This window comes from Phaethon lepturus, unplaced genomic scaffold, assembly GCF_000687285.1.
Source record: "Phaethon lepturus isolate BGI_N335 unplaced genomic scaffold, ASM68728v1 scaffold4011, whole genome shotgun sequence".
In the NCBI taxonomy this organism is placed as follows: Eukaryota; Metazoa; Chordata; class Aves; order Phaethontiformes; family Phaethontidae; genus Phaethon; species Phaethon lepturus.
The window spans coordinates 10,537-65,076 of record NW_010516801.1 but is presented as its reverse complement, the minus strand read 5'-3'; the positions used below and the strand labels follow the sequence as shown (position 1 = coordinate 65,076).

Sequence of the window (54,540 nt, the reverse complement as noted above, 5' to 3'; positions counted from 1 at the left end):
GTTGATAACTAAATACACATTCTTTTTTCTTTAGAAATGATTTATCTACTTGGCTGATCAACAAGACTGTTTACAAACTGACTGTAGTTTGTGAAAGTTCAGTCTGACTCAGTTCCTGTACGCTCAGATCCTGAAGGCTTTGTGCTGAGAAAGTAGTGGTGTTGAAAAAATTTTTTTAGACAATACAAAGCCAGGTATCAACGTTACTTTGGAAATGAATAAGCACAAACGAGGAGAAAGCAAATGAAAAACGTTTCTTGCACAGATACAATGCCTGGCTTGTAATTAGTGATCCTCAGATGATGACCATTGGCTGTCCATTAGTAGTGACAGATGCTGTTAACCTGAGAACCAAAGAGACCATATGGATGCTGATTGTTTTTCTGAGGCATTCCATGTCACCATAGTAAGGACATATCTTCAAATTACTTTTATTGTCACTGTATCCTTGGCCTTTCCAGACCCAATAATAAATGATGTTACACCAAAGTATGTCTAAATTTACATTTTGTGGGTAATGACATCTCCTTAATGAGAAAAGAACAGCTGAAGTTCAGGACCGTTTCACCAACTTATTTGCTTTATTTAAGATTAAGGCTGGCTCAGAAGCATCCTAGAAATTGCCTGTCATTTGAAGCACATCCTGCTCCGGCAGTATGCTTTGTTTGGGGATGTTTTCATTGCATGATAGAGCTTATGCAGGGTGTAGTTGCTTAGATTCCTGTATTTCCTGAGAATGAGGTTAGCATATACATGTGGCTCAGTGCAAAAGAGCAAAATTTGAACTATTTTCTTAACATATTTATCGGTTCAAGCATGGAGTCGTGCTTAGATATCTATACATCTTCATTTCTGGAGGCAGTTTGGGCATCCCAATTCCATGCTCGTTTATATGTTGCATTTTCAGTGAACTCTCAAGTTCATTGTAGCTATATTGTAAGTCTAGAACAGTAGAATACAAAAATCCAGAATTCTTGCTCCCCTCTGCCACACACACATAGGTGGTGGTTGACCTGGAAGGGGTAAACATAGTAATTTCAAATTTAACTATGTGAAGTAATACTTACAAATTCTTCATCCCTCTCTTATTTTGCTTCTGAATAGCGTGGTTAGTTTATATTGCCACTCTTTTTCTTCACAATAGTGAAATTAATTTGTATGGAAAAAACCCCAAACAAACAGGTTTTCTTTAAGGTAAGTTTGGTTTGTTCCTGGGTTATTTATTGTTTGACCCAAAACTCACCAAAACGATGAGATAATTTCATGCGTTGTACTGTATCAGGTTTGTTAATTTAAAAATTTCAGACTGATGTATCTTTTCCCAAGCTAATGATTAATGATGTTCTTGTATGCCATTTTCGCTTACTAGTGTGGTTTTTTTTTTTTTTTATTTCTTCTTTCTCCCACTACCAGGAGGCATTTTTGAGTGTGTGGAATCTGGTCCAATGGGAGCAGAAGAATTAGCCTTCCGATTTGCTGTGAACACAATCAACAGAAACAGAACTCTTCTGCCAAACACCACATTAACATATGACACCCAAAAGATAAATCTCTATGACAGTTTTGAAGCATCCAAAAAAGGTAAGCTTTTGCGTACTTCATTTTTCTAATGAGCAACTAAGACTCACTCGGTTTCCCTACCTGAAAAAATGTCTGTCCAAGAAAGCCATATGCAGTGAGACTGTACAAGTTTGTGGCTGACAGAACTGCTCTATAGACCACCCCTTGAAGGCTGTAATGATAACTGCTTGAAAATTACATTGTCATCTTTGCTCCTGCTGCCCCGCCTAAAAGCTATTTCTTCAAACATTTAAAATCTGAAATAAATTTTTCTGAGCTTTTGACTAGGGTGTTTTTGAGACCAGCTCCTTTGGAGTGAGAAAAGACCAGCTCCAGACTTTGTGCTGGAAAATGCCAAGTGCCTCCAAATTCTAGTGAACCTGGAAGAAGGTTCCAATTCAATTTTAAGCATTCAATCACGTTAAGTACATCTCCACAAATACCTTAGGGATATGACTGTCTCATAGTTAAACAGGTGTGGGCTTCAAAGGGGAACAAGCAGTTGTAATTTTGTGCATCTTATGTCAACAAGTCATAAAAATTAGCACAAATATTAAGTCTGTGCTTAAGAATATTGCTATCAGGTGAATGTCTTGGCTTGAGTTCAGCAGTTTTCTCCTAGCTATAAATAACAATTAAAGGTTAAAAATAATTTTGAACATTTTTCCTAAATTTTGAAATCTTTGATTATCACAGAAATTGACGTTTTCAGATTGTTTTACATTCAAGTCTATAACAATAGGTGCAAGTTGTACTGCATCATTGCCATATCCTAGAAAGTACAAACCCCCAAAAGTTCAATATGTATTTATAGGAGAAAATACAAAGTCTGGTGTCAGAACTCAGTAGGACTCAATTTTGCACTGTATTACATGTTCTTTAAATTTTTTTTTTTTATAAATTGAAGACGCAATGTCATATGAATACTATCCTTAACAAGAAAATAGAAGGGTGAAAGAATCAGAGGTCAACCTGTATTTCTTATGACAGGTTTCTAGCCTGAATCTGCTAAGTGATGTGGTCCCAACATGCCACTACCAAATGCTGAAAACTAAAAGCTTAACACAGTAAGGGATTTTTGGTGTTACAGTGGGCTGAAAGATGAATAAAAATATTTAATGTCACATTAGAAACGCTACACAGGGAAAAGCTGCTGTGTCAGGATGAATGAATATGAAGTACATCTTAAAAGTGGAATATAATACTGATTAAAAAACTAAGTTTAAAAATTATGTGAATTTTTTTTCCTCTGTTGCTGTAACATACAGAGTTAATCTTGCTAACCTGTTTTTTCTGTTTATTTGCTAAATAAACAATTCTAATATAGGTTGTTATTGTTAGGTGTGAAAATAGACAGTATTCATATTTGTACAGAAATACACACACTTTGGTGTGTAAGATACTTTTATAATATTTTATAATATTTAATAATTTATGTACTTTTAATAATATTTTATAAAGTAAGGTGCTTTAATAATATTTTCATAAATCAGTATTTATGCCTAGCAAGATGGTTTCTTTGTGGAGGAGAATGTGTGGAAGAAAAGAGTCAAGCAACAATTCTAAAAAAGTATTTTTGGATGATGGATTAAAGAAGGATCTGAGAGAGACTACTCTTCCCATCTCAGCCAATAGTGAATAAATGGACTGATCCTTAAGTGTGACCCCTTTGTTCTCCTTTCATCCTCATCTTCAAAATTCAACCGCTTCCTGACTCCAGCACATGCTGTCCTGTGAAATTTAATGGGACAGTTTCTTTGCATTCCTGAGGGAGGATGTAGAGAGCAGAGAAATTTGGTCTGCGATATTCTTTAAGACTTTCCCGAGACAATACAACTACTTTTAGTCCTTAGTTGGGGTTTACTTGAAGGTGCAAACTAGCCCTAATATTATGTTGGTAATTCTCAATAGACTATAATAGCTGAAGTTAGAATGGCAACATGCCATTGATTGGACATATTGAATAGATTGTATATATTCATTGTTCCCACTTGCATCTTGGATGAGAATCCAGCTCTTTATTTGTAACTGGTCAGGCTGTATCAAAATCCGTGTAATCTTCCAGTTCTAATAGCTTTTTGCTTCATCAGTTCACAATACAGCCAAGTGCATTTGTGCTGACAGGTGCTTTAGTTCAGAATCGAAGGCTAAAGGTTAACATAAAATGGTTCATTTTATTATAATGGCTCCAAAACTGAGTTTTAACAATGAAGTTTCAGTATTTGACTCATTTTGTGGTTCATGATTATGTCCATTAGTGAGTAGGCAGGCGCTACATCAAAAATAGCCTGTTTAGACCTCTCAGTAACACATACTTTTGAAGTTGAATATAGATGAAATATTAATGGGTTTTTAAAGGTATTATATGAAGAGCAACCTGAAGGCAAGATGATATTTCCAAGATAATGTTTCAGTCAACAATAATGTAAATGCATACAAAATATCCCTCAATGCATTAGAAAATTTTGTATGCATCTGATAGAGCCAGTGCCATATTAAATCACGTGTGAAAGCATTGCATTATTCAAATCTCAGAAACAGGAAAAAAAAGCCCATTGAAAAGCCATCTGGTAGCTATTGCTGTTGTTAGTGATCCCATTTACTGACATTTGCATAAAGCTTGTTGATTACTCTTAGGAAGGGCAATATTAGCATAAATGTTTTTTTATCAAGCTAGTCATTTAGGCCCTGATCCGACACTCAGAAATGCGATGGATATCCTGTGTGTATACGAGAAGTTCATTTAAACCACCAGTGCTCTACAGGAATAAAAAGGTGTGCCAGGATAGTTTCTGGAATGTACTTGAAAGACTTAGCAGTATTTTCATCATAATGAAAAGGATGTGCATAAGAAAAAAATTAATTTTGACTTGATGAGGAAAGTAATGCAGCAAGATATGTTTCTACTGCTTGTTTCCTCAGCTGTCAGGAACACCGATGGTGGAGTAACAATATTAATTAATAAAATCTCATACAAACACTTGCATCTAGATTGGATTAGGGAGACACTTTTCATTACTTCTCTCTACCAAATAGGATGTTTTCTTAGAAGACATAATATGTTGTTTTTCAGAACTGCATACTCATAAAAGTTATGTCTATGGTAGTGATCTAAATAGGAGCAGAGCACAGGCTGAAATGCTGGTCTGCAGTATTGACTAATTTTCCTGCCTTTTTTTGCAATGTCCTAACTAATATTCTGGAAGACAATACTGGAACGTACTGTGAAAGAGAATACAGACCAGAAACTGCTAATGCACAGTATAGGTAGGGCCACTCTATCTTGGAAAGAGGAGAGCTAAGCCGCTTGAATGCAGAGGTATCATGTCAGTGACTCTCAGGGCCAGTTTTATCTACTAATATAGGTGCAGCAAAACTGGGTATTTCCAGTGTTTAAGAAGGGACACTGATTTTTTTTCATTAGCATATAGCAATTTAATTTTCTTTTAGGGAAAATGTTGACCTTTAACTTTTGCTAGTCAACATGCCTACTTTTCAGATACAGAAATTCAAACGTCCATTTCAATTAAATTAATCATTTGCTCGATACTTAACTAGGTTCTCCTTAACACGTACAATTTCTGAGTAATTAGGATCTCAGCAGAAACAGTGTTGGTTGATTGAGGAAGAAGTTAATGCCTAAACAGCCTAGGTTAGAATACTGTCCCATATGGCCCTTTTTCAAATGTAAGATGCAGCTGAGCATAAATGTCTTCTTTTGTCAGTGCTTTTTAAAAGATACAAAATTGCTGGCCTTTGTGACTTCCACTGACATGGAAGTGTTTATTAAATGTAGCTAAGCGCTATTTTGATGTTAAGTGTTGCTATTCATCAGCTCATAGCGAAAGCTTAGAAATGTATTTTGAAGTTGAAACCTGTGTAAATGAAAGTGAAAATTACACAAGAAGGGAGTTCTGTCAGCAGTAAAGTTCTATTTCACGGAGTGCCTTTTGTTTAATATGAATTATGTAATACTTTCTGGCACACTGCCTTCTTTCCTCTCACCATTGACAGACTTCTGTCTCCTCTTCAGCCTGCGATCAGCTGTCCCTTGGGGTGGCTGCCATCTTTGGACCATCCCATAGCTCCTCAGCTAATGCTGTGCAATCCATCTGCAATGCTCTGGGTGTTCCACATATTCAGACCCGCTGGAAACATCAGGTGTCAGACAACAAGGACTCCTTCTACGTCAGCCTCTATCCGGATTTCTCTTCACTCAGCCGTGCCATCCTTGACCTTGTGCAGTTCTTCAAGTGGAAAACAGTTACTGTTGTTTATGATGACAGCACTGGTAAGGCTAAAGCATTAGAGTATGTGCAGATATATTCACAGGTAAAAAAAGAGGGAGGAGGGGTGTCACTAATATTTCTCAATTTAAGAAATCTTAATTAAATTACAAGAATTTCTATTGGAAAGGTAGTGTATAACAAATAATGTGGATTTATTAGCATAACTATTCTCATAAGTATGCTTCAGTTGCTGAATTCTGTGTGTTTCAGCTCACAGCTGTCAATAAATCAGTCACGTTGTATCTGCCTTTTCTGCAGTGTCTAACAGCTAACAGTTGTTAACAGCTATGTCTTTCGATTTTATTGAAAACTTAAATTTTGAAGAAACATATAGTAACTTGAAAGATGTAGTAGTATGCCTGGTGAAATAGAAGATCTAAATTCTGGTGCTGCTTCTGACTTTAGTTAAGTTAGAAAACAGATGCCATATTTGTTTGGAATTTCAGTAGCTGCTTTTTCAGAGAGAATTGCAGATGGAGCCCTGGTTTTAGCTGCTAGGAATTGAAACCAAAGGAATTTTGGAGGCTTGTTTTGCAAATGAATTGCGTGAGTTAAAAAACTAACTCCTGATTTTCCAGCAGAAATATGCCAGTTTGCTACCTTTCCCTTACGCCACCCTAAAATTTGTTAACCCTTCTGGTTTGCCTTGACAGTGACATATTTGAAAAATGCTTTAAAAACTTAAGTTTTATTTGAGGTCTATCTAGTGGTATTCAGAACTAATACCTAGGTAAAAAAAAAAACAAAAAAACCAAAAGAAATATTTCATATTTAATGGGCTCTCTAAACTCCATGTTTTCTGAAAGAGTAAGTCATGCTAGACCTGATTTTTTCATAAAGTATGTTTTGCAGTCAGGTTGTAAGTAGAAATAGGAATGAAGATGGAAGTTTTTCTTGTGTATGTTGTCATCTACTTGATCTAGCTGTGACTATGGTAAACATTTAAGATAAAAAAAAGAACATGAGCTCTTTTAAAATAAATTTTAAATAAATTTGACAATGAATAAGGAGATTCAGGTATTTTGTTTATTTAAAGAGCATAAAGAATTATTTCAGGAAATATTAACTTTAAATTTCTGTTTCTTTCTGGAGTGGCTAGACCCTTCATGTTATAATACTGGTTGTTCCTGTTGATAAACAGTAATCCCAGCTACAACATCTTTTTTCCTTGAAATCTGTTGCTGTCTGGAGAGACAGAAAAATGTATCAGTTCTAAAGAAGTAATCCTCTCTCTTTTCTGTGGCATTTGCTGTAACTAAATTTAAATTATACTTTTTTAAGACTGTCAGTTTCTCTTTGTTAGCAACATCTCCTATGGATAATTCAAAGACTTCAAAAGCAGGACACGCTGCTGGGAAGTCCACAGCACCACTTGCCTTTGAAGTACATATGGGAACAACCCTTAGCCATGAGAAACTGTCAATCTTAAAGAAGCAGAGTTTAAATCTTGTTAGACCTTAAATGCAAACTGGTGTTTTTTGAGGGAAGAGGTGGGGAGAGAGGAACCTTTTGGAAGGAAGTAGTTACTTCACCTGAGGAAGAGGTTATCTCCTGCCATGGGATAAGATAAATATTCAGTTGTGAACCTAAAGCTGAAGCTGAATATGATAGTTTCAGCTAGTATGTAAAAACTGTGTTGTAAGACTCCTTGTGCCACTTAAGACTTAATTTCAAATCCATTAAAATGAAGGCAATGATGACAAAACATTTATCATTGTTTCTGTTTCTTCCATTTGGCCAGTGGTTCCTTAATGTAAGATGGATATCATTCTTATTTCCTCCTCCTTTGTGTCCCTTTTAATCACCCACATTTTACTCTCTTTTATTGAAAAATTGTTTAGGATGATAATACATGCTTTATTTTATGCTAATTTCAGTGCTATGGATTTCCTTTATCTGAAAGGACAATTCTTAAAAGTACACCCTGGTCAAGACGTTGGTATAATGGTTACAGTGATAATTTTTTTTAATTGGTAAAATTAATATATTTGAGGGGACAAATTTACTTTATGTATTTCTAGTACTAATTTATAAACATGGATACAAGGGGAGATGATACTTTTATTATAGACAGGAAGAAAAGGTGGAAAACATGCATAAACTGTGTCTGGATCCTTCTCAAGATAAATTACGGGCAGTTGCCTACATGTTGAAATCCTGGAAGACTGTAGGTCCATTCTGAGGGAAAGTATGATTTCTTTTTTTTTTTCTTATTTTTTAAAATGCCTTTATATCTTAATTGCTAGGGCTCAGTTTTATAAATTCTCTAATTGTTAAAGTTTTACTGCTCTAAGCAAGGAAAGATACCTTACCCACTTCAAAGCATTCTAATAACAGTTGTGTCCATGTTCTTCATTCTTTCAGCATGGGATATGTTTTCTTAATTAAACATAAATAGAAAAAGCTGTGTGGTTATTTGACACTCTGCAGTCAGTGAAAGCCCATGTTAAGTCTAGTGTCATTCTCAGGAATATGCTGGAGACCGATGCTTCAAGTGCATACTTCAGCTGCATCTTGACAGCACCATTGTGTCCGATGGTATGCAATCCCCCATGCTCCTACCTTGTAGGAAGGAAAGCCAGTTATGTAGCTCTAGATAGCAGAGCATTTTCCTGATGCTACACAAGTCACTCTACATAAGTGTAGATGCAGTCTTCTGTAGCATTTTTGTGGGCCTTTAAATCCTTAGTGTAGCTGCCTTCACAACATCCATATAGTGAGATGTGCAAAATAGACTGCCACCACTTGTGTTTGATCTGGATCCAATTTGATCTGAGATTGTGTGGTATGAAGATGGTACAGAGGAAGTCAGTCCACCTTTAAAGCCCAGTATAAAATAAGAGAGAAATTTGGAATCCCAGGCTCCAGTAATAAATACCTGCATATCTAAAAGATTATCACAAAGAACAGGCATTACTTCTTGTCTCCCACATTGAAGTATTCTCCCTGTGGTCTTTGTGGAGGAATAGCTGATCGTGCTAATAATTTGAGAAAAGTCATAACGAAGTGGCTTTTAATCCACTATCATAACAACTAGACCCTGTCCCCAACCCTCCCCAGCTTTATGATGTAGAAATGGCCACGTCAGAGAAGATAAAGCTATGGAGTCTGGCTATTGCTCCTCATGTCAGTCTGGACCTCAGAATACTAGGTTGCTGTGTGCTGATCAGACCTGCCTCACGTGTTCAGGAGCCTGTAATGAAGAAAGCAGGGTTGCTTGGCATAGGAGGTTGTGACATGCTGAAATAGGGCCAGAGATCCTTCTAAAGGGATATGATCAATAACATTGGAGAGAGAAAAGATCAGGTTAAAGACAGCGTAATAAGGAAGAGTCAAGATTCTACAAATAAGATGAAGTAGATGAATAAACTAGAAAGGTTAATTCTATCTTGTCTCAGTAAGAAGAGATGCAGTCTGTTACAGTGGGGATAAGGTAATAGAAATAAAAAAGAACATAGAATGGGCAAAGGTTTTAATATTATAATAAAGCCTTCTGCCCTGGTAGTATTTTATGGAGTAGGCAGTAGGTAGATGAGTCTGTTCTTCCAGAGAAGAAAAAATACGTGGATACTTTTCCCGTGAATCTGTATTTGAATACTTACTGCACCTGACTTTCTTTGCATTAAATAATAGCTATATTCCACTTCTGTCAATGATTTAGCTTCTCCTTTTATTTTAGCTCTCAAAACTTTTTTTTTTTAATGTAGTCCATATGTTGTACAAACAAAAAATTGGAATGAGGCTCTAGAACACTTTTCTTGCTAGTCTGAAGATAAGTATTTCTTCCTGTGATCATTCTAAATGACAAGGCATATTCCTTTTAACTAGAATTTCCTATAAAAAACACCCATAGTAGGATGTAATGAGAGCTTGGTTAGTTTTGTTTTTTTTCCTTGATTTATGGTCTTTTTGTTAATTAAATACCACTAAACTGTCCCTGGATGCTAATTAAGTCCTTTCAGATTTACAGATTTGTTACAGTCAATTGTCTTTAAGAAATAAAAGTGGAAAGATGGCAGTATGTTCATCAGCTGCACGTCCTAATGTTTTTAATTGGTCTCAAAACAGTAACATAATTTCAAGTACATATTCTAATATCTGTGCTAAAGAAAACAGACTAGATAAATTCTGAATAAGTTTGTGAATCTCAGAGAATTCCAAAACAAAGAATACATGAACAACTAGATGCTGGGGCCTTTAATTTATAATGGTACTTGTATTGCCAATGATCTGCTTTATGCAGATCAAGTTGATATAAACAGGGTTCTGGGTTTTTTCTTAATTAACATTTATTTTGGTCTTGGGTGAATGAGTATAAACACCAAAAATCTGTTGCCTCTATGAACAGAAGCCAAAGTAAAAGCTGGAAAAAGTGACTTCAGAAATAAAAATATTTTGTGTTGGTCTTCAATATGGAACCCTGTGCTTTAATTCAAATGAAGGAAAAATAAAGATGCCATTTTTTTTTGATATTTTTACTGTAATATACAGGTAGCATTGATTTGTAAATAAAGCTACAATTTCTTTCTTGAGACCAGTATTAAAATTCACATTATCTTATTCCTGTTGTGTTTAGTATTGTGGCCTCGCCTTGAGTATTGTCTGCAGTTCTGGCCCCCCCAATGTAAAAAGAACATTAAGGTAGATGAATGTGTCCAGAGCAGGGCAACAAAACTGGTGAAATGGCTGGAAGGCATGATGCCCTATGAGGAGCAGCTGAGGACACTGATTTTATCTAGTTTGGAAAAAAGGATGCTGAGGGATGACCTCATTGCTCTCTACAGCTTCCTGAGAAGGGAGAGAGGGACGTGCTCGTGTCTTCTCCCTGATATCCAGTGATAGGATGCGTGGGAATGGTTCAAAGCTGTGTCAGGATAGGTTCAGACTTTAAGAAGCATTTCTTTACTGACAGGATGGTCAAACACTGGAACAGGCTTCCTACAGAGGCAGTCAATGCCTCATACCTATAAGGGTTTAAGAGGCATTTGGACAATGCCCTCAACATGTTTTAACTTTGGTCATCCCTGAAGTGGTCAGGCAGTTGGACTAAATGATCATTACAGGTCCCTTCCAACTGAACTATACTATTCTATATTTCACATATCTTATTTCCATGTATCTTACATATTGTGGTTTGTTGTGTGTGTTTTGTGGTTTTTTTCCTACTTTTTTCTTGTATTAGTAATAAAAAAAGATACTCAACTTTGCAGTTAGTATAACTTTACACTAAGGGAAATTAAATATCTTGGAGGTAAAAGGGATGTGGGCTGATGGCAGGTGGGCAGCATCACTAAAGAATTAAAGAAAAAATGCTTGTCGGTGATTAAAAGTAAATCTTGGAGAAAATTTCCCTTATAAGGAGAATATACGTAGTGCACTATAAAGATGAGAAAAGGTGTTCAAGAAATTTTAAAGAAGAAAAAACTGAGAAGGATGATAGAAAATGACATGGTCTGAAAAGGCTTGCTCATCTCTGATTTTCTGTAAATAAATTAAGCAACATCTCAATTTATGTGAAAAGCTGTTCTCCTTTATCACATCTGTATAACTAAGGTTTATTCTTAGCAGAATGAGAGAGAAGCAATTAAATTAATTGAGAATTCTGTATTTGAACATTTGACAACTGATACAATAACAGTGCATTTCACCTGAGTTTAGAAGACAAGAATTCAGTCTTGGTGACCTATAACAGAAACTTACATACTGACATGGCTGGCATGTGGTAGAATATATTTCAGTTTGAAATTTTGATATAGAAGGGTAAAGTTTGTTTAAGAATGGTTGACAGGCAGTAATAGGGAGAGATCTCTTAAAGATAATCTCGGGTGCTTGGTTTGCAATACAATAGGAGGTATCTGCTGGGAGCAACAACGTAATTATAAAAGGCACGAGGAAGTACTGTTGTTGAGATTTGCATTGCTGTGGATCAAGATCCAAAACAAACCACTAAACCATGAAAATTAAGTAAACAAGGCTTTTTCTTCCCATCTTTTTTAGAATAATCTAAAAAATCCTAACCAAAGGCAAGGTTTTAGTATCAACAAATATCTCAAACTAGGTATCTACTGGGAAAAGAAGTATAGAAGGACACAGTTCTTAGAATATTCTTCGAAAGATGTTGTAATATATGTTGACTTTTTTAATACTGAAAATACTGAATGCCACGTATGACATGTCCTTGTGATATATCTGACAGTGAATCAATGTCTGGGAATAGAAAATAATGTTTTATTATTAAGCAAGTACAAAGCAGCCAAATTACTGAATAGCATTCAAGAAAGTGAATGTCATTAAAACTGGAATTTCTGCCAACAAAATTAGTTGGAGTCTAAAACAAGGAAGATTCAGATCACTTGATGGTGTCTTAAATAATACTGAAATTGAATAACACAAAACAACAGTTGTCAAGGGACCTAAGTTTTCAAATCACTTGAGTAAGAAAATTTGAAAAATGTTAAAATAAAGTAGTCTTAGATCTGTTAATAATTACATTTGAAAACTCATGGGTGATAGGCAAAGTTCTAGGAGTCTGGAAAAGGTAGGCAAGCTCAGATTTATCCCAACTTAGACATTTATCCAAATTTTAAAGTACATTTATCCTGGTTCCTTATGTTCACTTAACATCTAAATCATCCACGTATTCCTAATAACTACTTTCCTAACTTGAAACCTGCTTAAAATTGGGGAGAATAAAGTGAGGTGGTATTATAAGTTTTTTACCTTTTTTTTTTGCGTGTGGGGTTTTTTTTTTTTTTCTTTTTTATAGACCAGTCAGATGAATTTCTATTACTGGAAAAGTGCTGGAAAAATAAATTGTTTAATTGTAAGCACTTAAAATATCTCAAAGTGATGAGTAACTGCCGAGTTTGCTTTATCAAGAGCAAATAAACTTCCTCCTTTGACAAGCCAATGTGCCTTGTGGGTAAGGCCAATGCAGTAGATGTGATAAATATTAAGTTAAGAAAGTCATACTGTTCAAGGTGATATTCTCACATGCAAATTAGAGAAATAAGTTCCTTAAGCAACTGTTGTCAAATGGATGCAAAAAAGATCAATAAAGCATAAATAGATGGCTTTCTGCAAAACTGAAAAGATATACTTACAAGGTTTATTTTCTGATATGAAGACTATACAGATTACATATGCAGGTGATAAGATCAGAAGTTACAATACTCTAGAAAATATTATTTGTGTTAAAGTATTTTAATAGTTATCCATCGAATGTAAGACATAATGATTGTGGATAAGCCAACAATGGCATTATGAGAAAGAAAGCCTAATGTTGTACTCAAATATATGACCTGGAATTTCATGTATAAGAAATCCCCAGGTAATTCCAATTTAATCTGCGTAGGAAAGGCATCACACCATATTACATTGCTCTTTGCAGCAGATCTCAAGAAAGAGAAGGGTTCTTCAGATCAGAGGCTTAGGAAAATATGACTTGGGATAAAAGACTAAAAGAGTGTTGGTTTAGTCTAGGGGAAGTGGACAAAAAGGTCTTGCAAAAGGAAACAAACCATCCTCTATGTTAAACGGCATAGTTAGAGACATGTTTAGAATTGTAACAGAAATTATTTAGCTAGGAACATTTAGGTTAGAACGAAATAACAGGTATTCTTAAAAGGCTGTGGGAACTCAATCCCATGAGGTTTGGTGTTTTGTGTTTTTTTTGTTGTTGGGGTTTTTTTTTTTTTTTTTTTGGTTGTTTTGTGTGTTGTGGGTTTTTTTGTTTTTGGGTTGTGGTTTTGTTTTTTTTTTTTTTTTTTTAATAACGATGTTTTCATACTGCCTTTGCTAGACAGAACAAAAAAGACAGGTAATGGTGACCTTTTAAGGTCACTGTCAGGACTATTCCCTACCACAGATTCTGACTAATGCATCTATCAAATGTGCAGAAATACTAAATTAGAAAATACTGCTAAATTATTCCATTGATAATGATTTCTTAAATTGGATTTATATTAGATGTCAGTTAAATGAAAATTATACCCGTGTGTATTTTTGTATATTTATACTGTTCTGATGACTTGCACAATTTTAACTTGCATTTATTCTGGATCTATGAGGCAGATGCAGAGTTCACAGTACTGGTTGTTCTTGAAGGGCTGGTTGGGTATCCCCTCTGCAAATAAATGAAGTTGTATATAAATCTTGTCAAAGATACCAAATGGGATAGGATAGCTTAGCACAGTATGTTAGATGAAAATATTTTTGTGTATTTCAAATTTGTGCATTATCAATTAATAATCAATTATTCGGTGTTATTTAATGGAATGAATGGAACGACTATCTAAAGGAGGGCTATATTTGCCATGGGCAACAAAGCAGACTTGAGGCTTCCCATGCATATCAGCTGGAATGGCATGCAGTTCTGCTCCACGTCTGTTTAGTCACCAAGCCAGACAAAGGTTGTAGCATTTGTAAAAACATCCACACTTTTATTGAATCTTCTTATTCAAAACAATAGGTATTTAAACCTTCCTTAATAAACTCAGATTTGGTAGAATTGTAATAATTAATAACACTAATAATTTTGATCTAATTTTGGAGAATGAAGAAATATTTTCCAGACTGGTTACATATTGCATAATATTTTTTAAGTACAAAGTGTTTCAAGGTCTGTGCACAGTAATTTCAAGTGAAAATACAATTAGTAGTTATGTGCTAAACCTAACTGGTTTTGGATGTAGCTGGTTAGTTAGTTTGGTGTATTGCTTTTCTAAGAAAGTTATTGTACCATTTGTTCAGTAAAGTTCAAAAATATTTTTCTGGTGCTACATGAAAATACCAGCGGTAAGGAAGATGTTGTGAAGTTAAAATTTCACTTTCAAATTTTTTAGTCTTTTTGCAGTTTGGCAGTTAAAAATTACTTTAGCTAGCTGTCTGAAGAGAAAGAAATTAAATTCTCTTATTTAGTTGTTCTTTGAGAATGATTCTATAAAGATTTTAATTATTTTTTTGAAAATAAAAGTAAATGCTATGAAGTTAAACAGAATTCATGACTCCAGCCAGTATTTTTCAGGAAAATATGTATCATAGCCCCTCACTGTTTTGGCCAAGAATTGAATTTGGAGTTACTGCAGCAAGACACAGTATTATAAAAAGAAAACTACAGGATTAAAATAAAAATTAAATAAATCCATAAGGTACTTTATAGTATTTTCCTATAAACCTCAGGAACAGAAATGGAGTTAATATTTCCAGAAAGTACTGCATTAACAATAAACATATTCCAAATGGTACTATAAATTGTTTTGCTTTTGTGAGTTTGAATAAACTTAAGAATTTAAATCTTACAGAAATTTGGCTAGGGAACTTATGATCAAAATAATTCTGCCTTTCATGAAAACTGGAAAATTTTATTCACTATTTTCAGATACAGAAAAATGTGATAGGAAAACTATTTAAATGAAAACAGGGAAATGGAGACATAATCAGTATCACATTTTGCACTGGTACAAATTTAAACTCAGATTTATCCAAACTTAACTACACTTTTACTCTTACTTCTGTATTACATATTTTGTTCTCTGGTTTGAGGAACACCGTGAAATGCACTTGAGATGTCAACCCCTTTGTGAATTGCTCTACATCAGTCTCAGCTCAAATTTCGCTACCTTTTAGCTTCAATTCAAGATTTTTCTTGAATTGCACTCTTACCAATTTCTCTTGCATTCTCACCATTTTTTTTAGCAAAAATATAGCTGCTTTTGTTTCCAAGAATAACTGTGCTTACCTAGTGTAAATTCCAGTTTAAAATGTTCATTTATGTTTCTTTTCCAGCCAAGTCCATTTCGATTTCTAGTAGATATTATTTTGTATTTAGTTTTGTATAATTTGATACAATAGTGATACTTCTATTATATGACTAGAAATTGTTAACTTGTTTTACTGCTTCTTTTATCGTTGATTCTGACAGCTTTGACATAAGTTATTTTGTCCTTTGGCTGTAGTAGATCTCTTTTTTCCTCTTCACCCTCAATTAAACTGCACTGTTCATAGACGTCAGCCACTTGAGAGTCATACTTCACACTATTACAAAAATTCTTTTGAAATACCCAGGACTAAATTGCCATTGCTGTCACCATCATCACACCAAATTAAAGATAAAGCTTTCTGAAAATGCTCAAAAAACATGTTCAGAAAACTGAATAATAACAGTATTTCAAATCAGGGATGTCATAATAAAGCCACATATGTAAAGGTATGTAACATGTTGCTGGAGACTAGAAGAACCTAGCAAATCTAATATAAAAGACTTAAGATTATTTCAGTGTTCAACATTTTCTTCAATTATATTAATTTTTTTTCCTTATATTATCACAAACTAAGTGCAGAGGTGAGGGAAGGAATGGACAGTTCTCTTTTTTTATTCTGCTGCCCTATGCTGCAGCTGATAAGTACTCAGGTGGTATGAAAACAGTTATTTTCTTCATAAACCTTTCCATGCACTGAAGGCCTTTTCTGAACTTAAGCAGCATATGGATTCCCTCTTGTGGAACTGTGTGGGATGGGGTAGAGGTTTTTTTTTTTCCACTGCAGTGCTGAAAAGCCATTGTTGGAAAACAATTGTTACTGGAAATAGGCTGAATTGGGATTGGCTCTTTGAAAGTAACTATAAAAGACATTTACACCCATGCTCTGATGTGCTCACTTAGCATATTTAAGGAAAAAGAATAAAACTGATTATTGCCTTGCACTTCAATTACAGCTGGTTATGCTGAAACAGCAGTAAAACGGATTTAACATTCAGAAACTAAGACCCAAGACACAGAAAAATTAAGTGATATGCACAGTATCAGAATAGAAATCTGACTGTCTGTGGAGTTAAATGTCGATCCCTGGTTTTCTTGTTCAGTGATTTTTAACCATAAGGTTAGTCTCTCCTATATGTGGCATTTTAGTAATCTCATCATCAATATTAATTACGAATATAATTTTAAACACTTCTGCTTTCCTGTACTAAGTAATTGGTTCAAAACTGAAAATTTTTTTAGTCAAAAAGAAAGTTTTTTTCTGTCTTTAGTCTAGACATTTTTAGATCTTTCATAACAGTAAGGTTTGTATTTCAAATACATATAGGCACGCACATGTCTAGTTAAAAAACACAGTTCTGCCTTATTTTGTTTGTTTTAGAAAAGAGTATTTTTCTCAGATATTAGTATTACTGTGCTCTAAGTCCTCCTGAAGTACACCACTGGTTATATCACCATCATTTGGTGGAAGTGCAGGTCAAGGAGTGGAAGAAAATTCCCGTCAGTCTTATGACACATACTCATACCATTTGTATGATCACTGTTGATAAATCTACAGTTTTTACCCCAGAAAGAAATTTTGTCATCCCAGTAGACCTCCAGAGTTCATTCTGGCAAATAATGTTATTATCGTGGGTGACTAGTGCATCTTGACTTGCCCTAATGAATCTAATTTTTAGATATTCAGCTGAAGTTATTCTAAACAGAGCAGTTATATTTCCTGACAAAGGGCATGTTAATTTTTTTTCTTTTTAATCCTTTCACTAGAGGTGTTTCTTAAGTAGAGGACGAGGGTGATAAAACTAATCTTGAGAGTTCATGGATGGTCTGTTCAGGATGTTCAATGTCTGTGAATCATTTTATAGCAATGAACTGTTCTGGTTGATGTAACGCATTCTATCAATGCCCAAGGAACTGGCATTCTCCTCCCTTCTATCCGCACTGCTTTCAAAGCCCAATACATAATGATATTTTTCTGAGACATAACCAGAAAAACTGGGCAGGGGGCTGTCAGGGAAGGAGAAGAGTACAGAGAGGTATGAGAGGAAACAACTTGCTGATAACAGAGAAACTATTCGGGTAGCTCTACAAAGCCATATATTATTGTTTTTGAAGTTTTTGAGATTCTGAAGATAGGAGTAGCCTTTAAAAGAGAATTAATGTTCTTTTGTACAGAAAAAGGTTCATGTGTTCAGCCTATTGCAAAGCGCATTTACTTGCATTCTTCCTGTGCAGCACAAAGGCAGCATTAACGGAAATGATAAATAGTTTGATGAGCAGGCCAGGTGGCATAGCAATGGCTCACAAGACTGCTGAGCTGGAGACAGGTTTTAAAACAAACTTGGGGCTCTTGCTTCCTGGACTGGTTGAAGTTGAACATGTCAAGGAGGTAATGTGATTGATCTCTTTGGAGGAAGGTGCCAGCTGGAGAGCTCACAAACTGCTCCTTCAGGATTCTCCTTAAAGATGAATTGATGGCAGCTTCTGAAAAGAGTTACTCACACTGCATTCTTCCCAGCCATTCAGAGGTAAGACTCTATCACAGTGGCTGCTAAAAGAAGGAATTGAGAGTTTAAAGGGACAGGAAAAAGGTGTCCCTGGTGAAAGAAACTGCAGGAAGTACATTTCCAAAATGAAGCTACTATTTCTATACTGTTGTAAAATAGATTTTTTTTTTTTTTTTTTAAGATCTTGTCCACACAAATAATTGTTGGTTTGTGGTTTGTTTTTTTGTTGTTTTTTAATTACATTGGGATCCTTTAATACTAATAAAATAAGAGGTCAGCATTTCATCTGAAGGGCTATACTTCATTTTATATTGTAAATGAGCTGTTTAAAAAAAAATTCTAGGCTGAAATCTGTGCTTTTGCCTTAACAAGTATCTCTTCAAACTCATGGTGAAGGAAAGACTCATTTTGTCCTTAGCTTCATTGACCCTGTAGTTCTCATATTATGTTCCTTCCTTCAGTGCAGGTTCTGGTACCTCTTTTTCTGATCAGCTCCACACGAGCTACATATGTGCCCTTCAGAAACTGTCCCTTGCTGATCCAGAGACTTTATTTCTCAGTGTGTGACAGTTCATTATGTTGATCCCAAATAACCAACTTGTCCATTTCCTCTAATGTCAGACAACAGCAACAAAAGTTACTTTGTGATTAACACTAGCTCCAAAATTTAGAGTTAATGTATAAACACTTCATGCTTGTTTGACCTAAAACTACCTTGGCCCTTAGCCATATGCACAGAGGGTAGAAGGTTAGAAGTGGAGTCCCACAGACAAATGGGACACAGTAGGACGAAGCAGTCTTCCTTGAGTCTTGGGAATCTCACTCATCCAAATGGGCCATAACAGTATTAGGAAAAAGCGAAAATAGAGACAGAACATGTTTTGGCAACATCTGAAAATGAAAGCAAACAATGAATTTGTCTGACTTCACCTGATGTATTCAGGAGTATATATTAAAGCGACTAAATAAGGTAGAGCTCACTGGTTTTACTGCTGAAAGCCTTATATGTATGATGTCTTATAGCTGTGAAAAATTGAACTCCAAACAGAACTTGTTACTATAAGGATAGTGGCAGATTTTATTTATATCATATGTGGATTTCCTGGTTAGTTCTCAACTGTGTGATGTTTTGATCTCCTGGACCCTTTTTTTGGCTGTTGCACCTATTCTTCCTGTGGAAAAAAGGATGCTTGGCTGTGGTGGGGAAGAAGAGATCAGGGGTAACCAGGAGTTGCAAAGCAGTTACTGTCCACAGCTGGACTCGGGTGCTGCAATTTACATGTAGGAGCTTGTTCTTTTAGGTTATATCTTTTCGGTGCTTAATTTTTTCTTTGGCTACATATAATGACTCACTGTTCAATATTTAACCTAGAAAAGAAGTGGGGGAAAATTAAACTGCTCAAAATGGTTGGAAAACACTGAAGGCAAAACAGTCCAGAGTCAGGGGTTTTGACTTAATTACTTTTAAACACAAGCTTCTGATCACTCATTTTGTTAGTGAGAAAAAGGACACAATTGCATAAATACAGAGCTTTTCTCTACCTCTGAAGAAAGAAAACACTGTGTGCATTTTTCACTGCAGGTTACATGCAGTCCATTGATGTTTACCCTGGGACCTGATGGTTCAGGTTGTTTTGTGTAACAGTTTGTGGTGGGTGGACCCTGGCTGGATGCCAGGTGCCCACTAAAGCTACTCTATCACTTTCCTTCTCAGCTGGACAGGAGAGAGAAAATGTAATGAAAGGATCGTGGGTCAATAGAAGGACAGGGAGAGATCATTCAAAAATTACTGTCATGGGCAAAACAGACTTGACTTGGGGAAATTAATTTATTGCCAGTCAAATCAGAGTAGAGTAATGAGAACTAAAACCAAATCTTAAAACACCTTCCCCACACCCCTCCCTTCTTCCCAGACTCAACTTTGCTCCCAATTTCTCTACCTCCTACCCCAAGTGGCACAGGGGGATGGGGAATGGGTGTTGTGGTCAGTTCATCACAAGTTGTCTCTGCTGCTCCTTCCTCCTCAGGGGGAAGCACTCTTCCCCTGCTCCAGCGTGGGGTCCCTCCCACAGGAGACAGTCCTCCACAAACTTGTCAATGTGAGTCCTTTCCACAGGATGCAATTCTTGATGAACTGCTTCAGCCTGGGTCCCTTCCACGGGGTGCTGTCCTTCAGGAACAGTCTGCTCCAGCATGGGTCCCCCATAGGGTCACAAGTCCTGCCAGCAAACTTGCTCCAGCCTGGGCTCCTCTCTCCATGGGGCCACAGGTCCTGCCAGAAGCCTGCTCCAGCGTGGTCTTCCCATGGGGTCACGGCCTCCTTTGGGCAACCACCTTCTCCAGCGTGCGGTCCTCCATGGGCTGCAGGTGGAAATCTGCTCCACCATGGACCTCCATGGGCTGCAGGGGACAATCTGCTTCACTATGGTCTTCAAGGCTTCAGCGGAATCTCTGATCCGGCTCCCCCTCCTTCTTCACTGACCTTGGTGTCTGCAGAGCTGTTTCACATATTCTCACTTCTCTCTCCAGCTGCAATTGCTGTTGCTGTTTTTTTTTCTCTTAAGTATGTTATCGCAGAGGTGCTACCACTGTTGCTGGTGGGTTCAGCTTTGGCCAGTGGCAGGTCTGTCTTGGAGCCAGCTGGCATTGGCTCTATCAGACATAGGGGAGGCTTCTAGCACTTTCTCACAGAAGCCATCCCTGCAGCCCTCCTGCTACCAAAACCTGTCCACGCAAACCTAATACATGGTTTCTGCTGCTTTGTGTGTAATGACTTTACCTGTCCTTCTGGGCTGCAGCCCCTCAGGATGTCTCTGCCTCGGCGTGAGGTGCCTGTGGCCGCAGCCTGCCTCCCCCTCAGCCAAGCTGTGCTGTGGCAAGGAGCTCCCTCCCTTGTGGAGGATGTCTCCAGCCCTGGGTGGTGGCCTGAATTTCTTCAGTACTTTTGAGTAGGGCTGCCTCCCTTTGGTGCCCATTGGGATTTTTTCACTCCTGTTTAGCTTGGCTCAGTGCTGGCTGGAAACGGCTGTGACAGGCGCCGGGCAGGTCACGATGCACCCCCTTGTACCTTGTGCCTTGCGCAGGCGATAATCTCCAACATATTTCAACTCCAGTGCCTTCATCCAGGCATAATGGAGAGGTAGAGGTAAAGAGAATGCTGTTTTTTGGTTTTGGGGTTTTTTTTGGTGTGGTTTTTTTGTTGTTGTTGTTGTTGTTTTTTGGGTTTTTTTGTGGTGTTTTTATTTTATTTTTTTTTTCCTCAGAGTAATTATGCCATTTTTGCACACGGAATTCATTTGATGGCTTTTATTTTCTAGGAAAACTAGACTGCTCTTCACACACTTCATATAACACAAATACTGCATCACAAATGTTAGGTACAGTGTGGAAGGAAACTTTCAGCCTTTGATTTATATTAGCAAAAGCCTACTTTTGAAGTGTGCTCCAGGCCTGGAAAGCCTTTACTCAGTCTCAGTTCCCAGTAATGCCTGAATGAGGAAATGCTGCTTCTCAGCACTTTACCCATCGGCACTCTGACATAGAAATAAAAGTACCAGATAGAGGTATGTTCAGCACTGTCTGATTTTTTTGTTCCGTGAGGTGTTTCTCTGCAGCGAGTGGTAGCAGTCCTCGCCACCCGTGACACAGCTTCACGCTAGCTCCCCACGCTATGTGCTCTCTGCAGAGCAGTGTGCCCAGGGGCTTCTGCACGGGCGGCGGCAGCCCTGTGAGTGAGGGACTTTTGTTTTCCAAAATTGTTCCCATAAGAGCCTAGCAAGCTGGAAACTGTTGAATTTGTGCCAGCAATGATTTATTTTTTAAGTATGGATGAGGATGAACAAATATTCCTTGTAGTGGGTGGACTGGTAGACTACTGAAGTGAGTCATTTACTAGGCTGGAACATGTTTTTATGCCCTGCGTAATTCATCTGAACTAATAAAAGTTGGTGGCTGGAAACACAATGAAAAATATATGTTAAAACCCTGAAAATGGAGGTATGTGTTAACTGTAACTGTTACTAAAATTTAATATTCTGATATATGTAGAAGCTATAAGCAACAATACTACACATTAAAAGCTTAAGGTTGCTTTTTTCATTTCACATTGAGTAGGACAGGAGAAAAACCTTAGCTTTGAAATACCTGGAATTTGTTTATGTTTCAGATTTGCTTTAAAATATGTTTTGAGGAAGCTCATTGCTTACTATTTATGTGTCCTGACAGTTATTGAAGGCATAAATACTTCTTCATCTGCTTGCAAGCACACCTGTACTGCCCCAGCACTGAGGTCCAGTGCACTACAGAGGTGTGCATTCACAGGTTTTCTTCCCCTCATTCTCATGCTCAGGTTCCTCCGGTAGCTTCTATAGCTTTTGTCCTGCTTTCACAGTGTAGTACTTTGTTTATTGCTCATCACTTCTATTTCAGATACATACGTAACCTAGCAAGCAGACACTATACTTATAGTATTCTCCTTGACAGTTTTTAGCTGTTCTGGTATTAGTTACTGCATCTGTAAATCTTCTATTTCAAATTTTGTTGGGATTTTTTCTTTCTCTGGGCTAGCCCAGTCATGACAAGATTTATGAAGAGGAGAACTTTCTTTTTTTAATTCTTAAACAGCCCAGTTAGGGTCTAGAGGACAACATGAAGTGATGTGCACTTTGCTCACCTTCTTAGGTAATGCTCTGAAATAGAACAAAGCTTAGAAGAAAGTTTTCTGAATTGTTGGCTCTCACCTCCTGAAGTTTTTGTCAGACATATAGTAGATGTTTAATTCATAAGAGTATTGTAGGACACAAGCTCCTATAGGCCCCAAAACTCTTCTCACCATTCTGTAACAAAACTTGGAGCTACAGTAAGAGAATAAAATGTTATTGCATTGGTGCAAGAAATGGGGATAGATCAAGGGACCTATCAATTCGTAATGTCCTACATTTGTTTACTAAAATTTTGGAACTTACGGACTGGCTATAGAGAAAAGCAGCCTCAGTTTTTCCCTTCCTTCCATCCCACCTTAACATTCCTTGACAATCTTAACCAAGTCTCCAAAGGTGTAACAAAGGTGATCGGTGTAACACCTGAGAATGAGTAAAACACATTTTACTTTGCCCTTCTAAGTAGACAATGCTTTGAAAAAACTAATAGTTTGCGGTCAAGAAGTAAAAATCTGATTTCCTTTTAACACTTTATGTATTAAAGATACTGGCTACAGTGCTTGTACAGAAAACTTGAACTTCATTAATCACTTTAATGTCTTATACAATCAAATTAATTGCACAGTCACTTCCACAAATGTAAGTTTTGTTCTGGGGTGGTTCTGATTCCACAACTTGCACAGTAGAGTAAAGCTACTTTTGTCTCTTGCTATTCTTGAAAATTGGTTCAGTAAAGAAATATGAGAATAGGGACGAAAGCCCAGGCGTTGCCTTTCTCACATGACTGTCATAACCATCATACTAACAAGTGACTATTTGTCTCCTACTGAGCAAGTCCAGCTGCAGATTTGGATAACAGTGCACTTAAGAATAGTCTATAATACTTTATTCATTCCTTGCCTCCTGAATAAAATAAAATTTTATTTCTTTGGAAAAACAAAAAAGCCAAATATATTTGAGATTACAAAAATCCTGAGGGAAAAGTCATCAAACTATTATCTAAAAACAACAGCCTGGTTGAAGCACAATTATGATTTTGCTCATTTTGAGTAAATGCATATTTTGTAATCATAGCCTCCATTTGAGACTCAAACAGCAGTGCAGTTTTGAATCTCCTAATCTTCAATCTCTTTTAGTATATTTTCACCAGTAATGTTTATTTTTTAAATAGCTTCCCATTTTCTGTATGTCTCATAAATGTGAATTTTTGAGCAAACTGCAGACTTCTCATCTTTGGCATTTTACTTAATGCTCTCTCATTGGGAGATCAATACTTATTTTGTGAAACTGATTATAATCTCTTTCCTACCACATATCCATGACATAAAGCTGTGTTTAAGACCTTCTTGTTGTCTTAATCTCCCATACTCACACTGATTTCTAGCTATGATGATCTGCTGCAAAAAATGACAGCACTGACACTGTTCAGTGTGATGAACTTTTTCCACTAAATATTACTGGAGGTTAAAATATAGCTCATCCCAGAAGTCTCCATTATAATATCTGAATACTTTGGGGGTACAAGGTCCTGAAGATATCTGTACGTTCAGATTCTTCCCCCTTCCCTCCCCCTCAAATTTTCCATTTTCCCCCGTCTTCTAGCTCTTAAGTTTGATGTAAGCAGTTCAGATAGATGCATGTCTCTAGTTCACATACTGACAGCTCATATATCACCTTTGGATATTGTTGTCTGTTACATGGCAACATATTTTGCAACACTTTCTGGTTTGAACTAATGTGGCTATTTAGAAAGACTGTCTTTCTGTCTGTCTTAGTCATATTTGACTAGTGAGCCTCAAAAGCCAGGATTCCTGTGTTTTTTTCTGGTAGAATATGTCATACTACCTAACCCATATTGCCACTTTTGTGATTTGTAGTTCTTAAGTGGAAGTGCATGGGTATCAGAGCAAGTGAGCAACTTGCAGGACTTCACCTTTGAGAAAGACTCAATGTGGTCCTTCCCTCAATCTGAAATCATCTAAATTTTTTGACTGCAAGGACAAGCATCTAGAAGATGCAAGAAAGCATCTAGAAGGTATCTTCTAGATGCTTTCTTTTTCTTAGTCTTAAGGAAATGGGAAAGACTTGGGGACAATCCTAAGGGTTTTTGTTGACATGTTAGTGTCAGTTATTTTTGATAAGGTGGTTAATGGCTGTGGGGTATGTTATGTTGTTCATTTCAAAGTTTTACTTTCACGTAATTGTTCCAGATCATCTGAAAATGGTACTAATATGCAGTAGATGTATAAACTTTTAAGTTAGAAAAAACATCTCTTCTATATAGCTTTTAAGTACATTTATTTAAGGTTATTTAGAAATAGAAGCTTAAATTGATTTAATATTTTATTAAATACATTTATTAATTTTATGTAAATATCATTATAGCATTTGAGGTAAATATGGTAAACTTTTTTATTTGAATTTGTTTCTAAAAGTACTATTTTCACAACCATGTAGGCTTACATCTGCCATGCTCACTGCATGAGGGTTAGACTAGAAGACCTTTAAAGGTCCCTTCCAACCCAAAGATTGTATGATTCTATGATTTACTTAGAAGTCACGTGTACCCTAGCTATCACTTCGTGTCTTAGCAAGCAGGAACCAGGTCTAGTCATAAGAAAGTACTTCAGTTTCTGTATCTGTTCTGCCCTTGGCATCTCTACTAAAGATTGCCAGTAAATATAATGATGTTGCTGGGATTCTTTAATGGTGCCTTTTATTTCCTTTTCAAAGCAGGACAAGCAAAACAAAATGAAGCAAAGAAAGCAGGACAAGTCTAAAATTAGATTTGCTAAATATAATGTAGTAGGAGTCAAAATTATTTACAAGTTATTTACTTTGGACAAAAGTTTCCAACTGTCTTGTTTTAGCAAGCATTGAAAAATAATCTGGAACAAGTGCGATGATTTTTTTATCCACTCTTAAATTAAAACATTTTACTCTGACAAATTTTGGTATGTTTTTATGTTATGTACAAAAGACCATTAACGTTTTTCACATTATAATTTTATATTGAAAATGTCAGCCCTCACTCAATTACTGGATTTAGTTCTTCACAGTACTTTAGCTGTTAATGAAGATCTTATAGAAATGTTTTCAGAAGATGGAAATTTGAGAGATTATTTAGCTATAGGTAATGATTGCCTCAGTTTGAACAATTACACATTGCTGAGAATGTTTGTATGTAATAAGGGTATTACTGAGAAATTGTGATGAAGTATGAGGTACTGTATCTGTGACATGGACTTGTGAGTGAAGAAAAAATTCCTAAGTTGACTAAATAGCAGGATTGTCTTTCCCCACTCTGCTTTTGGGCATAAGAGATCTACTGCGATCCTCTGCCAGATCTCCACAATAGCAGTCTTAATTTAGGAAGGTTTTATATAGTAAGATATAATTCCTGCTCCAGCTAATTTTAGCAGAAACTGTTGGGAAAATAACGTGGATCCTTTTGCAGGGTCAAAAAGGGGGAATGATGAAATAGAGGAGACTGGTTTTATTTTTCAGTTATATTCTCTATTGGTCTGGTTCTACTGGAAATGATTAGAGTTAAGTTTTTTACAATCTAAAAGCTTCATAGCAAAAAATCACAGCAATACTGGCAGAGGTTGCCCAGAGCGGTGGTAGATGCCCCATCTCTGGAAACATTCAAGGTCAGGTTGGATGAGGCTCTGAGCAACCTGATTTAGATGAAGATGTCCCTGCTCTCTGCAGGGGGGTTGGACTAGATCACCTTTAAAGGTCCCTTCCACCCCAAAGGTTTTATGATTCTGTGACTGCAAACATAATGATGAACAATAACCCTTGTTGCTGGCGCTAAGTGGAACATGCTCCAATGCAAAAAGGAAGCAATCATGGCAGAATCATCTTTTTTTGCTAAGACAGGAATAAACTGCTACTTTATAGGAGACCTGTTTTTACCCTGTCATTTTAATACAGATAAACAACCTAATATTTAATATTAGTCACAGACCAATCAGTGACCTGTAAACCACACAACACACTGTTGTGTTGTTGTGAACAATCAGATTTTTTGAAAAATATTACTGCTTCTAATTCCATAGTACAAATAAAGTAATTCAAAATGGAATTTTGGAGTATTGAAGATGAATGCAATGACATGAGTCATTTATTCAGCCTCTTTGCTACTACATATATATGTGTTTTTACCTGTATAATCAAGAAAAAAAAATCTCTTGTGAATTATGTGAATGTTCTATGGTGCTGAAATTATTCACAACTTTGTGTGTAAACCTGACAGATTGTTTAGGAGACTGGCTAGTCTGATTACAAGCTATTTAGTCTGGGACATTGTTTTAATTGAATTAGAACAATTATATGTGTTTTTTGAAGGGGAATGTCATAATTGCATGATAATGCTGAAGGAAGATTTGTCTGTCTAAGTTCATCCTAGCGGAGGCTGCTTACTGTCTGTTAATAATAAAAAAGAAGAAACACTTTTATAAGAAATTATCGTGAGTGCTCATACTTTATTTTTCTTTTTTTCTTTTTAATAAAGTGTTTATCACTTGCAAGGGAGAAAAATTCAGGAAACTTTGATCTTTTATAGTAAGTTGTCCTGCTGGCAGCTCAGGTTCTTGTTTTGATAATTTTATTTTCTTTTGACTCCTCTGTTTTCTTTAAGGCCTTATTCGATTACAAGAGCTCATCAAGGCTCCATCACGATACAACCTGAGACTAAAAATCCGTCAGTTACCAGCTGACACGAAAGATGCAAAGCCATTGCTAAAGGAGATGAAAAGAGGCAAAGAATTCCATGTAATCTTTGACTGCAGCCATGAAATGGCAGCAGGCATCTTGAAACAGGTAATCCTTATTTTGCTTTAGATGGCCTAATCTTTTTCATCCCTAATAAATAAAAGTAATATCCAGACTTAACGGCATTAAACAAGCAGAGGAATTGTATGTCAGTTTTACTGAGGCCTAAGTGAAAATCATCCAAGGATTTCAGAGCTAATTTTATTGGTGACTCTAACAGGAGCTGCTTTCATTATGTTTTTTTTAAAGAAACAGATTAATTGGTTCATGTACAGGGGAAAAGGTATATCATTCTTTCAACTATGTAGAATTGGTGTGTTGGAGAATTGACGATTTAACTGGGGTTTTAAAGGCTTGTTTAGTGTTATTTCATATAACAAAGATTTTTTTAAATTGAAACCTCTCAATTGTGGACTCTTAATCAGATAGTGATATTTGAATAGTAGGTTACCAACAGACCACATTAATGTGTTCCACTGAGAGGACAAAACTAATAGATATCTTTTAGAGCCATATTCTCCTCACACTACTAATAGGACTGCAAAACACCTGAATATATGTCGGTAGGTGCTCTGAAAGTGTTTGCTTTGTTGTGTACAGGTAAGATGAGTAGGTGAGATACACCAGAATCCCAAATACTTAACTGGCTTTATATTGCAGTGATGTCTTGCAAGAGAAGGTGGCAATATAGCAGTATGCAAAGGACGTGGCTCATAAAAAATCTTACTGTAACCCTGAAGTATACATAAAAGACATGCCTTTGTATGTCTCCTTTAGTTTAATGAGCCTAGCTCCAAAGACTGGGAATTCCTTATGCTCAGAGTTCATTTTCCCCATAGTTTTTTAATTGAAGTATGACTTGCAATAAAGAGGATAGGAAAGATACCTAACTAAAACAATATGTTACATTTCCAATGCACAGCTTTTAATGACTTTAATTCATGTTTATATTATGTTTGCGGGCAGACTGTATGGCTTAAATTGAAAACAAAATGTATTTAAGGTTTGAAAATATGTCTCTCGTTAAAGATACTCAGGGGTATTGTTGTGGGTACAATTAAAATTGCTAGTAAACATACATGAATACTGTAATTTCTTTGATTTATTGTTCATTGATTAAAAGGCTTTTATTAATGCCTAGTCATTTTAAACCTTTGCTGGTTGTTTTTGTTCTTTGCTAAGTGTAAGCCAGCCTAGGTAGCCTAATTGTTTAACCACAGTCATTCAATGTACATTTAATTATTTTAACATCTTAAAAATGCAGATGGAAAATGTGTTGATGACAATACAAAGCTGCAGTACTAACAATAACTCCATCAAGGTACATAATTTATACTGTACCTGGTAGTTTTTAGGTGAAAAGAAATTTTCTATCACAGTACACAGCATTGTGTAAAGCATATGACTAGAGGAAAATGGGAAAAAAATTAGAACATTTTCTCTTTAATCATGTCCCAGGACACAAGAGTGAGTGTTCAACCTCTTTAAATCAAATTGTAAACTGTTTTATCAAATTGCTCTGCTCATCCTAAAGATTATAGAAGGAAGATACAGGAAAAATTCTTTCATGAGTGTTTAGATATTTATACAGTTTCGGCAGACTTTTAGCTTTCTATTCAGCTTCAATATTGCAATGCTTTAAATATGTCTAAAACTGGTAGTTCTGCAGCTGCATGTGAGCTCCTGCTGTCAAAATTGACACAAAGGATGTTAAGATGTTAAGACTGCATTTATTATTTAGTGATATCATTAAAAATACAGTGTTTACAAGTGTTTGCTAAAAAAAACCCCTGTATGTATTAATTTGTGAACTATTAATAACCAAATATTTCTGGTAATAGAGAGATATATAGGGAGACATGACAAGGAGTTTCTTCTTGGGAGGATGATTGGAAAGGTTAACAATGAAGTTGTTGGAATAGAAAACAAGTTGGAAATAAAGAAAAAAGAAGCGCCTTGAGAGGCCTGTGAAATGGCAACTACTGTCTTCTGGTTAACAATACAACATGAAAAGGAAAAAAACACCTCCCGTCATTCAGACAAGCGTAATTAAATTAAGGCAAATCTCAGTGGTAACTACATCACTAGGTAACCAGGGAAAGCAGACATGCTTTAAAAGGTTAGGGAAGCACTGGAATAATGAGAGCAGAGAAGTGACGATGCTTTGAAGTGGAAAAAGGAATGAGGTCTTTTGAGAAGTGAGGAAAGTGAGAAAAAGAAGACCTGGAAAAGAGGTAACACCAGCACATAGCAGAATCAGGAACATGCGTAGGATGTTCTTGTGTAGAGATTCTGTGGAGTATGAAAGACCTGATTATAAGCAGTTAAGATATCGCTGACTACAAATGTGTTATGTATACACAGGAAGATACCTTAAAAAGGTACCTTTAAAAAAAACAACAAACCCCCCCCAGTTCTTAAAAAAAACTTACTGTGTTTGTAGTTGTACAGTTTCTAACGAAGTTGTAATGTTTCTTATGAGAGAACGGTTTTCCTGTGTTTAAGAGAATTTAAATCGCTATTGGCACATTATACTACAGTTCTAAATATTATTGTAGAATTTTAAATACACAGGTATAAGCATCCTTTGAAAAAGTGGTGTTGCTGTTTTTGTCTTGTCTAAAATATTGTAAAATCTGATCTGCAGCTGATATTTTGAATTCATTTTAGCTTTTAACTTTTCTTTGGAAAAGAATATATAGACTAGTCATTTCATCATTTTTCAGACACTGTCACAAGTAAAAAGGCTCCCACAGCCTTCAGAACTTTCTTAATTATTTTGTATACAAATTCTGGTATTATGACAATTGTTTAATTTTGCCTTCAGTGTGTTTAAGGAGATGTAACTGGTAGCAACTGGGCAAAAAATTCTATTGATAATTCCTGCAAAAGAACAAAATATTGCTTACTTCTGTAGCTTTTTTACAGTGTTAAAATTAGGTAAAAATCACTGCATGTACTAAAATGATGGAATGAATCATATTAGTCTAAGGCAACTTCTGTGCAGAACATGACGATACATGCTTTTCAGGTGAAAATGCCCTTAATGAATAAGAGTCATGAGACATCTATAGTTTATTGCTTTAAAATTGTATCTACAAATATTTGTTCTTATGCTTTTAAAAGAAAAGCATGCACATTGTAAAATGTACAGTCGATCGAAAACTATTTGGTATTACATAGTTAGCAAGACAGATGAAGGTACTTGATAGATTTAGTTTATAGATATGGTTTATAGAGTAAAACTATGAACATTTGTTCCTCATTTTTACTGAAGTAGTATGTATCTCGCTGTTCAAAACTTGAGTATTTTCTTCCATGTTTGGAAAAATGTACACATGTATAATATAAGCTTGGATCCTTCTTTTAAATGCATAGTATTGTTCATTAAAATAGAAAATATATTTCCCATTAGGTTATCCTGTTCAAGGGAAGGGCTCAATAATGAATGGAAATATTGTCGACTCAAATTTTGTGTGCTAACTTAATGCATCCATTAGTATGTAAAACTATAAACCTCTTTCACATTTACTGCACTAAACAGTCTAATAATATTCTTTCTATCAGAAGAACTGGTTCATAAATTCCTTTAATAGTCAGTAATCTGCTCTAACTGCTAGGAAATGACTTGCTTGACCTAATTTTAGTACAATTCCAGCCCTATAGTCTGATCCCAGCAGTGTTCTTTTGCAGCTTTTCATTTACCATGTAAGTGTGATAAAAATGTATTATGTGACCTCAGAAACATTAATCTTTTGTTTATTTTTTTAAGGCTTTAGCTATGGGAATGATGACAGAATACTATCACTATATCTTTACCACACTGGTAAGTGGCTTATAAAAACATACTGATGATACCTAAGAAAGATGTTACTTTACTTAACTATATTACTTGACAGAGCGAAAAAGATCTCTCTGGAATGAGGTGTGAGTACAAAAAGTTTTCTCTGTTGAGTTTTCTTACTTTCAGTGAAAACTTATCAGGATGGTTTAATCATTGCTCAACAGTGTGCCCTGGACTCAGAAAAGCAATTGCTCTGTAACACTGCAGTTTTTAAATTTCAAGCAGGGTTAAGTATATATTTCATAATTATTTATTTATATTATGAATTTTGTCCTTTTTCTTTTAGCTATTTGTATGTGAAGATTATGACATTTTAAACTTATTCATGTATTCCATATTTTTAATCCAACATTTTAAAAGGTGATTCTTCACTGTCATATGATTCCTAAATAATTTGGTGTGAATATTAACAGCATTTTATCTAACATTTCACATGAGCTTTTTAGGCATATGAATTATGCAGTATTTTTTGGTGTCCACTGTAAAAGTAACTAAGAGGGAATTTGATCATTCTTGGAACCATCAGATTTAACATTTCCAATAAATGAGCATTTAAAATGTGAATACCCTTACAAAACATATCAAACATGTGAAGACCTTTTTTGCTGCTCACCACAGCTTAACTAAGAAACAGTTTAAAAGCTGGTAAACAGTACTCTAGAAACTACAGTTGAGCACATTTCTGTTTTCCATTTTGTTCAAATTTGCCTAATTAGATTGCAGTTCATTAAGATTCTTAAAATACAAGTCATTTCAAGCATGAGACAGATGTGCCTTGGTAAAACCATGCTTGAAATGACCTATGTTTAAAGTCACATACATGTTTAAATCCTTATGGAAATTAATTCTTTGTGGTAGGAAAGTTCACCTCAGAATCACAAAACAGAAGTTCATGGAAAGTATTGGCATGGAAATAGCTTGTTGAACAGAAAGCAAAATAATTTGTGAAGTTCATTAGAACTGTGAAGGCAAAATACTCTGCACAACTACCTGTCTTATTTTAGAAGGGCAAGTTGTTCTATTACTTAAGGATTTGGTATTGCATGCAATAGAATTTCCCTCACTAGTCTATCAAAATGGGCTCTAGATGTGTTAAGGGATTTTTTATTTTTTAAATTTTTATTTTGTTAATGGTGAAAATTGCTTCTTTGAGTGATTTGCTGTCCATTGGCATTTAATTTTTGTTCTTAAAACTACGTTTAAAAGTCAAGATTTTCTGTCATTCTTATTTCCTTAGTAGAACATTAGCTTTTTTTAGGAGACACGAGTATTATATTGACTTGGAGGTACCAAAGGATAATTTAGTGTGCATGAATGGATGATAGATTTTGATTTTGCAATGTAGCTTTGGAATTTGCATCAGAATTTAGATGTTTTGATATATTAATTGCTTCTTACCTGACATGGTGAAGGTCCTGTCAAATAAATTTTCCAGTCACAGTGTTTACAGCAGTCTTCTGTGTACCCTCCTCTTGATTGATTCAGGGTCTAATGCTGTAGCTCATTAATACTCCAAACTGTGTGTATTTTATAATATATGCATAATATTGTTGTGTATATTTATTATATTCCAGTGTAAACATGGATAGGTTTGGATTAAATAATGGCATCCGAGGTTCTAACTTCTTTCACAGTGAAAACTGAGAACTCTTAAAGGGAAAGATGTAACATAGTTCTAGTTATGGTCAACCTTTCCTTTGCAATAAAATATTTTATTTCTTTAGAAACAGGACATGAGCTAGGTTAATTTTAAATGAGTAACTTAAAAAACATTTTGATACCTCTATATCTTAGGTATTATATATGGAAAATGGTATCATAATTAGTAGCTATATTAAAAATGGTAATAATTGATTATTGGTTGATATTTTGGTGGGTTTAGTGATACTAACAATGAATAATGAATTATATTCTGGTTTTTCATAGTACAATATTTAATCTTCTTCAGCTTTAGCCAGTAAACAAAATGGATTCAGGCAAATGTTACACCTAACACTACCATTTCATGGAAATTTATAGTATATTAAACTGTCAGCAAAAAATAAATTAAAAATGAGATGAACGACTAAGTATGAATTATGTGGAGAATTTCTATGTTCAGTGAAACTAAAATTATGTTATAGGACATAATCAAGGACCTTGATTATGTCACTTAAAAAATTATTTAAAAGGAAACAGAAAGAAAACCAAATGAAAAATCGTTTGTAATGCACATAGCTAAGCCTAGTGAGTCATGGCTGTTTATTGTCTAGAGATCAACAAGTTTCATAGAGAGTGCAGGTGCAAGAAAACTCTTGTTCTGTTTATTTTATGATTTGAAGTCTGTTCTGGTAAACTAAAGAAATAGTCATTAATAATAATAATAATTTAGCTGCCATTAATAATAATTATAATAAAGCCTACTGTATGTGAATACCCTATACCTATAGGCTTAAATACCCTACTGTAGTATTTTAACCTAACTAGTAGTGGATACAACTAGACTTAGCATTTCCTAAAAGGCTTCTTTTTTTTTTTCAAATAGGTGGTTGAACCTCTTCTTCCTCTGTGAATCAGACTACTCCCACTTTAGGGTCAGCTGAGTTGCTTGCTCACAGGCCCCCAGATAAACAGAGCACACTCCCTAGCGTATACAGCAGTTACTCCTGCAGATTTCAGTCCTGTCATCTGGGGAGATGGTCTAACAATTGAAATACGAATTGCAGTGTATTAAAGAATTTATACAATGGTCATTTTTTCCAGGACCTGTTTGCCTTGGATGTGGAACCCTATCGGTACAGTGGTGTTAATATGACCGGATTCAGAATTCTAAACACGGAAAATACCCAGGTGTCATCTATCATTGAAAAGTGGTCTATGGAGCGATTACAAGCACCTCCTAAGCCTGATTCAGGTTTGCTGGATGGATTTATGACGGTATGAATATCTGTGTTTTAGTTGCTTTTTTGTGTATGTTTGTGAAGCTAAAAAACCTTCTAACATTCTAGTTCTTTTACTAAAATTATTTAGATGTATGACACCAAATATTATTGTAAACATGAGTCAGACAGTAACTGTGGTGTTTTTGTTAGTATTCTGTAGACTGAATACATGGCCATATTAACTTTCTTTCAAAATTATGCATACTGTATTTTTTTCCAAATGATAATGCCACATTTTAAATGTCTAATTCATTTAGTCCATATTTCCTGACTTGGTTGGTGAAAATATTGTATGGGATCATGCCAAACCCTGACAAAAATCAATCTGAACAACAATTGTCTCTCTGTCTGTGTTTTGTGTCTTATTAATTTAAGCTAAATCCACTAATAATGTGTGCTATTTAATTTCTACATATTTTAAAAATATTTTATAAATACTATATATAACACCTTCTTACTATCTTTTCCAGTTTCTATGCCTTTATATAGCTAATTCATGTGGTGGTTTGGTTTTTTGGTTTTTTGGGGTTTTTTTTCCTTCCATTGCCATTATTCTCTGGCCTCACTTCAGTTCATGAAAATCACAATTACATTCATGCAAATAAACTTTCATTACTAGGCTAATGAGTTTCTGCTCATTAGCTGGAATTAAATCTAGAAGCATAATGTCAGGAAGGAATTATTTTAAAACATATCTTACATTGGGACTTCTTATGTTTTCAAATTTGTTAAAAGATTTAATTTTCCACTTTGTCCTGGAGTAATTTGTTTTATCTTTGATGATAGAGTTCCACTGCTCTGTAGATTTTTTTTTTTTAAATCTTTTCATGTTCCATTTGAAAAATAACAAATTCTGTTTCTTGAAGATTAGTTATCTTAGTTATCTATCAATTATCTAGATTGTGTTAATTGAGCCACATACCATAGCTAATCTTTTGAACATTTTTTCTACTGATAAGTTTTAAAGATTTATAGACATTAGATACTAAATGAGAGTATTTTAAAAAGTTAATTTATTTTTTGTCTTGTTTTTAGAAAACTACCCTTTTTAGAGAAAAATGCTTTTTTTTCTTCTCTTGTATATAGTGTCTTGAACATGATAATTGGGAACATTTAAAATTTAATTTATTTACTAGCTCTGTTGTGCTGCACTTTTAAAGTACTCTGTGATGGGATCTGTAAAGTTACATTGTTCATTTCTCTAAATAATTTCAAATAAGCCCAAAATTTTAGAAATGTGTGAAGTATGCATCTGGTTTGCATATAGCTGCTGCTTAGTACTGCAAGGCATTGTTTCGTGCTTCCTTGTTTGCATTAATATTTTCATTCTTTGGTTTTTACCTTTTTCAATTTAAAAATTGTAGCAGTTCATCTCACTCATTGTAGTTTTATATTTTATGCATTGATCAAAGATATAATTAATCTCAAACCTTCAGGTAGTTACCAAGATCAGTAGCAAAAGATACTTTATCATAAGATAGGGCCATGGTCAATAAAATTATAGAACAATAAATATTGAAAGAGAGTTCTGTCGGCCAGTCACATGTTGGTATTGTAAAGAAAATGCTATTCTCAGAAAAGGTTCTGGTGTGAGGCAGAAAGCCATTATTGCTAGTATATGACTTTGTAAGACCATATGTCACACCATTACTTCACCTCAGGACAGAAAAAGACAAAGTAGTGCATGAAAAACACACTGCTTTCTCTTCTGGACCCTTAAGACCCTCTGTAAATCTAAGTGGAACCACGTATTCATACAGACATGATGAATATTTTATGGGGATTCTTTACGTTGATTAAGCATCTAAATGCACTTTGATTACCAGATTTTTAGATACCTGAGATATGCAGACAGAATTTAAAGGATATTTAAAGGCCTAATAATCTGAACAAGTGATAGGTGCTTATAGATCTTTTATAATTTGGCCCTTAGATACAGAAAAATACATTCACATGATGTCAGTTTTACAAGAAATGTCATTGGAAGGTGTAAAAGAAAGTTATGTCATGACATCATTGCACAGAGTTCTTCCTGTGCTCAGAATAAAATAAGTCATCATGAGTAAAATGTTATGAGTTCAGAATCCTTTTACTCTACAACTATTAATCTTCTACAGTTTTCTGTGCCTCAAGTTAGAACTTAGCATGCATAATTAAGATGACCTAACAAGCTCTGCTGCTTCATTAATGTAAAGTTTTCCTTACTAATTGCTTTTGCCTATCATCTGATTTAGATATCTGCTTTCATCTTACACAGGAAAAAGTGTACTACTTTCTATTCTGACGAGTAATTTTAGTCTTTAATGTTCACTTTAGTAGTTGTATATGGCAGGTGCAGGGAAGCATTGTGGAACTTGATTAATGCAATATCTAAGGTCAATATTAAAGCGTTTCCTCAGAAAAATCATAGTTTGGGTCTGATATGTTTTGTAGGCTACCTATCAGAAAGAAGCACTATTTCGTTGTGTACTTCCTCTTTCTGCTCTTAATTCTCTTGTTCATTTTTTTACATTTTAAAAAAATTCTCCTTTCTTTTCTGTTCATAGTGTGCTTCTCAAGCTTAGGTGCTCTCCACCATGAAGCATAATATTTCTCAGCAAGTGAAAATTAGTTGTAATAAAAAGTTAAAGTAATAGTAAACTCTGAGGGCAAAAATGTAGATATTTGTTGCATACCCGGTGTGGGCCTACGGTTGATTTCTGTGTATGAGATTTCAATCTGATTCAAAAAAAGAGCGCTGAGTTTTTATGAATAAAGATTTGAAAAGATTTAAAAGCTTCTTTGGATAAGGTGAATAAATCCAAGGATATTCTCTTTAAATACATAACTGTAAAAAAGATGCAAAAATCACCAGGAAAAATGCTAATACCTTCAGACATTGTCCTTAATCAAAGGAATATACAAATGCATTCACTCCACAGAGCTGTCTAGGAAATTCATTTTGAAACTAGCCATGCTGAGGGATATAATAAAAATGTTGAAGTTATAATCACTTCAGAATTTGAGAATGGAAATGAAAGAGAGAATAATGTTAGATTCATAAGTGTGTAGGTATCTTCCCCTAATTGGCTCTCCATATTTGCACACCTAAAGACTAGGGGGACATATGTATACTTTAAATTCTTTCTTTGTTCTCTGTTTCTCCTGACTGTAAGAAAATCTACTTAGTGACCTCTTAATTTCCAAACATCATGACTGTCCTTTGAAGCGTAGTCTATCTGAATGTTCACCTTCTTAGCTTTATGGTTATGTTATTTTAATATTCTCAGAAATTTTGTTGAATCCAATGGTAAGACAAAGAATTGCTAAGGAAAAGAATGGTAGAAGGGTGAGTGTGGATGGACAACAATGGTGTATTTTCAGTTGCATTAAATCAATTTGTTTGAAAAACCCTAAGATCCTGTAATGAATAGAACCAATGCATGAAGGCCACGTTAAATGTCAGTAATCAGATGAAAGAACCCAATAATCATCATCAGAGCCCTTTAGCATATTTTTGGTAAAATTTTTTTAATCGTGTTAAACTAATTTGCTTAAGATAATACAGTTGGGAAGTATTTTTTTTTTTCCCATTACAAACAAGATTGGAAGAGATTAGAGAGGGTAAGGGAAGGCATTGAAACCATGGCACTTGCAGCTTAAGAGCCATCTGAAACTTAAAAATCTAGAATTAAAAAAAATGATTCAGTTCTTTATCACGATATAACCAAGGTTTAATGAGGTTTTTCAGATAAATAACTCCCATGTTGGAAGATAATTGGACATGAGTAATATTGAGGGCATTCTTCTACTGCTGTGAAAGACAAGTATATATATCCCAGGTTCAATACCCTACTCAAAAAAAAAAAACCCAAACCAACCAACCAAACAAAAAACCAAACAACAACAAAAAAAACAAACCAAGAATTTGAATCTAGATGTCTGATCCATTTTAATCAAGGCTTAGGTGAGCAGCATGAACCAAAAAAACCTGTGAATAGAAAAAATACAGCAGTGATAAAGGAAGAGATTAGATTTTAACCAAACTGTTAAAATTAAGCTCTTAATTACTGACTCAAGAAATCTGGGAGATGCAAAACTGGAAATATACTCTATTAGCAATACTAGTATTTTGTATATTTAGTTTGGTTTATTTTTTAATCTAACTTTGTTCTGTACCTCAATTTCTTAGTTTCTTGTACAGTGTTCTCCAAAATTCACTGCTTTGCTTTCCTCCCAAAGGAAGCAAAAAAAATATGGTGTCATCCAGGATTTTCTTTCAGCAGACTTCTGGAGTTGGACTTTATTCAATGACTGTAGGAGCTGATGTAGATAGTGAGATCATTACGCTGGGTACAAATTCTGCGCTGAGATAGAAAGTTCTAAAATTTTGTTTTGTTTTCCTTTAGGCAAATAGTTACTTTGATAGTTACTTGGGGGTAAAAAAGAATACATTCATTGCAAGTATAGTTATTTTAAGCTTGTTCAATTGGTGCTTTAATGACATTTGGGGGCTCATCCAGCAGTGTTAACAGAATCTACAGCTGCTTTACATCCTGCTAATTCCTTAGAGTATGCTTTGATTTTTTTTAAAAAATAAGAAATTATTTCATAATTGTTTATGTTCTTGATTTGAAATGGTAATCTTTTTAATTTAGCAATGAAGTTTTTTTATAGAAGGTAAGACTTCTATTTTGTTGAATAACTTGTTACAAATTTGTTATCTAGTTCTGTCCTGGTTTCAGCTGGGATAGAGGTAATTTTCTTCATAGAAGTTAGTGTGAAGATATGTTTCGGGTTTGGGATGAGAAAATGTAGATAATGTGCTGATGTTTTGAGTGGGTGCTGAGCAGCCAAGGACAGTCCAGCTTCTCATGCTGGCCTGCTAGTGAGGAGGCTGGGGGTGCACGGGGAGCTGGGAGGGGACACAGCCAGGACCCAGGCTGGCCAAAGAGATATTCCCTACCATATGATGTCATGCTTGGTATATAAAGCTGGGACAAGGAAGGAGGAAGGGGTGGAGGGATGTTTGGAGTTATGGCGTCTGTCTTCCCAAATGACCGTTATGCATGATGGAGCATCTCATGATGGAGATGGCTGAACACCTGCCTGCCCATGGGGAGTGGTGAATGAATTCCTTGTTTTGCTCTGCTTGCATGTGAGGCTTTTGCTTTGCCTGTTAAACTGTCTTTATCTCAGACCATGAGTTTTTTCACTTTCAGTCTTCTGATTTTCTCCCCTGTCCCACCATGGGGGAGTTAGCGAGCCACTGCCTGGTTGCTTAGTTGCTGGCTGGAATTAAACCACGACAATTTCTTTTAACAGTAAAAGGATATTTGTGGAACTGCAATTTCTTATTCCTACCTAACAATATGGAAATAACTTTTATATTTGAGATAGCTAGTTAAACAATAATTTAGTCACTGCTAGCAGGCACTGTAGCTGGACAGATGGATTTGATGAGAAAAAGGTGCTGTTAAGGTTCTTGAGGGTAAAAAGATCCATAAAAATAAAAAGAGATATTCATTATAGAAATAGAGTCTCATATTCTGATTTAGAGCTTCAAAGAGGATAGCTTGTTAAGTAGACAGCTTTATAATTATCCCTTTAGCGAAAGGATTTTTCTGGATTTGCTGATGAGATGTGTTTAGTAAAACAGTGTGGCAGCAAATGTGTACTTCAAAGGAAATACTAAACAATTACTTATTACTGAATTACAAGCTAGGAATCTCCCCTAGGCACAGTTAACTTCATGAGTTTAGGGACTATGCAGGATTTCATGCTGTAAGATGTTTTAGAAGTGATATATCAGCTATTTTGAGAATTAATTGCATTATTAAATATTTGAGTCCTGTATGTAGTCTTTCTTGGTATTTTAGGAGACAGGATCAATAAGTAACTTGCGATCCTATCCCGAAGGAAGGATATGCCCAAGTATTGTCGGAAATTGCTGCTTCTCTCCTATGGAAGATTTCACAGAATTCTTCCACATGTGGTTTGAGGGTGTACGCATATATTTATAAATATAGTAAGATTAACATGGATTTATATAATGCTTTCATGTTAGAACTCTCCTGCTACATCTTTACAAAGTAATAGAGGAAACTCAGTGTAACAGCAGGTAGGGAAATGGCAGAGTTTGTACAACCTGCAAAATCTCCTATGCAGTCTGGAAAACTAGCTGAAAGATGGGTTGCTTTTTGAAATAGGAACTTCAGTGCCTTTACTCAGGAAAAATGCAAGTGTCTGCACTGTATGAAATCTAAAGTCTGAGGACTGTAACCCAGGGTAGTATAATCTGTCAGAGAGGATAGTTTTCTTCGGATATGCATTCTGAAATCCAGTTTAATAATTTGTTTATACACTGTATTTATTGCAATTTTTTAGGAAAAGTAAACCAAAAGCAAGATTACTTTTATTCTGTTTCTTTGCTGTTATGGTTAAAGAATGTTGTCTTTAGGAGCAGCATAATCAATTACAGCTGATAATCAACGGATGTATTTGCAGGAATGAACAACTCTAGCAATCATGATGGCTACAGTTTTAGAATGTGGAATAGTGACAGTGTAGCCATGCTAGGTTAAGCGGCAATGTAAATCATTGAATTTGTGGAGAGAAGGGACCATCAATTCAGCTCTTATTGTGTGCTCATTAGCTTCACAGTGGCACTGCCTGTTAGGGCTGGCATGTACTTAACCCAATAGTGATGTTTAAAAGTATGTTCAGGGTAAAATCCTGTTCCTTTGGAAATCAGTATATGTGTGTAATTTGGCTAACCTTTAGTCTACTTCATGCATGCCAGGTTTAGGTATGGTAATGCAGATGGACTGAAGAGTTGATTTCTGCCCCCCCCACCCCGGATTATTAAATACTACATACTGTAATGGAATGAAAAAGACTGAAAAACATATGTAAATATTTGTCTCTGAATATTCAGGTGGTTAATTTGGGTGTAGTTTGGTAAGCTCTGTCTTCATTCATTATATACTTCTGACTTAGGAAAAACAGGAATGTGTTATTTCTTTCTGTTACTAACTAATACTTACTAATTACTAGATCAGTTGACATAGCTGGTAGATGTAAACAGCTGCCGGGCATACCATCCTCTCTGCTAAAGACCTGAAGGGATATATGCTTGAATGTTTTCCTTTTTTTTTCCTTTTCCAGATGTATATAGATTTGTCTAATAAAAGATATTGCTTCTCCCTATAAATCCTTTTTTGCTTGTCTCTTTAAGATAAGCAGCACACTACTTACAATTTTAAATGGGTTCATATACTACACGTAGCCTTCACTGGGACTTTCATCCAGATCAGATATGTATCTAGTTATTGCTTAAATTCATTTTCCTAAGGGATAACTCCATTTTCTGTCCTGAAGATCATGAACTCAATTTTAGGGCTCTTCAGATGCCACAGGATATTGTGCCTGGCCTCCACCTGCCCTTCCAGAAAACCACAGGTCTCCTCTAAGTCCAAAGTAATGTCTGCCCACCTTCTGTGGATGTTTTGTGTATCCTTGAATATTTCAGATGGTGCTATATGCCTACATTTAGGCTGCTCAATCAAACTTCTAACTAGAATTGTAGCAATGAATGTATTTTCCACTTAAACAGTCTAGTGGGAACACAGTTGCCACAAATTCACATGCAGCGCTACTAAACAGTGCCTAGGAAAATTCAAGCATCAACCTGAACCTGCATGTGAATACCTTTATGTCAGGCTGGAAACAAAATTAACATGCTTTAATTATTATGTATTTTCTTTATGAACCTGAGGCCTTGTGGATACTAGCGTATGTTCCTTTTACTTTTGGTAAGATTAGTCCTGAGAATCAAAAGGTTTGGATGATCTACATGATGTTTATTTAATGCTGTTGGTTAGAATCAGAATGTCAGGGACCTGTATTAATTTACAAGTAAGATCAAGGGAAAAAGTCCGTTAGTAGAGGAGTGGGAGGTAAAGCACTATCAGGAGAGAATATTTACTATCTGAACACTAGGTATCATGGTTGTTATAGAAAAATACTGACGGGCTTATCTTGGAGTATAAATTAGCAACAACTAGCCAACTAGATCTAACACAAAATTTACTAATGATTTGCTCCTAAAGAGTGAACTGTTCCCTGAGAAGATGTGCTCCTATCTCCTCATTTGCAGAGATGCGTTCAACTTACCAGAGCTGCTAAAGTATTGTTTACTTTGTATTCAATAAGTTGTAATAATTTTGAAATACAGTACCTAATTTTTGAAGAAGTTTACATAATTACAAGTAGGTGATTAAGATTCAGCCAAATGCAGTTCAGTGTAAGACATATGGAATATGTTGAAAGTGTTTTAGTTTAAGGCTTTGTAATACTGTAAAAAGAAGTTACTGGTGGGGTTTTTGTGCGTTTGTTGTTTTTGGTTTTGTTTTTTTTTTTTACCTTAAGCAATTTAAATTTTTGTGTCTGTGTGATAAAAGCATCACTGGGAGCAATGCATTGCACATAATGGAATTATGTGGTCAGTTAGCCTTCCTTAAAGTGACTTTACCCCTTTAAAAATGTATTCTTAGAGTGATATTCAGGTCTGTGGTTCCCCAGGCCCCTTCTCTAAGCTGTGTTTTCTTTGACTTATACAGTTGGAAGTAGTAGCAGATAAAACCAAGAAAAAATGCAATTACTTTTTTCCTGGAGATAATAGGGGATTGAACAAAATACTTCAGGACTCAAACAGAAGATTGAAGCATTTCAAATGCTACATTTGGAAGCATGAACAGAACATGCACAGTAACTTCTTTGTATAAGAAGGACCTTGATAAACTGGGCAAGTTCAGCAGAGGACCTCCAAGATTGTCAGGGTTGAGAGACTGGAGCACTTGCACTATGAGAAGAGGCTGAGGGAACTAGCTGGGGGAAAAAGTGGCCACATGAGGACCTAACAGCAGCCCCCCAACACCTGCAAGGATGTTATCAAGAAGACAGAGTCAAGCTATTCCTGGCAGTGCATGGCGTGAGCATAAAAGCAAACACATAAACAGAAAGAAGTTTGGACTGGATATAAGGAGAAACTTTTTCACCGTGAGGAAACTAAAGCAGTGGAACAGATTACTCAGAGAGGTTGTGTAGTCTCCATCCTTGCAGGTTTTCAAGACCTGGCAAAATTCTGAGCAACATGGTCTGACCTCAGCAGTGACATTGCTTTGAGCAAGGGGTTGGACTAGGGAAGGTCTGAGGTCTCTTCAGCTTGAATTATCTTGTGATCTTTAATTTACGTACAACTACTTGTGATTGTCCTCTGAGAGATTAATCTCCAGTAGCTCTGTAGAGCACTATTTGATCTGAGGGAACCTCTCCAAAAGCAACAGCAGTTAGAGCCATGAAAGGGAAAGCTTTACTCATATTCCTGAAGACGAATTGTAGCTTAATCACACAGACATCATATAGCTAGTAAACCAGAATACCAGTTTTTCCTTTTCTTCTAGAAGTTACCCTTCTGTTTTGGGAGAAGCATCTGCATCACTTCTTGTTTTGCTTGTATTTTAATCCTAACGGGCATACGAGTTTTTTAGATTACAACAAAACTTCATTAAATATAGTGTGGCCTCAAATAGGATTTTAAAAATTTTTACAACTGAAGTTGTCTTAGAATATATGAATTGTGATATTATCAGGCTAATGTTAATACCAAAACACTTAGTGAATTAATTCAGTAAAAGAAATTACATAGTCATAGTTGCATCTCTCCTGGAAGACACTAAAATGTGCTTTTGTGACATGTTTATAAGACATGTTGGTGATCTTTGTAAGATAGTCAAAGCTGCTGATCATTACATCTATCCAGCCACACAGACATAATTATGTCCCAAACTTTAAAAGTACTGAGAATTTAAAAAGGTCCAATATTTATAATGATGAGCACACCATAAAAAGAAAAAATGAGAAGCCTAATAATTCCATGTTATGTTCAGATTTTGACTGGTTTATGTGTTGTAATGTAAGGAGAATCATTAATCGAGCTTGTCTATGCTGTACAGTCATAGGCATAGTGGTTAATCTGCCTGTCTCCTTTCTACGTAGCCATTGAACAGGCAACTTTGCAGAAAGCTTGGTGGCAAACCATGTAGAGCCTTTCCAGGAATGGCTAGTGGTCTGCTAAATCATCCAGCAGTGGCTTGGCATATTGAGACGTATTCTGTCATGGTGGCGGCCATGTCTTAGGCTTCATTTGTTTCTGTTTGCAGATAAACTGCCCAGAGAACAAGTTTAATATCCTTTGCCTGTGCTTCAGAGTGAACTGTACATACATACCTCCTAATGAAGAAGATGCCTAAACAGTATGTGTGGAATTCACCTCTCCTAACTTAATTGGTGTAAAATTCAGATGTCTAGTAATTGCCTCCATTTCCTTTGCAGTCCTTAGGGGAAGAATACAGAAAATTGTCCTAAAAAAGCTACATAGACTGTATTGCTGAAGAGGTGTCTATAGAGAGCCCAGATCATTGGCTGGCTAATTTTAAATGGCTGAACTTAGGGGAAATTATTAATTTCTGATGTATGTGGGATTTGCACATACAGACTACCCCAGTTTTTATTTTATTGTTCTTTAACTTTTGATGATGTTTACAGTTCTGCTTTGTCTGTAGCTCTAAGACCATATGTATTCTTTAATATGGACTATATTACTTTGCCCTGTCTTGAATCAGTGATTCCATACACACCAAGGTGATGACATATTTTAATAAACTAACCAAAAATGCACTAACAATACAGTGAAAATTTTAAGTAAATAAGATTGCTTATTTCTTGTTTCCCTAAAACACAAGAATATTGTTACTTTCGAGGCTGGTCCCAGAATGTCAGTTATCTGTCAGTACTGTCTTAATTTTTCCAGCAGTGTGTTGTGTTTTAATTGTTGTGGATTCTTGCAAATTTTACCACCTGAAGGAATTTCTTAACAATTACTATGATTGGATAGGACTTGGGTAGCAAAATTAATAACCATATCAGAAACTATAGCACTCTTCTTTCTTCCTAATGACATTTAGTGCAGACTCTCACACCTTTTATGTGCAAACCAACCTATGCTTATTTTGTAGAGACACGATGAAATTCTCTTCTCATGTTGCACTCTGTAAACTCAAACAGTTTAGTTTAGTACCAGAGGTGGAGAGAGGGAGAAAGGAGTTTTAAACTCTTTAAACAGGTACAGCAGTTCTGTATGTCAAAAAAGTAGACAAAGTTCCAGGACTTTTCTTTTGATAAGATCCTAATTGTATAAAGTACTAAAAATGTTTATGAGGTTCCATAACATTTTCACATTAGCCAGAGGCTGCGCTGTAGAAGCTAGCAAGCCCAGTCTCCACAGACCACTTTATTGTGATGGTATTCTTTCAGTATGTCTTCTCCTCATTATCTGGACAACAGCAAGAATCCGAGGGTTGTTTTTTTTTTAAAAAAAAGGAAACAACAAATACACTTCAGTACTAGTCCAGCATTCATATGACCATGACCTAGATGTCTCTAACTAGTAAGACAATATTATTTATGTTTATCTGTTTATGACTTATTCCAGTGGAGTAGTGCCCTATGGGAAGACAAACTAGAGGAGAAATTTTTTTTTCTGAGTAAGTATGAGCCATTGAGTAGGCCAAGATTAGATAATGATGCCTTCAACAGCCAGTAATGGAATAACATTAAGTCTTTTGAGTTCACTAGGCAGTTGGGTGTGCTAATGAAGGTACCATGCCGGGAAAGCATACATTTTAGTTGGAATTTCTTATGAGAGGGTGATTGCACATTATGGTATGAATAGCTACACTAAATGCATGGAAATTTTCCGCCAGAAAATTAAGGTCCCCTCTACCAGATAATGGCTTACTGGAGGAATGTAATAGTAGTGAAGTAAAATCTGAAAACAGATGATTTCCTATTTAATAGTCCATTGACTTTCCTCCTAGAGTCATTGTCTCCACCACAATGGCTATGGTCTTTATTTTCATTTGTAATCAAGCTCAAGCTGTTTTGGTATGACTTGGGAAGGTACATCGTTGTTGTTAGAAAATGGTTTAATTCATTAAAGTATTATGTTTTTCAGTTCAGGTGTAGTTACTGATTTCAGCTGTATTTTCACTAGTGTGCCTGAAGAGATATTGCACAATACATTAAATTGTTTTATTCAATTTTGCCACCCATAAGTGTCACCCTGTCTTCAGTATAAATTTCAGTATCTTGTGGTATCCATTTGTGTCTCCGAACATTTAATATTTCCTGAATAGTTCTAGTACATGTTTATGCTATAAAGGTCTTAATAATTTTTTGTATGATTAATTATTAACAATTTAGAAGGATAAATGCATTAATGTTGCTTCTGACACCTGGTAAAAATTATTAGTATTTATAGTGTACTGTAAGTAGATATATTATTTTGAAAAATGAAAAAAAAAGAGAAAATAGGATTAAGAAGTTTTTCTTTGTATTGCTAACTGTCCTCCTCACTACTCTGCTGATATTTCTGACCAGACAAATAGCTTTCCTATTTTTCTCTCAACTAGTAAAAAGCCTACTTTTCTTGGAGCTGCTATTCTGCAAAAATCTTCCATTCTATCATTCAGTAAAAGATGCTTGGAGGGAAAGATTTAAATAATCTGCATGTATCAAACAATACAGAAAAGTAGATGTTGTCCAGAGTCACTAAAGTAGATTATCTCTATCTATTGTACACCATGTTAAACTTACTGCCCTGGTTTCCTTATAAAACTCACACATGAATTGCTAACTGAAATTTTATTGTAAAATCAGAATGATTTTCATTGATTTACAATTTAGGGAAAATTATGGTTAAAAATCTGTAGTTTTCGGAAATAAGTATAGCAAGGGAGGGCTTGTGTCTAGAGCAACAAAAGAAGTAAATCATGAGACTTTAATAAACATAAATCTGTGGAGTCATAGAAACATCAAATGTTTTGGGTTGGAAGGGACCTTCAAAGCTCATCTAGTCCAACCCTACTGGCAATGATCAGGGACATCTTCACCTAGACCATTCCCTAGATCAGGTTGCTCAAAGCACTGTCCAACCTGACTTTGAACGCTTCCAGTGGTGGGGCATCCATTAAATACCCATTTAGTGTGGAACTAGGATGCAGAAATGAAAGTTGTGTTTTCACAGTGGCTTGATGAAACTTATGAAAAATCCCCAAATAAAGAATTAAAGTGAATTTACTATTTAAGCTACTTTATTTGAAAAATATATTTTCCTTTTGTTGGGATTACTCATTTGGTTTCTTTTAGGCATTATGATTGTTCATTGATTTTTTTTTTTTTTTTTTAAATGTGATGATGCTCATGAAACTGACGTGATCTGTTCTCTTTTCTACATACTGGTATTTCAAAAAATGGCTAGAATACTGGTGGGTTTAAGTTCTAAGCATTCACTTACTACTGCAATCCATGAACCTAGCGTCATACACTTAAGCAAAAGAATTAAAGATAAAACCACTCTGATATAGCACGTATAGTATTCCTCCTTGGTCAGTTGAATTTCACCATCTTTTTGGATTTAAACATTTACATTACTAATAATTGGGGTTCATTATTTATTTATTATTTTATTATTACATATTTATCATATTATTTATTTTGTTTATTTTTATTTATTATATTATTATAACTAATAGTGCAATTATATTATATCTATATATCTAAATGTAATAACAATAGTTATTAATGTTAATGTTAATATTAATATTATGAATAAAGCACTAAAAAGTTGCACCTCAAAGAAGTCTGAGAGAGAACTTTTTTTAATGAAGCATTAAAATACATTCTTACTGAGGAATTATTTTCTTCTCATTGAGGATATTTTAGTAAAATAAAAGCATGCAGTATTAAAAATACTTGGAAAAGCATATGAAAGTATTTTAGTCATCTCAGGGAAGAAGATGTTTTCTGTAATTAAAATACCAACAGAAAAAAATCCCTGTAACCTTGTCCAGCCTGAAACTGAAAACACAACCTGTGTTTTATAAATGTTTATTATACTGAAAGCAAATTCTGTTTTATGACCATATTAGGCTTACACCGTCCTTAGTGGAAGTTCAGACAGAGAATTGCCTGCAGTGGTAAAAGCATTGACTAGTGTGTATTTGTCACTATATATATTCACAGCTTGAATTTTGCATGAACTGAACGTTCTTTGCCCTACAGCAAGTCTTAGATTTTATGAACCATTGCACTTCTGGCAATATGTAAATGTGCTCCTGAATTCAAAAAATAACATAGAAAATTGTTGTATTTCTTATGTTTTGCTTAAACCATTATGAGCTGGCACTGAAGTAATACAAGGGATATACTGTTTTTGCTGCCAATTTTGTAAGCCTGGCTGCTTGATTAATTTTAAATTTATTCTATTGTTAAAATAACATAAATAATACCTTGAGCACTAGAAGTAAGGAAGCCTTGTTTCCTACGGATTTGTGTCTCCTAAGTGATTAATTTGTGTGTAAGGCAGTAACAGTTGTCACAGAATTTTTTAAATAGAGTTAGGACATCTCTCCTCTGTGAATTCTCAGGAAGTCAAGTCTGATGAGGCATCCGTTTCTTCAGTGACATATTCAGCCGGGCTTCTCCTCTTTGCCTTTTTTCATCTAGGACTTTCGTTTTGTGAAAACTCTATCCTAGTATCACATCCAGAAAAATGTGGAGCCCCCTTTTCTAACACATTCCCCTCCACTGCTGTTGCTCTTTCTCTCTTCAGCCTACCACCTGATGGATGATCACATTAGAGCTGGCTCAGAATGTTCATGCATATTTTCTTCTTCTTTTTTGTGTGTGTGCATGTTTTGAAAAGTTATGCCAGGTATTTTTAATGTTATGTATAAAGCCATTAAAACGTACTTTACCACTGTCTACATTAATGGTTATTTCTTGAACATTGCTACTACAGTATCTTAAAAGAGAGAACTGAGGTAGAAGTACAAAGAGAGGTTAAATGTTTATGCAGTAAAACTGCCTTTCTTTTTTTCCCCCACAACCCCCCCCAATAAAAATATTAATAATAAGATGAAAATTAAAACCTAAAGCCTTAGCAGAATATATGCACGTTACCATTGGCTCAGTTAAGCATTTGTGCTAGTGTTTTCAATATTCCTCCATGTACAACGATCTGTTCTAGTCTTTCCTGACTTGAAAATTTCCTTTTTATAATACTGTGTATTTCCTAACAGCTACCAGATGTTTAGTGTTAGTATTGCTTCACTCACACTCTTGCAAATGATCCTAACACCAGCTCAGAGATGGTATGTATAACTATCATACATACCAACTATAGTCTCAGTCCTTGGCAATTTGCTGTAACTCATAGTAATGGTGCTGTAATTGTTTATCTATGATATAAATATTGAGGAATATTTAGTTTCTTATAGGCTATTAACCACTAGAGACATGTATTTGAAACTTCATAACATTTAGAAATAAGAGTTAAATACCATTTCTGTAGATATAAGTAAATTCTATGCCTTCTGTTACTGTTTATCACTTTATGATATTCCATATAGCAGTTAATGGTCAGAAGGGCCATGCCTCACTTTAAAATTTGGGGTTTGTTTGTCAATGAAAATACCACCCACCCCTCAGAACCCAAACATACACAAATTAATTAGCATGCTTTTCTACTTGATTTTTTTGACTGACTATTTAATCCCATTGTTTGTGAAAGTGTTTTTTTTCGATATCCATAACACATGCCATCCAGCTCCCTTTGCTTGCTCTGAACTTGTAACCCCCTCCAGTATGTGATTGATGAATATAAAATTGAATCCCAGAGCACAAGAAAGGTGGTATAAACATGACTATACAGACATGGTCTCTAGGTGCAGTCTCACAAATGTATCTGGAGTTTTCAGAAACTGACTTTTAATAGGACTGGACTGCTTTCTGGCATGCCATGATTTGAAGAAACCTGCCTTTACAGGATCAGATTGGTTATACTCAGAGAGGAAGAGTGTATATGTAAAACCTTATTTGATCACTAAACTAATGACTTACTCTGCCCTAAAGAACCTGGCAATGGCTGAAACCAGAGAGGAGAGGAGTAAAAGTTGGCAAATTGGCAAAATAATGCCAATTTGAAGCATACACATTTAAGACTTAAAAGATGTTTTAACAAAAATTTGAAACCCAATGATGATTTATTTGCAGGAATTAATTTACAAGTTAAATGTATATTAGAATTTGTGTCTATTTTTGTAAGGTTAAGTTGTATGTATATTTTCAGGTTTTACCCTATATTTCTGAAAATGATAGTTTTAAAAATCAGAATTGATATTTGACAGAATAATCTGAGCAAACAAACTTAGAGTGGCGGATTTCCAGAGTGTAATAATAAAATATTGAGACCTGACAAAACTAGAACTGCATGTTCTAGTTTTTAAGATTTTTTTTCTGAAATCAGTTCTGAATAATAACTCCAGTCACTGTATACTAGAATGTGGCTTATGGCTCTGTATAAGGTCCAGACATCTACTTGGTTGTTTAGGCACAAGTCTGCCAATGTCAACAACCCCTGAATTTTAAATGATCTTTTCTTTGTAGTTGTTTATACAACTCTCTGTGATTGTCTTTCATTTGTGGTACGGGCTGCAAAACTGAACCACTAGTTAATTTATGAGTTTTCAGAAGATTTCTTAAAACTATTTTTGCCACAGCCAGAAATAAAATATTATTTAAATATAATTTTGCCATGGAGAGATGTGAAACCAGAAGAAGAGAAGGGTGATTGGCTGGTGCTTTTATGACAGCACAGATAGATTTTAGGGTCGAATATGTATTATTCATATGAGGAATTTTAATTTGTTTAGTTCATTGTAAACATTAAATTAGAAATTACTAATGGAAGTCAGCTATTCCCTATAGACAGAACTCCCCTTAAGACAGTGCACAAAGCTGTTATCCAAAACTATGAATAATTATGTCTAAATGTAAAGTGGATATGTAACAGAATAATAGAATGATTTTTTTTTTAGACTGGTAGGTTTTGTTTATAGATTTGAGTTTTGAAAGATTAAATAGATAGCTGAAGCGATGCACCATGCAGTATGCATTTTAAAAGGATAAAGGTTTAATTTCATACATTCCTATGGAATATATTTGGATCTAGTCTAAAACATTGTCTGCCTTGTTTTGCCAAAGGATGTTACAACCCCCTCCGCTGGACCAGAGTTCTGTATGACTGAATAGCTTATCTTTTTCAGTGCATTTTTAGATACCTATCTCATACAGATGTAAATACATTTTAAATGTTAAATATTGTTCAGAGAACAGCAAAAAATCTGTTCTTCTGTCTAACAATGTAAATGTGAAAAATTCTGCTAGTATATAATCAGGAAAGTTTATCCAATAATTTGAGCACAGTTAAGAGCGGTGTTAAACCTTGTGGGTCTGGCAGATATATAAAGGAAATTTTCAGTTTTTGCTGGTGGTGTTCTATTAACAACTTCCCTAAAAAATAATATGAGAACGTTAAAAACACCTTTGGAGTAATATTTTCCCATCTGATATATGAAAAATATATTTAATTAAAGTTAGGAAAGTAGAAAACTTTTTACAGACAAAACTGCAATTGCATATTGGAATTTTGATTTTTCTCCCATGTCCTGTTCTGATTAGGACTAATGAATGCTAGGGACAAAAAAAAAAAAAAAAAAAAAAAAAAAAAGGAAGAAAAAGCAAGCACACACTATCTGTTTAGCTTTTAATTTCTGAGCATATTGTTTTTCTTAATCTGCTTTGTTCAGAAGTAACTATTTCACTTTAAGCTATTACAAGAAAATACTTTCTTTACTAATTACAGTACTTTTCTACTCCATGGACAGATTCAAGAAATAACTGTTGTATGCTGAATAACCCCTTATGAAAAAAATGTCCAAAGAAGACATCCAGTCCTCATTAAATATAGTTCTGCTTGGCTGTTCTGCACTTTTAGTAGGCAATGAAGAACAACTGTGTGAAATACACTGTTGGTTGCTTTGTAGCAATATGACGTTGATATTCCAGCAGTTAATGAAAGTCAATGAAAAGGGATAGCTTCTGTAAGTTGTGCTTTATTTTTTATGCTTTGAAAAGAACTAGCTGCCTCATGTCCTTATGGATGGGTTGGAGCCGTGTTTTGAAAATAAACATGCGGTTCATATGAGCATACAAATAAGGAATGAAGTATGACAGCATAGAGTGTAAACATCCATAATTACTTGTGTAGACAACAGGAGAATCACAGGCAGTTTATGTTGATGACTGAAGTACCTTCAAATGAAGACAACGGATTTTTAACTGATGAAAATTAATAAGAGCACTGAAGGTAATAGACAGTCAATATACAGAAATTATTCTGGCATTTTTGAACAGTAAGTTTAAGGAGAACATATAATTATGCAAATGTTCAGTATTTTTAGTGGTTTATACCCAGCGTGGTGTTTTATGTTTGACATTTTTAAGCCCAGTTGGCTTTTGACCTGCAAAGCTGTAGATATCCTCCTCATATTTTCTTCTCTCAACTGAAGAAGAAAAAAGTGAAATTGCAAGAGCTGGAAAATGTTAATACTTCTGTCCAGTATCTTCTAATACTAAATGATTTTTCTCTTATATTGCTTTAGCTTTTATTCATGTTCATCTACACTGAACACAGTTGTTTTCAGGCAAGAGTAGAATGACTATATCTCCACTGTTCTTAGGTAGCACTTGGAAACTGAGCTTTGGTTTTATGTTTTTAGGAGGCTAGAGTCTAGTAATTTTTTAATCCAAATCTAGATGTCTGGTAATTTTTCACCTACTCGTTCATACCCTACCAGGCGTCCCATCTGCCAGTCAGGAGTACATGAGGTTTTTTTCTCCATATCCTGGGTAAATGGAGGCAAAATTGTCAAAAGGAATGAGTTGTCTGTCTCTTTACAAATGAGTGGCTGAGGCCTCCTGAGGAGGAGAGGTTTCCAGGCTTTAGAGGCCTGTGTTATGGAGCTTCCACACTTCCTCAGATACTTAAGTCTTAGTGCTAGCTAAGATGAATCGTGTTCTGAAATGTCTCTGTTCCTGTGCATTGCATATAGAGTTGCACAAGGCATGTGGATTCAATTCAGAGGTCCGGGTGCCTGAATGTTCAGTGTAACAATACTGAATGTTAGATAAACATCTTTCCCCAGGGTTTCTAAAATTTCAGAAATTCAGCAAGTTGCTTGGCTCACCTTGAAAGAAGTATTTAAGAATATCCAATGAATTAGTCAAGTGGCATGTCTAGATAATCGAATCTATTCAGTTCAAGCAGTGCAAAATCTCAGTTTCAACTGAGTCTAGGAACCAATGAAACTAAAAATGGAGGAAAGCAATTACATTAAAGAAATCTTACCTAATAACTTGAAGATAATAGCCTATGTATAAACTTGGAAGAATTCTTACTTATTTCTTCATGATGCTCTCACTTATTTTGACAGTACCATTAATGAATTACATTTAAAAAAAACAGTGCAATCTCACAGAGAAGAGCAGCTGTGGCAGCTGCTTGTTACAGAATAATTTATAATATAGTAGAATCATAATGAATTTTCAGTATATGTTCAGAATATACAGCAAACATAGAAGAAATAATAAGGTATTCACTCTTGAATTCTCACAGTGAATTGCAAACTTGAGCATCACTGAATAAAAGGTGAGATCTGAAGATAATTAAATCCTACTTTGCTTTATTTATGATTTGGCCAGGTGAGAGAAGCATTCTTTCTGAGAATGTAGCTATGATTTCTGCACTGAGTGTGAATACATAAAATTCAATGCCTTTTTTCCTCTTATTCCTGTGTGGGAATGGAAACATTTTGACATATAAAATATTCAGCTATGTTAAATGCATAAGGAAAGAGACAGTAGTAGTCACATCTAAAAAATATTTGGGATCTTTGTTCAAATTTTAGTGGAAAAAGCTTGCAAAGAGATTTTACAAAGTAAATGCAAGTAGAGAGGTTACAATGTACTAAATCCTCTAGAATAACATCTCTGTTGTCTCCTATCTCTTCAACTTGCTCTCATATCAGCTTGCAAATTTCTGAATACCAGGCCTGTGTGACTAGATATTTGCAGGGTCTAAGAGGCAGTTTCCTTGGAGATTACTCCTCAGGTGGGTAGTTAGTGACCTTGGTTTGTGATGTTTAATGGAATTGGAATGCACTTTAAAAATGGTTCTCTTTTTTGACAACCTTTTATTAGCAGCCAGCAATTAAATGTATTA

General features: G+C 35.2%; 1 protein-coding gene across 1 annotated transcript; it reads left to right on the top strand.

The window, feature by feature from the left end:
• Positions 1 to 1,413: 1,413 nt before the first annotated feature.
• Positions 1,414 to 34,311, top strand: LOC104627793 (glutamate receptor ionotropic, kainate 2-like; the record flags this gene model as incomplete). Its single annotated transcript, XM_010296168.1, has 5 exons — positions 1,414 to 1,581; positions 5,594 to 5,851; positions 27,418 to 27,599; positions 31,324 to 31,377; positions 34,138 to 34,311. Coding segments are annotated over 5 exons (836 nt in total), but the record flags the coding sequence as incomplete, so codon positions are not given.
• Between the last annotated feature and the right edge of the window lie 20,229 nt (positions 34,312 to 54,540).